General features: G+C 44.3%; 1 protein-coding gene and 1 pseudogene across 6 annotated transcripts; one reads left to right on the forward strand and one right to left on the reverse strand.

Moving 5' to 3' along the window:
- Positions 1-15665: 15665 nt before the first annotated feature.
- kcnv1 (potassium voltage-gated channel modifier subfamily V member 1) lies at positions 15666-52099 on the reverse strand. 6 transcript variants are annotated; one of them, XM_055634567.1, is made up of 5 exons: positions 51252-51895; positions 44832-44913; positions 36179-36347; positions 33102-34070; positions 15666-17312 (listed from the first exon to the last, which is right to left on the reverse strand). In XM_055634567.1, exons 4-5 carry the CDS (start codon positions 34045-34047, stop codon positions 16804-16806), a joined length of 1455 nt encoding a protein of 484 aa, XP_055490542.1. In that variant the 5' UTR covers positions 34048-34070; positions 36179-36347; positions 44832-44913; positions 51252-51895; the 3' UTR covers positions 15666-16803. The 6 variants fall into 6 exon arrangements, with proteins under 6 accessions (XP_055490542.1, XP_055490544.1, XP_055490543.1 ...); XM_055634569.1 differs by having other exon boundaries at positions 36255-36347; positions 51252-51894; XM_055634568.1 differs by lacking the exons at positions 44832-44913; positions 51252-51895 and adding an exon at positions 51944-52099.
- On the forward strand, positions 27334-27437 carry LOC129696824 (U2 spliceosomal RNA; annotated as a pseudogene).
- Positions 52100-72089: the final 19990 nt, after the last annotated feature.

Raw genomic sequence — 72089 nt, forward strand, 5'->3', positions numbered from 1 at the left:
GGGGGGGGGGGGGGGGGGGGGGGGAGGGAGCGCCCGCCAGCTGGGTTAGGTGGACGGCTTCAGGCGGAGACTGTCGAGTGCCATTGGTTGGGTGAGCCACCTGCAGCCAGGGGAGTGGGAGCTCTTCAGGCGTTGGCAGGGGGTCGGCTCTCTGGAGGGCTAGGATGGGTGTTGTGGTCTGAAGGGACTGGTTTCCAGATGGCTAGTACAGATATTATGGGCCGACTGGACTTGTATTAGGCTAGTTAGGGTGTTGTGGGTAGAATGGACTGCAGCCAGGGAGGGGGACGGCATCAGGCGTGGGATGTTTGGGGCCGGTTGGGGGGAGCATCCTATAGCTGGAGGAGGGGGATGGCTTCAGCGGGGCTGGGGGTCGGGGGGGGGGGGGGGGGGGGGGGGGGGAAGGGAGCACTGCCGTGTCCCACCGCTGCCGTGGCCAGCTGCTACCGCTGCCCTGGCCTGCTGCTGCCTATCACTGGCATGGCCTACTGCTGCCGTGGCCTACCACTACTGCTACTGCTGCTGTGGCCTGCCACTGCCGCTCCCCACCGGTTTCATGAGGGGGCCTGTCGGGAGCATCCTGTAAGCAGAGGAAGTTGACGGCTAATACAGGTGTTGTGGGCCAAAGGACTGGTTTTCGGAGAGCTAGTACGGACATTGTGGGCAGAATAGACTTTTCTTGGGCTAGTCCTGCAGCTGGGGAAGGCGAGGGCATCTGCTTCAGGTGGGGGCCAGCGGGTGTGTTCTATAGCTGGGGATTGGGGATGGCTTCACGCAGGGGCCGTTGGGGGGGCAGCAGACGGCCTCAGGCAACGGGCCACGCCGCACTCTGGGCCACTCCACACTCTGCGCTGCCTCCGGGCTCACCTACTCCGCACTGCCTTGGGGCTCCGGGGCTGATGGGCTTGGGGTGGCTCCGGGGCTGATGGGCTTGGGGCGGCTCCTGGGCTGATGGGCTTGGGGTGGCTTCTGGACTGAGCCGGGCCTCCAGGGCTTTATTCTCCTCGCCCCGGTGATTGACAGCGGGTGCTGGAAGGGGCGTTGCCGTCCTGGCGACAGACAGGAGAGAAGACCTATCTGGTGATTTTAGGATTATTAAACCTTCATAAATTTTGTAATATTCCAACATTCGGAACAAAACTTGGTGCACTTGGAGCACAGGAGAATGGCGAGTAAGGTGGCAAAAAATATTTGCGCTATCCTGTACCATTCATGTGCAAATGTAAAAACAATGCAAACCGACAGAGGACAAGATGAGAGTTTTAGTTAAGGATGGATAGATGGATGGATAGATAGATAGATGAGAAATGTGCATGTGATATATTTCCAGTGATGAGAAAATAGATACTGAAATAAAATGTTTCCTACAATCATTCAGAACAGTCAAGTACTCATGCCATTATTTTGCAGCAAATTGGTTTAGCCTATCTGACTTTTGCTTCTCCGGGTAGCTTCGACAAATAAAAAAATGTAAACCCCATTGAATTAATTTCCCTTATGTGTTCATATTAATTCCTACCTGCACAATTTCAATACAGTTATTAACCTGTTTATTTTAAATGGGTTCAAACCTATATTCAAATAGGGCAGCCACAAATGTAATGTTAATGCTTTTAACCATTGTGCCAGACATTGTACACACTGTATATTATATAGCCAGAAGGATCCATTACTAATGCATCTTGATTTGTTGTAGTTTGGAGGCAGGAATTCTGATCTGAAATATCTGACTGGGGGATGTTAGAGAGTTTCAAACTTAATGCAAGTGAAGGGCTGCAGTTTACACCTGAATGACGGCAGCATTTCCTGCTGCACTCCTAAAATAGAATGGACCTCTGAAAGGGCAATACATTGGAGAATAATGATTTTGTTTTTAACTTCCTATGTTGACCGTGAATGACAAGGTCTAATTGTGTTATTCTGCAAGGTTCAAATGCACTTGAAAAAGTGGGTCAAGTGCATCTTGATACAATCTGTAATGGATAGATAAAGACAAGGAATGTTTCCACTGCAGAAATTTCCTGGCTTTAACTTTGCATCTTGATTGTTTACTGCTGATTTTTAGCTGAGTCAGCAAAGAATAATATTATCAACTGGGTCAAAGACATAACTTTTTAAAAACTTAAGCCATTAGTTAATGCAGCAAGACCAGGAAAAGCAAGTAACATTATTCACTCTGTCGTGACTGCCCAATCTCAAAATGTTAGAATCTAAGAGTCATACAGAAATGAAATGGGCCCTTTGGCCCAACTTGCCTACGCCGACCCACAGGCCTCATTTACACTAGTCCCACCTGTTTGCGCTTGGCCTATATCCCCCCAAAACAATCCAATCCATATTGACCCCCTATTTGCTCAACAGATTTCTGCTTCATTTTCCCATCATAACATCATATATTGTGGTTCGGATAGTTCAGTACCAGACCTCTCTTACATCTGCCAGGGAGGTTGTCCACTTAAGATGCAGAATCGGGATCTGGAAGTGGAAAGATAAAATTAGCTGATGCCAGCATGGCACCATGCACCGGGAACTGGGGTTGTTCTCTGTCGCAGAATGAGACGCTGAATATTTTATCAATGGTGAACCATGCTTTATTAACATTAGATTAGAGAGTTTTGCAGGCACCCCATAGCTTTCTTTCATCATTGTAACTTTTATGCATATCTTTCATTCATTTGTTCTATATCTCTCTGCAGCACCGTTTATATGTCTCGTTTTCCCCTGACTCAATTTGAAGAAGGCTCTCGACTAAAAATGTCAACTACTCATTTTCTCCAGAGACGCTGTCTGACCCACTATTACTCCAGCTTTCTGTGTCTATCTTCAGCTTCTAATGTTATTCTACTGCATCACTAAAACTGGGCATGAGATCCGTTTGATGTTTGACGTTTGTGAAAGATCCAGCGAAGTATTCAGAAGAGGGCATTAAGGAAAAAAGGGGCAATCGGGGTGGATGAAGGGAGGCAATCAGGTACAGCATGATTGACTTTGGTCCTGGAACTATCAGGAGTGACCAAAGATAGAGAAAAAAAGCTGGTGTAACTCAACGGGCAGGCAGCATCTCTGGGAAGAAGAAATGGGTTACGTTTCGGGTCTAGACATTCAGACTGAAAGTCATGGGAAAAGGAAATGAGAGATATAGATGAAGATGAGGATAGATCTAGAACAATGGATGAGAGATATGCAAAAAAAGTAATGATGATAAAAGAAACAGGCCATTGTTAGCCGTTTGTTAAGTGAAAACAAGACACTGGTGAGACTTGGGTGAGGGAGGGATGGAGAAAGAGGATATGCCGGGGTTACTTGAAGTTAGAGAAATCAAGATCATACCACTGGGTTGTAAGCTGCCCAAGCGAAATATGAGATGTTGTTCGGCCAATTTGCATTTAGTCTCACTCTGACAATGGAGGAGGCCTAGGACAGAAAGGTCTGTGTGGGAATGGGAAGGAGAATTAAAATGTTTAGCAACCGGGAGTTCAGGTAGGTTCCGGCGGACTGAGCAAAGGTGTTCAGTGAAATGATCGCCCAGTCTACGTTTGGTCTTACTCTCAAAGTATGAGATTCCACATCTTGAACAATGGATACAGTGCATGTGGTTGGAGGAGGTGAAGTGATCCTCTGCCTAACCTGAAAGGACTGTCAAGGTCCCTGGACAGAGTCAAGGGAGGAGCTATAGAGACAGGTGTTGTATCTTCTGCGGTTGCAGGGGAATGTACCTGGGGAGGGGGTGGCTTAGGTGGCCAGGGATAGGTTAACTTGGGAATTGTGGAGGGAACGGTCTCTGTGGAAGATGGAAAGGGGTGGAGATGGGAAAATGTGACGAGTGTTGGGATCCCATTGGAGGCGGTGAAATGTCAGAGAATTATGTGTTGTATGCGATGACTGATGGGGTGAAAGGTTAGGACTAGTGGGATTCTGTCTCTGTTGCAAATAGGGAGAGGGGTAGCAAGGGCGGTATTTTGGGGTATGGAGGAGACACGTGTGAGGGCCTCATCTGTGATGGGAAAGGGGAACCCCTGTTCCCTGAAGAAAGAAGACATCTCAGATAATCTAGTATGGAACACCTCATCTTGCAGATGCAGCATAGACGAAGGAATTGGGAGTAGGGGGATAGTGTCTTTGCAGGAAGCAGGGTAGGAAGAAGTGTAGTCGAGATAGTTGTGGGAGTCAGTGGGTTTGTAATAGACGTTAGTGGATAGTCTATCTCCTGTGATGGAGACTGTGTGATCAAGAAAGTGGAGGGAGGTGTTGGAGATGGTCTAAGTGAATTTGGTTGAACAAAGGCCCGAGATCAAAAGGCAGAAAATGTAGGTTAAGGTTAAAGGGCGAATTGTGAAGCCAAAGGAAGGAATATAGGGGGAAGGGGATGAGGGCAGGGGGAAGTGGAGCATGTCCAGGCCACTTCAGGGATAGTGATATCTCACAAAAATTGGTTTCTAATTTGCTACAGGCCCTTCAGTTACCCAGTCAGCTTGCTGTTATCAAAGTTAGAGCCCAAACTATAGGTCAAAGCTCCAGAGACATAGGAAATCGCCTTGCCGACGAGGCAGCTAAGAAAGCGTCTAGAAGTCACCAAATTGTTGTGCCCCACATGATGAGGCAGACTAAAAATTCTACTAGGAATAAGTCTCCCTCGGAAAAAGGAATGCCAACCATCCAAGAAGTTCTTCAAATACAGGTGGACGCTCCTGCACAGGTAAAACAGCTGTGGCAGGACCAGGTTACACAAAAAAGCTGGAGAAACTCAGCGGGTGCAGCAGCATCTATGGAGCGAAGGAAATAGGCAACGTTTCGGGCCGAAACCCTTCTTCAGACTGATTGGGGGCGGGGGTGGGCGGGGAGAAGAAAGGAAAAAGGAGGAGGAGCCCGAAGGCTGGGGGATAGGAGGAGACAGCAGGGGGACTGAGGAACGGGAGGAGACAGCAAGGACTAACAAAATTGAGAGAATTCGATGTTCATGCCCCCAGGATGCAGACTCCCCAAACGGAATATGAGGTGCTGTTCCTCTAATTTCCGGTGCTGCTCGTTGTGGCCATGGAGGAGACCCAGGACAGAGAGGTCGGAGACGGAGTGGGAGGGGGAGTTGAAGTGCTGAGCCACCGGGAGGTCAGCTTGGTTATTGCGGACCGAGCGGAGGTGTTCGGCGAAACGATCGCCCAACCTCCGCTTGGTCTCACCGATATAGATCTGCTGACATCTAAAGCAGCGGACGCAATAGATGAGGTTGGAAGAGATGCAGGTAAACCTCTGTCGCACCTGGAACGATTGCTTGGGTCCTTGAACGGAGTCGACGGGGGAGGTAAAGGGACAAGTGTTGCATCTCTTGCGGTTGCAAGGGAAAGTGCCCGGGGAGGGGGTGGTACGAGAGGGAAGGGAAGAATTGACAAGGGAGTTATGGAGGGAGCGGTCTTTGCGGAAGGCAGATATGGGGGGAGATGGGAAGATGTGGCGAGTGGTGGGGTCACGTTGGAGGTGGCGAAACTGACGGAGGATTACTTTTTGTATGTGACGGCTGGTGGGGTGAAAGGTGAGGACTAGGGGGACTCGGCCCTTGTTGCGAGTGGGGGGATGGGGAGAGAGAGCAGTGTTGCGGGGTATGGAAGAGACCCTGGTGCGAGCCTCATTTATGGTGGAGGAGGGGAACCCCCGTTCCCTGAATAATGAGGACAAGGCAGGACCAGGGTTCTGTGTACGATGCTGTCACTAGCTTATGGGTTACGTCTGCCACCCAGACTTGCATGTCTGACGAGCTTGCGTTGTGGGTTATTGAATGCGTACACTTTGCAACTCATTGTGGTGCCAAGGCCGTAAGTGTTATGCTTTTAGAGACCTAGTGGCATCTGTAACTTCTGGACTTGTCCCAGCGTATCAGTCAGCGATGTCTGATTTGCCAGCAGCATAATCCAGGTGAAGGCTTGCCCTGTGAACCAGGTAAGACCCCTTTACCAGCAGGTCCCTTTGAGAACTACATTGAGTTGGAAAGATGTCAGTGTTATAAGTATGTTCTTGTAATTGTAGATGTTTTCAGTAAATGGATTGAAGCATATCTGACCACTGACAATAAGGCCTCCACCGTTGTAAAAAATTTGTGACGCGAAATCATACCGCGATTCGGTGTTCCTGCGCATTTAAGTTCAGATAATGGTCCTCATTCCAGCGCATTATAGAGCATCAACATTACACCCCTTAGTTTTTTAATTCTAGTCATCTCAAAATAAATGCTAGCATTGCATTGCCTTCCTTACTACTTCCAGGCTTTTCACTATTCGGTAAGATACAATGAAGTACCCCCTCATCCTTCTAAACTCCAGAAAGTAGAGGCCCTTTAACTTCACTCATGGTCTAATGGACTTGACACAGCTGGATCTCCAGATGAGATGGAACATGCCAAATAATGGCCACATAGCCACACATGTGCCACATACAGCAAGACCGAGAGCTCCTTGCTCCCGATGACTAAGTACTTGGCTGCCATTAAAACAGGTCACACAGTTTCCACTTGGCAAACTGCTCCAGCCACATTTTGTCACATGCCCAGGTTCCTCTAAACAAGTTTCCCAGCACCTTCAGGTAGTCAGGTTTGATGGTGAAGGGAACAAGGTAGTTCAGGTTTGTTGCCAAAGAACATGGCCACATTCTTGCTGCGAATGACTCCGACCGCTGAGATCAGTTCAATCTGATCAGACATGCTGATCAATCTGCATACTGACCGTGACAGATTTCAAGTGTTCATGTGTTCATCCAGATATTTCTTATGTGTGATGAAATCCTTCACCTTCACCACCTTCTCAGGAAGTGCATTCCAAACTCCAATTACTATTTGATTTAAATAATTATTTGTGTAGGAAGGACTTGCAGGTGCTGGTTTAAACTGAAGATAGACACAAAATGTTGGAGTAACTCACTGGGTCAGGCAGCATCTCTGGAGAAAAAGAATAGGTGATGTTTCGCTTTGGAATCCTTCTTCTGACTGAAAGTAGAGGTGGGGTGGGGGTGACTAGGCGTGAAAAGGCCATAACAAATCAGGGCCATCAACGGATGACCTCAGGAAGGGTAGAGACCATAATGGTCCATCGTTCGCTGGGGAAGGGGTGGTAATGAGAGGAATATGCAGGAGATACTTGAAATTATAGAAGCCAACGTTCTTACCGCTGGGGTGTAAGCTGCCCAAGCAAAAATACATGGTGCTGTTCTTCCAATTTGTGTGGCCTCACTGACAGTGGAGGAGGTCCAGAACAAACTGTGGGAATGGCAAGAGAAGTTAAAATGTTTGACAACCGGAAGATCATGTAGGCCAAGGCAGACTGAGCGAAGGTGTTGAGCAAAACCATCACCAAATCTGGGTTTGGTCTCACTGATATAATGGAGCACATTGGGAACACTTGATATAGTAGATGAAGTTGGAGGAGATGCAAATAAACCTCTGCCTCACCTGAAAGGACTGTTAGCATCCCTGGATGGAGTCAAGGGAGGTGATTTAATGTCAGGTATTACATCTCCTGCAGATGCAGTGCAAAGATCCCGGGGAGGGGATGGTTTGGGTGGGAAGGGATGAGTGAACCAGGGAGTTGAACCAGGGTGAAGGGAATGATCTCTGTGAAAAGCAGAATGGGGTGAAAATGGGAAGATGTGGCCAGTACTTGGATCCCGTTGGTGGTGACGTAAACATCAGAGGATTATGGTCAGAAATAATTATTTCTCTTTTTCTCTCTAAATTCCCACTTCTTGCTTTAAACACTTGCTTTCTGGGGAATAACCTCATTATTTAACCAATCTATGTCCAACATAATTTTGTATAATTTAATCAAATGTCCTCCCTCAGACCATGCAATCTCTCCTCATAACTGAAATGCTCTGGCCCAGGGCAACATCCTAATAACCATATAACATATAACAATTACAGCACGGAAACAGGCCATCTCGGCCCTATAAGTCCATGCCGAACAAATTTTTTTCCCCTTAGTCCCACCTGCCTGCACTCGTACCATAACCCTCCATTCCCTTCTCATCCATATGCCTATCCAATTTATTTTTAAATGATACCAATGAACCTGCCTCCACCACTTCCACTGGGAGCTCATTCCACACCGCCACCACTCTCTGCGTAAAGAAGTTCCCCCTCATATTACCCCTAAACTTCTGTCCCTTAATTCTGAAGTCATGTCCTTTTGTTTGAATCTTCCCTATTCTCAAAGGGAAAAGCTTGTCCACATCAACTCTGTCTATCCCTCTCATCATTTTAAAGACCTCTATCAGGTCCCCCCTTAACCTTCTGCGCTCCAGAGAATAAAGACCTAACTTATTCAACCTATCTCTGTAACTTAGTTGTTGAAACCCAGGCAACATTCTAGTAAATCTCCTCTGTACTCTCTCTATTTTGTTGACATCCTTCCTATAATTTGGCGTCCAAAATTGTACACCATACTCCAGATTTGGCCTCACCAATGCCTTGTACAATTTTAACATTACATCCCAGCTTCTATACTCAATGCTCTGATTTATAAAGGCTAGCATACCAAAAGCTTTCTTTACCACCCTATCTATATGAGATTCCACCTTCAAGGAACTATGCACGGTTATACCCAGATCCCTCTGTTCAACTGTATTCTTCAATTCCCTACCATTTACCATGTACGTCCTATTTTGATTTGTCCTGCCAAGGTGTAGCACCTCACATTTATCAGCATTAAACTCCATCTGCCATTTTTCAGCCCATTTTTCCAAATGGCCTAAATCACTCTGTAGACTTTGGAAATCCTCTTCATTATCCACAACACCCCCTATCTTGGTATCATCTGCATACTTACTAATCCAATTTACCACACCTTCATCCAGATCATTGATGTACATGACAAACAACAAAGGACCCAACACAGATCCCTGAGGCACCCCACTAGTCACCTGCCTCCAACCCGATAAACAGCCATCCACCATTACCCTCTGGCTTCTCCCATTCAGCCACTGTTGAATCCATCTTGCTATTCCTGCATTTATACCTAATGCCCCTGTCCCACTTAGGAAACCTGAACGGAAACTTCTGGAGACTTTGTGCCCCGCCCAAGGTTTCCGTGCGGTTCCCGGAGGTTTTAGTCAGTCTCCCTACCTGCTTCCACTACCTGCAACCTCTGGCAACCACCTGCAACCTCCGGGAACCGCACAGAAACCTTGGGTGGGCGCAAAGTCTCCAGAGGTTTCCGTTCAGGTTTCCTAAGTGGAACAGGGGCATAATACATCTCTTCTGTGCTCCCACCAATGCAATCATACCTATCTGTAGAGAGGCCACACAATACTCCAGCTGTGGTTTACCAAGTGGTTTATAATGTTGTACCATAATCTCCCTACTCTTCCATTCTTTAGCCTTGCCAATGAGGGCAGATATCTCATTTGCCTTCCTCACCACCTTATCTTTATCTACTGCTTCCAAGGATCCTTGGACTTTAGCCCCAAGCTTCCTTAGTACTCTAACAGGCCCTGCCATTCATTGTGGATGTTCTACTTTATTAATCTGCCAAAAATACTTCACCTCTCAACCAAAATTGTAAACCTGCCTGAAATTACTGTGCAATTTCACAGGGAGCATTTTTTAAATTAATGGAACTTGATGAATAACTATAAAAGATAGTAAATGAGGAAGAACTGAAAGTTTATGCATGTTTGAATATTCTGTCCAAAAATATATCCTAGAATAGTGTAATCATTAGCAGATACTCATACAGGAGTCTTGCCAAGAAGACAAACAAATTAATTAATTATTTTGGGGTCACTTCTTTTACAAGGAGCTTTTGATCATAGCATCCAATGTGTGCTCGTGAATTTGCAAAATGTGCTCCCAGCAGGAAGCCCAAAGTTTAAAATTGATTGTATGCAAGGAACACAAACGTATGCTTTGATTTTCAAGGGGAGATTTATATGTAGAAATTCTGAATAAAAATTTAACATGTGTAACATTGTTCACAGCTGCATAATGATTATCGCAAAGCAGCACACTGTACCTGGGTGGTACGTACTAAACATTTTCTTGTCCGTATCCTGAATTGTAACAATGTCAACTCTGCCAACCAGCTTCATATTAGAATTGCATTTTCCTGCGAGCACCACATAAGTAAATGGATACTTTATAGACAAAGTGCTGGAGTAAGTCTGTGGGTCAGGCAGCATCTCTGGAGAAAAAAGGGTGGGTGACACTTCTTCAGTCTCGTTCCGACCTGAAATGTCGCCCATCCCTTTTCGCTAAGTTACCCAAGCACTTTGTGTCTATCTTCGGTATAAACCCAATTTCCTTTCTACACATGAATATTTTACAGTTCCCTAACTGCTAAATTCAAGTTACCTAATTTGAGAAGGATGTTATTTTTTGATGATTTGCCATTCATGTAAGATGCTGCAACACACCTGTCTACCTGTCAATTTGACTATTGTGCTCCAGGAACTCTATCTGTAACAATATCCTCTTCCAATTACACTAGTGGACGCTGACAGACATACTACCTAATTGAAAATAATGTTACGTCCTTATCATCCGATTGCATTTCTTTCAGAATGGTGGCCTCATAGGATTGGTTTTGTAAAATGGGTAATTAGACTTTTTGTGTTATAAGGTCAGCGACAATTCCAGAGCTTCAAAGATCTGCATAGTATTTTAATTCAACATTTAATAGCCTCTATCTTAAGCATGCATGTACATAAATTCTGTGTGGTGATTACATTTTCATTCCAAATCAAATTCACGATCAGGTGATTCTTCCTCCTCCGCACTGAAACATGGCATGAAAACAATGAATCCAAGAAAACTGGAGCAGGAATTAGTCACCTGCACCCACAAACCTGTTCACCATTCAGTATGATCATACTGACCTATTCTCGGTGCCAACTCTTCTTCTGTGCCAGTTCCACTTTCCTTCCATTCCCTGATCGTTCAAGAATGAATTGATCTTTACTTTAAGCACTCCCAGTGTTCTTCCCCAGTGTTCTAGCCTCCACTGGCAGCCTCAACATTCCCAGTGTTCTAGCCTCCACTGGCAACCTCAACATTCCCAGTGTTCTAGCCTCCACTGGCAGCCTCAACATTCCCAGTGTTCTAGCCTCCACTGGCAGCCTCAACATTCCCAGTGTTCTAGCCTCCACTGGCAGCCTCAACACTTCCATGTTCTAGCCTCTACTGGCAACCTCAACATTCCAGTGTTATAGCCTCCACTGGCAGCCTCAACACTCCCAGTATTCTAGCCTCCACTGGCAGTCTCAACATTCCCAGTGTTATAGCCTCCACTGGCAGCCTCAACATTCCCAGTGTTCTAACCTCCACTGGCAGCCTCAACATTCCCAGTGTTATAGCCTCCACTGGCAGCCTCAACACTCCCAGTAGTCTAGCCTCCACTGGCAGTCTCAACATTCCCAGTGTTCAAACCTCCACTGGCAGTCTCAACACTCCCAGTGTTTTAGCCTTCACTGGTGATTCCCTTGAACTCTCCCAGCGTTCTAGTCTTCACACCCTTCTGGAGTAGAGAATGCCAAAGTTTCACCACCCCTACGAGAAGGAATTCCTATGCACCTCAGTTTTAAATGATACAAGTTTGAGGTGGTGCACTGAGGGAGGTCAAATGCAAGGGGAGAGCAGACAGTGTTTCCTTAGGCAGAAATGTTAAATAGTAGTGGGTATAACTTTAAAGTCAGAGAGGGAAATTTAAAAGGAGATTAAACTTTGTATATTAATGATTTGGATAAGGAGATTGGAGGCTTTGTTACAAAGTTTGAGGATGATACAAAAATAGGTGGAAGGGCAGGTAGTGTAGAGAAAGCAGGGACTCAGCAAAATGATTTGGATAGGTTGGGAGAGTGGGCAGAAAAGTGGCAGATGTAATATAGTGGAGCAAAGTGTGGAGTCATCCATTTTGGTTGGAATAAATGCATAGATTATTTTCTAAATGGGGAGAGAATCCAGAAATTGGAGGTGCAAAGGGACTTGGGAGTGTTGGTGCAGGAATCCCAAAAAGTTAATCTGTAAGTCGAATCAGTAGTAAAGAAAGCACATGCAATGCTAGCATTTATTTCAAGAGGGCTTATACAAAAACAGGGATGTTATATTGAGGCTCTATAAGGCGATGGTCAGGTCGCATTTGGAATATTGTGAGCAATTTTGGGCACCATATCTGAGGAAGGATGTGCCGGCTCTGGATTCAGAGGGTTCAGAAACAGTTTACAAGAATGATCCCAGGAATGAGTAGGTTAATGTATGATGAGCATTTGGCCACACTCTACCTATATTCGCTGGTGTTTAGAAGAATGAGGGAAGACCTCCTTGAAAAGTACAGAATAGTTAAAGGCCTGGATAGAGTGGATGTGGAGATGATGTTTCCACTAGTGGGAGAGTCTAGGACTAAAGATCACAGCCTCAGAATTATAGGATGTTCTATTAGGAAGTTGAGGAGGAATTTCTTTAGTCAGAGGGTGGTGAATCTGTGGAATTCTTTGCCACAGAAGGATGTGGAGGCAAAGTCAGTGGATATATTTAAGGCAGAGATAGATAGATTCTTGATTAGTACATGTGTCAGATCTTATGGGAACAAGGCAGGAGAATGGTGTTAGGAGGGAGAAATAGATCAGCCATGATTGAATGGTGGATCAGACCTGATGGGCCAAATGGCCTAATTCTGCTCATATCACATAATCTTATGACTTTATGGTCTTATGAAGTGTGGAGCAATTAATTTTACACAGAAAGTGGTGGGTACCTCGAATGTGCTGCCAGCGGTGGAAGTGGTTATATATATATAAGATGTAAGCATTTAAGAGGCGTTTAAGAGGTGCAGGGAATAGAGGGAATGGAGGGATGTGCAGGCAGAAGTGATTAGTTTAATTTGGCATCATGTTTGACATAAACGTGGGCTGAAGGGTCTGTTCCTGTGTTGCTTTGTTCTATGACTTAATCTTGTAACTGTGTTCCCTCCTGTCCTTTGAAATTTTCCCTCCAGCTGAAATATGCCAATATTTTTTACCTTCTTACACGTTATATTTTGTATTAGTAGAATTATACATCATTCTTCTGATCCTAAAGGGAACATTTAGCCATTTATGTTCGGTCAACCTCACAACCTAAAAATGAACTCAGTGAATTTCCTTAGGACTGCCGCCAATGCTTCTATATCCTTTCTTAAATACGGCGATCAAAATTGTGTGCAGTATTCCAGATGTGACCCCACCAACATGCCGAACAATCATAACTTTTCTGTATTTTTAAACTCCCGATCCAATAAGTATAGGTTAACAGGACATTTGTCTTCTTGCTTATTTGCTCCACTTGCCTGCTGACACCTTGTATTTCAAGCACAGGAACATCCAAAACACTCCTTATAGTCTCTCTCCAATTTAATAAAGTCTGCTATTTGACTGCTGTTACGGAAGTGCATGATCTCACTCTTTTTGACATGAACACCATTCGCCAAATTGTTGGCCACTCATTCTTCACGACTGTATCCTATTGCAGTGTCCTAATGCACAAACCTTTTTTTGATCATCATCAAATTCTATCACCTAGTGTTCAAGGTACCTCCTACTCCAAGCCATTTTGATAGATCGTAAATAACAGGGCCAAGAATTGATGCTTTGGGGCACTTCAATAGGTACCTTTCCAGTCTGAAAATGACCTCCAAAGTGTTCAAGGTACATTATAAACTCCAAGCCATTTTGATAGATCGTAAATAACAGGGCCAAGAATTGATGCTTTGGGGCACTTCAATAGGTACCTTTCCAGTCTGAAAATGACCTATTTATTCCAAATATCTGTTTCAAAAGATCCCCTGTTTCACTGATTCACATTATAAACAGAATTTAACCTATGTTAATCCCCCCTCACACACACACGCACGCACGCACGCACGCACGCACACACACACACACACAATCGAGTACTCTTAAGAACTTTCTCTCAGTAGGCAGCTGGAAGCAGGAAAACCTAAGTGGTGGTGGGAAGAGATACTATCAGAATATTGCTCATGTCTCATAGCGTATTCCTTTCATCTTTGCATACCTGGTGGACACGTTTTAGTCCCAGCAAGGTGATCTGGAAAAGGGACGTACCAACTGCAGTTCCGGAGGTCACAATAATTTCATAATCTGCCTGTACTCACTTTTCATGCCAGGACCAGAACTTTTTTCACACAGAGAGTGGTGAATCTCTGGAACTCTCTGCCACAGAGGGTAGTTGAGGCCAGTTCATTGGCTATATTTAAGAGGGAGTTAGATGTGGCCCTTGTGGCTAAGGGGATCAGGGGGTATGGAGAGAAGGCAGGTACGGGATACTGAGTTGGATGATCAGCCATGATCATATTGAATAGCACAGGCTCGAAGGGCCGAATGGCCTACTCCTGCACCTAATTTCTATGTTTCTATGTTTTCTATGACCCCACCTTGCCCTCTAACTCATCCAGAATGTACATCTGTGTTGGTTCTAGGGTGGGAGGGACCATGTGAAGTGCTGGGAGATCTGTCCTCTCGCAAACATTTATCTGCAGGACTAGGTGCTGAGGAAATCTGGAGAAAAGGCATGCAAATCAGCATGCCTGGACAGATTGAACAGTAACATAAAAAACATAGAAAATAGGTGCAGGAGGAGGCCATTCGGCCCTTCGAGCCAGCACCGCCATTCATTGTGATCATGGCTAGGTAGGAATATGAAGTCAAGCTGGCTGAAGGTATTTTATTGGGGGGAATAAAAGGATAGGCAAACATATTGCGAACAGTGACAACTCACTGACAACGTCTGACTTAAGGCTCTGTTCTTGCATGGTCATGAATATCCAGAAATTCAAACTACATTTGGTAGGTCTGCATTCACCTCGAGTTGGAGTACGGTGACTAAGACTTTTCTGACATTGAATGTCAGTTCCTTGATTAATGCTTGACCATTGATCATGCAGCAACAATTGGCCATGCCTTCTGGATATTGGTCTTCCCAGTAATTGGTGAGTCTCTCCCTCCTTGACCTGATTCCTTCTACAAGAACATCCAGGGAGACCATAGAATCACTGGACAGCCCTACAACAGAGGTAGGAAAGTTCTGATCAGCACAAATGCTACAAACACTCAAAGGTGTGAAGAAACAGCCTATTGGGTTTTACCTGTTTCTTTTTGGTGAGGTAATGATGGGGGTGAGGGATGGAGGAGGAGAGTGGGTGTGGAGGATGGAGGTAACCATAGAACAATCCATAAAGTTAAATGGCTGTTGGTGCTTTGAAATGCGAGTGGGGAAATATTTCACTTAAACATCAGAATGGAGATTACATTCCTGTTGGGAATATCAATACAATGGATTTGTTTTTGTGCAAAAAGATTACAGGATAATGCACCTTGGAGCTCAAATTCACATTGACAATGGGATGGTATAAATAGTCATGACGACACCAGGAAGACATGGAGCAAGTCAATGTGAAGTATAGATGGGTGTGCCCAGTCCAATCTCCTGATCTTCTGTTTCACCTGGTAATAATTGCTCATGTCAATTGTACATTATTGACCATTAATTGATCCATTTCCTAGGCTGACCAATTTTCATGTTGTATGATTGAAATTTACTGATGTTGATTGTTTTACGTTTCAAACATCTATCAACTTTGCTTGGTCTTTTCCGCCTTTGCAGAGAAACCCCCAATTAATTTCAACTGACAGAATACAGCACTGATTCATTATTTTATTCTGATAAAGAAAAACATTTCTGGAAGTTACAGATATGTTGCAGCCAATCTAACAATACTTTATAACATCATTCAATGTTGCATATCTGAAAATTACTCTTGATTAATTATTTTTTTTATTTACGGTATTTGGTCTAGGTTTAAGACGTGTATTCAGCAATCACAGAAAAAGACAGATAGCATACGGTGCTACATTCACCTTTGATATCCTGCTGGCTTATAAAATCTAATACAAAACTCTCTTCTGCTAATAATCAGTTTCTAAAAATATTAGACTCAAAGTAACTTGCTGACAATGTTCGGTTTAAACAAATTCAAGAAATAATGGACACAATAAATAATTTAGAGATAGAGCGTGGAAACATGCCCTTTCGGCCCACTGGGTCCGCGCCGACCAGCGATTCCCGCACATTAATGCACACACTATCCTATACTCACTAGGGACAATGTTTACATTTTCCATGCCAATTAACCTACATACCTGTACGTCTTTGGAGTGTGGGAGGAAACCGAAGATCTCGGAGAAAACTCACGAAGGTCATGCGGATCGAACCCGGGTCTCCGCTGCTGCATTCACTGTAAGGCAGCAACTCTACCGCTGCACCACTGTGCACAGTAGTGCAGGGTTTGGATCCATTCACTTCAATGGACAATCATGGTCAGTCTCAGTTAAACACCCATAAGCTTCAAGCTTGAACATTGACAAAGATTACAATATGGATGGTGTAAATTTGAAGAGCACTGGCATTTCCCCAAATATTCATTATCAGATACATTAGCCTGCAAAATACTGATCTTGTGAACAGCAAAAAACTATTTCCACTCCTGTCAACAATACTAATCTTGGGAATGTAAACAGGCATTCAGCTAGCTGTTTTGTATCACTGCTATATCATTACATGTACTAGTATTGAGGGTTACACCTTCTTGGCATTTTTTTTCGTACTGAGACTTGGAACGAAAATAAGAATAACAAAAGTATGTATGCAATGTTTCTTTTTAAAGTCAGTGTATGAAGCAACTGCACGCAATTTTGAGACACTGTAGTTTTTATTAAAAAACCAGCTCCAGAGTTATGTACTAGATTAATTAAGACTAGAAAGCATACCCAAAGATGTCACCATATGTCATCCCCGGCACTGCTTCTGGTACTAGCTCTCTCCCTGTTCTTGATCCGCAACATCTCCATAATGCTGCGAGCATAAATATCTCGCAAATTAACATTGACAACCGGGTCAAATGCTGTATTCTTGGTGAGCCTCTTCAGAGCATCGTGGTGTCGAAGGGCTGCATCTTTCATCTTCAAGGTGAAGTAGCAAGTGGAGAACCTATCATTGATAATAGCAATGGGTAGCGACAATACCAGAATACCAGTCAAAATACATAAAAAGGCAATTATCTTCCCGATTGTGGTTTCCGGCCGGATATCCCCGTAGCCCACAGTAGTCATGGATGTTGTTGCCCACCACCATGCACAAGGGACGCTGGAGAACATTGTGCCTGGGACCGTGTGCTCCACGGCATACTCCACTGAAGAGAAGATGGAAATACCCACAGAGAGAAAAAGCAGAAGTAGGCCAACTTCTTCGTAACATAGAGCGATGGTCATTCCTAGGGATTTCAGACCTGTAAAATGAAAGGTAATATGCCAGTAATGATCAAGCATTCCACACATTATGTCAGATAATTATATTGGTCCAATCAGTGTTACACCACATGTCTAATTTTATAGGCCATGGCCAGCTAATCAAAGTTTCAATATTATGAATGGTAAGTTCTCTGTGAGTTTGATGAATTGTAGAAAGCTTATTTCTATCCAGTGCAAATTGGTGGGTGGTATTGGTTAAATTTCAGATTATATAAAAAACAATTTATTTAGGATGATACAAATTCCAATTGTAATAAAAACTGTAATACTTTAAGCGACAATCTATGAAAATATGTTTACATTCAAATAGTAATTCTAAAATAGAATTTAAGGATGTTGGTAAGCAAAAGGAATAATCCACTCTGTTGACTGTGAGATAGCTTCATTTTGGGAGACATTTTTATCAAAGATTTTGATACACTTTTTACCTGAAGGTGCTGAAATAATACCTCTTCATGAACTTTGATTTTATGACTTGATGGCAATAATTTCCTTGTGCGATTTTCCTCCTTCAGACTTCAATGGCCTACCCCCCCCCCACCCCCATGGAACCGGGAACCTGGTAGGAAAGGGAGCTTTGTCCGAACCTTCATCTCCTGCTCGCTCCAAAGACCGGAGAACCAGTCAGGATGGAGTCGGCCACGGCGGTGGCAATGGATGCTGGACAAAGGCCTGGTTTCAAGATGGCGGCGGACGGAGGAAATTATCAGCTGTGGGTTCACCTCCCGTGCTCTTGGAGGTGCCATGGGGGTTCGGAGGTCAGCTGCAGGAGGTGCCCGGAACATGGGGGCCGAGTGATGATGCCGGAGGCGAGGAGACAGCGGGTGGAGGTGTTGGTGAAGTGGGCCGCTGGAAGCCTTGCAGTAGCCAGGCCATCCAATGGATAGGTTTCCACTGGAGGCTCCACTGAGGCCCAGTGAGTGGATCGGCATAGAGACGCAGAGCAGTGGTCACTAACAACATCACCAGGCCAGTCCAACCCTTACAACGCTGACCCAGTGCAGCTGCCATGCCAATGTGCCTTTAAGGTCCAGATAAGATACTGTACTATTAACATAGAAGCATAGAAAATAGGTGGAGGGGGAGGCCATTTGGCCCTTCGAGCCAGCACCGCCATTCATTGTGATCATGGCTGATCATCCCCAATCAATAACTCGTGCCTGCCTGCCTTATCCCCATATTGAGAACTGTGAAACTTGCACAAGTTGGTACCAGAAATGTGGTGACACTTTGTGTACTGCCTCGGTGAAGTCTTTACACCACAACCACTGCACATTTGTACTTATCTATGATTAGGTATATCTATAATCTGATTTTACCGGATTGTATGTAAATTAGCAAGATTAAACGAGAACTTACCAGTTTGAAGTTTGATCTGTATTTTATGAGGAGTTACAATGAGGGATTACGTGAAGAACCCGTCCAGCACGCATGCGCGACATACTTCAAAGCAGCGGTGTGGAATCACAGACAGACATAGTAATTGAAATAAATATAGTAAAGAAAAGGAGAGCTTAGATACCAGTTTGATCTCTATTATTGACAGTGGGAGCAGAGGGCACGTAATCCCTCATCGTAACTCCTCATAAAATACACATCAAACTTCAAACTGGTAAATTCTCATTTAATCTTACTATTTTACTTCGGAGTCACGTGAGTGACTACGTGAAGATTTTAAAGCTCTGTGATTTCAAACCGTGTAACAGTTCATACTTCACTCGCTGCCGAAGTCATTCGAGGGAGGAAGTATGTTATCCTAATCAACCATGAATCTGTTTGTAAAACAAAAATGGTGTTATCAACAATAACAAGACAAATGCTCCCCCGGGCTTAAATTATATATTTGCAGATTCTAATGTTATTTCTGCAACCGATACAGGTTCTGCCAGCGGCTTGTTACAAAGTTTGGAACGTATACTCCCTAGACCACCCCGCTGTAGCCAGGATGTGGTCCATAGGCACGTCCATCCTCTTAGTCACTGACGTGGAAGCTGCCCTGGTGGAATAAGATTTATACACGTTAGTATTTACTCCAGCAACTCCCAGTACCTGCTTGAGCCACTAGAGGTAGTTTAGCTCGTCACCCGACCATGAGGTTTCTTGTGGCTGACCCATAAGGCTTTTTCCTCTCCCTCGGGTATTTCTTATTGTGTCAATGTAGTTCATTAAGTGGGTCATGACACATAACCGTAGTTCAGGTGGGTATGCCCGGAATTCCATGACTGGACCTGATGTTCCTGGTCTGCTCTGTTTGGCCAGCCCCTGAATGGAAAATGTGACACTATCTGGTGTTATCACCATGTTGTCCAATCGCAGTAGATGGAAGAACTGGGTCTTTGTGCTGAGGTAAGGCCGTCAGCATATCCATCTTCAGGGTAGGCTGTTCCAGGGTGAGGGACCCGGCTGGTGATCATCCCCTAAGGTACGTCAGGACCTCACTGACTTCCCAATTTGGGTATACCTAGTTCTGGGGAATGGGAATTAAATATACCTCTCCTGAATTTGATCACCAGTGGGTGGTACCCTTGCCCTGTTGTCGTGGTGCCTGAGTTGAGTAGGCTGACAGAGTACTTCTGGCTATATTGATGGCACAGTAGCTGAGTCCTTCATTGTGGTGAAGGCCTGCCAGGAACTCCAGTACAGGTTTTGTTGTAGTTGAATGTGTAGTTCCTGAGTTTGAGCAGTTTCTTCCCAGGTATGTTCCCTAGTGGATATGCGACGGAATGCTGTCATCATGTTGATAGTGCTGTCTGATCCAGGCCCAGCAGTGGTCTTCCCAATTCTGTAATCCAGGCCCTTTCTTCCTGCAACCTAGTAGTTTATCGTGGCATGGATGGTTTATGCCTGAACTGGGTGGGTTGATAAGCCTAGGCTATTGGGAATCATAGGGTTTTGATGACCATGTCGAGGACCATTGGGAACCATGACTGTGGGTTTAGTCCACGGTATTTTGCGTAGTACCCGACTGATGAGACCATTGTACCTATTGATGAGGTAAAAAGGGGAGAACATAGAGATTAGTTTCCCCCCCCCATCTCAATACACGGAAATGTATCCATAGCCGCTGCCTTGAGTTGGTTTCATGCGACATACATTGGTACGTGGCGATTCAATTGGAATATAAGGTAATCGATATCTGGTGTCTATATTGCTTTGTAATCTCAGCAAACACTTTTGGTTTAAATGTTCGTTTACAGTATTTAGCTCACCTGATAGGTAAGTTACTGATGGTCAAACATGTTTGACGACATACGGTTACCAATTGTTAAATAAATTGTCACGTAATATCGATTTTATTGCGCCCAAGTGGTTTGGTATATGCCACCACTGTGATGTTGTTAATTTATAAACGAACATGCAAAATGGTGCACTACTGAGCAATATGCTTGCCCAATAGTAAGTAAGTTTTATTTATATAGCACGTTTTAAGTCAACTCGCATTGACACCAAAGTGCTTTACAAAAATAGATAATACGTTTGCATACCATAGAAAAAGGTTAACAAATAAAGAAAATGGACTCAACACATATAGAGTTCTACACAAACGTCCCCCCCCCCCCCACAGCAGAATCAAATTTCCACTGTGGGGAAAGGCACCAGAATGTTAAGTCCTCTTCCTCTGAAAACCCCCGAGGTCGGCCCATTTGTGGCCTTGCAGCCAGTCCGATGAATATACTCAATAGAACATACTCAATATTTCTAACTAGGTTTAATGCCCAGTGTCTATAGTGATGACAACTCCAGATTAGTCCATTTGCCACCATATTCTAGGTATGGGATATAGTTTGAACACTAGTATCTCAGCTCATTGGAAAGGTACAATGTTCAGTAGCTGGTAATGCTGCTACTATCCCAATTACTTTTGCCACGTAGTTGATAGGTGGTTAAATGTTACCATAACTGATAGCATTAATGAATACCAGATAGACAATGTTGTGGATGGGGTCAACGTAGATATCTGGATAATATGACAGAGCCCAGGCTAAAATAAGTTAGTAGCTAATGCAGCTGATATAGCTATATCCAAGGATAGTCTGTCGTTAATATATAGACATGCCATGACAAAATGTTCCTTAAGTGTCAGGGCTGGTTTGAAATTCTGGAATAGCTTCGGCTCATATAAGCCAATTCAATAATAAGTCAACTCAAATCAAGTCAAGTCAAGTCTATTTGTCATATACACATGCGAGATGTGCAGTGAATGAAAAGTGGCAATGCTCGCCATGGTTGCCCCATCCAGGTAAATTGTGGTATATCCGAAATCTTATATAAAAGGGTACTGAATAGTATGCATCTTTAAAGTCAATGTCTACCATAAACTCCATAACTCTACCAACAAGTTCCATAAGTGGGTATACCTGGTGAAACACTCAAGTGGTTAATCAATGATGGTGCGACATTCACCATCTTGGGTTTTTTTGGTAAGATTTCATATGACCCCTGGTATATCTTTCCCAGTAGCTAGACCCTCATGTTTCTTAGTGGGAGGGGAGACCCTTTGGGGTGCAAGCTGAACTGGTGGCAAGGTATTAATTCTATTCCCCTTGAATATTTTTTGGTATATAACTACCAAGAGTGATAGCTTCCCAACAAGGTGTGATCCCCCCCCCCCTCTGTTAGTACAAACCCTTCACCTTTATGTGATGGTAGGAACCATACTTATCTGTCTTCACTGTTGTTTGGTGATGTGTTCATTTCTTCAGTTTCTGGTTCCTTGTCTGTAGGGATGGTGTTGTTGGGGGTGGCGCATTTTCCATGGGGCCCGCTCTGGACCCTGGCCTGAAAGGGCTTACTGGGGGTTGGCATGCGGGCCCCGAGCTTTCACCAGTACTCTTAAGTAGACGCCTACTGGTGGACGCGTAGAGGTACTGCTGTCTGGTTTTGTGTGGTGCTCATTCCAGGCTCTGCCCTCTTGATGCCGAATTTTTGGATACTTCGTCCAGTTTCTTAGGCTTGGTTTGATAACTTAGCCAGATAGCAGGATCTGTGGTTGTGAGGTCGGCGTTCTCACAGTCCTGTAAATGTTTTAAGTTGAGGGCAGGTTTTATAACTTCCTGAGAAGTTGAGGAGCATCTGTGAACAGTAGGGTCAGGTGTTTTGTCATATTACCCTGCCCCTCTGGAATGAGCATGCGAAAATGATAGCCGACGTCAGGGATATCAAATGCAATTTAAGATATTTGGGTTTTTAAAATGCTATGCTCAATGTACCCCCCAATAACGGTGGGCACTTTGAGTAAATGCAATTTAGGGGAGGCGTGATGAAACTAACGCCTCATGACTACCTGTCTTGGAGAGGTTTTGAAAAGAACAGGTAGTAAACTGGCCGTCAGTTGAGACTGAAAAGGCCATCTCGCTAGTGGTGGAGCCACATAGCGGCCACACCCAGCAGCTCTTCCTGATCCTGTACCTCAAGCATACTCCCGATATTCTTCAGCCAGTGACCCCTCTTCTTGACCAGCCCAGCCCTGGTCGCCTTCAATCCCTCGACAAGGGAGATGGCCAGTGTGGAAGCACTGGAGTGGGAGTGTTAGCTCCCTTGGCAGACTTGCCCCTGCTCCTGAGGCAAGTCTCGCTGGAGTTTTTGGCTCCATGACCTTACTCTGGCTTGGAGAACAGACACTTACTTTCTCGTTTGAAGTGCCGATTCCATCTTCTGTGTCTGTCTCCAGCCCGAGGTTTGGTTGCTGGCTTTGCTGATAGAGGCTGTCTGCCATTTTCGGGCGGCATTTCAGCAGTTCTCGGGCAGTGAGTCTCCTTGTCGTGAGATGCAGGGGTTACTGGCCGGGTTTGAATTTCCCTCCAGTCCGCTGCTGTTGGTCAGACAGCTGCTTAGCGGACTGGGCATCGGCGCAGTACCCGTGTCTGTGGACCGCAGCGTGTGTGGTCCCGTTGCCACCTCTCCCCCTTCCACTGACGGGACGTTCCTTCCCTGGAGTCGGACGGGGGCCGCTTCCCTCTGTGTTGCTTTGCTGTCTCCAGTTCCCCTGGAGCAACAAAGAGGGGCAAAGTTGCGGGTTTAACCTGTAGGTAAGTACTTACCTATCGGTCTGTTCATTCAGGCTTGTAACGGGAGTGCCTGTACTCCCGTTCGTCGCTGTTGCATCTGCGTGAATGCAATGGCGCGCATGTGTGCTGGACGGGTTCTTCACGTAGTCACTCACGTGACTCCGAACTAAAACAAAGAGTTTCACTGTGACTCGTACTGTACGTGATAAAAAGTATCATTGTCTATTTCTCGCAGTTACTGATTTGCACCTATGGTTTGGGGAGAACACAAATCTCTGACCTCAACAAGTATTTCACCTGTAAAACAGGATGGATTGTACCATTGCCAGTATATTAAAGATAACCGGAGTTCCTCGGTTTATGAGTATACATTTGAGAGCATAATACTATTTTCGAGGAAGTACAATGTTTATTTCTTAAAAGGAAAACTAACTTAAGTATGAGTGTGTAGGAAGGAAATGCAGATGCTGGTTTACACCGAAGACAGACATAGAATTCTGGAATAACTCAACGGGTCAGGCAGTATCTCTGAAAAAAAGGAATCAGGGGGCGCTGTCCTGTGCACGGCTGCCCAGCCAGCAGCTGTCTGTCTTTTCATCTTTTTATTTTTTATTTTAGTCAGTTAAGTGTTTTGTTTGGAGGTCTAGACTTTTTTATGTGGGGGGTGGGGAGGAGGGGGAAACTACCTTTCAGGGTCCCTACCTGGTCGGAGAGGCAGCTTTTCTCCAGGCTGCAGCTTCGACCCGTCCTCGCGGCCTACCAGTGGGCCTGGAATGGCGTTTCTTGTCGGGGACCGCCCAGAACCTCGGCTTCGGTGGCGGCACAGCGCTGGAGCGCTATCGCAGAGCGGGCGATGCCTTGCCTGGGTCGCCGCGCTGGAGCTCCGGTGAGCTGAAGATCGCTGAGGAAAACATCGCGGACCTGCGGGATTGTGGAGCGGCCAGCTGCGAGCGGCGGTGCTGAACTTTATACTGGGAGCCTGGGATCTCTAGATGAGATCGCCAGTTGTGGAGCTCCAACCAGCGCGGCCCTGTTGGCTTTGGAAGTCGCGACCTCCAGTACAGAAGCGGCCGTTCCAGGGTTCCCAAGCCGCTGAGAGGACTCTCCCGATGCCGGATCAACATCATCCGGCGAGAACGGCCTGGAACATCGGGCCTCCGTAGAGGCAACTGTGGAGGCCACAATAGGCCCGACTATGGGTGAACTGGGGTTGGGGACTGGACTTTGTGCCTTTCCTCATAATGGGAAGCATTGTGGGGGGATGTTCTTTATGTTTAAAACTCTTATTAATGTTATGTCTGTATTCCTTCTTTATGTGCTGCAAAATGGCAAGAAGCATTTCATTTCACTACACCTAGGTGTATGTGAATGTGACCAATAAAATACCTTTGACCTTTGATCAGTGACGTTTCAGGTAAACACCCTTCGACAGACCTGAAGAAGGTCTCGACCCAAAACATTGCATATTTCTTTTCCCTGGAGATGCTGCCTGACATGCTGAGTTACTCCAGCATTTTGTGTATATTTTAAATTAAGTATGATATTTACTACAACTTTTAATTTAGTTTAGTTTAGAGATACAGAATGGAAACAGGTCCGTCAGCCCACTGAGCCCACACCGACCAGCGAGCCCTGCACATTAACACTATCCTACACACACTAGAGACAATTTACACATACCAAGATTGTAGCTTGGACATGGTGGGAGTGGCAGCGCTGCCTTGCAGCTGCGGCTCGCCTGCAGTCCGTTTGTTTTTTCTGTTTTTTGTTTTCTCTTGTCCCGTTTTTGCGGTTTATTTCGGTTTATTTGATTGGGTATGTGTGGGGGGGTGGGTGTAACATAGTTTTTGACTTCCTTCGGGGGGGATGCGACCTTTACTGCCGTATCCCCCGTCTCCATGTCCGTCTGCGGTCAGGCCTATCGCGGAGCTGGCAGCCTCCAACTGCGACCGACCTTGAAGCTGCGGAGGCAGAGCCAGGACTTACCAGAGCGGGGCTGGCCGACTTCGGGGCTGTGGTTGCGGTGCGACCCAACATCCGACCCGACTTTGGAGCCTCGGAGGCTCGGCCGCGGGCCAGTGGACGACATCATCGGGAGCTCGAGTTCTGTTTTCCGGAGCTCCCGCTACTAAGAGTTTGGAATGCCTTACTTTGATGTGGGGTTTTAAGTGCATCCGCATTTTAAAGAGGCCTGCAATTGAAAAACTCTGGGGGAAATTGGATGAGAAAAGTTCACAGAAGAACCTGATGGCTTGGGGTATCGAAATCCTTGATAAAACTGTATATGTGCATCTATTTGAAGCTGCTTGCAAAGAACCATTTTTATTCTTCATTGTGAAGCTTTCAGAGAAGAACAGGACAATAGCCATGAAAGATGATTATGCAACTTGAAAGAAATGGAGAAGATTGTTGCATTAAAATCATATTTTACCCTCTAAACGTGCTCTGAAAATGTAACATCACTCGGAACTCCTGGAAGTATTTGTGAGGCTGGCCAAACATACATGAGAAACAGTGCTAAATGTGGTTTACACCGTGGCTCACAGTCTAAAGAGAGACCTGGGAATAAGTGACGGTTCGGGTCGGAACCCTTCTCCAGACCTGTTACCCTTTCCTTTTCTCCAGAGATGTTTCTTGACTCACTAAGTTACTCCAGCATTTTGTGTCACTCGTCGGTATAAACCAGCATTTGCAGTTCCTTCCTGCACAAAGAGACTTATGGTGCACAAAGAGACTCATTCATCACGTCCTTTTGCCTTCCACCTTGAGATTCTTTAGCCTGAGTTGGAGAGAGGGTTGGTACCACCCACTGGTGAATGACAAAATTCAGGTTTTACTTCGGAGTCACGTGAGTGACTTCGTGAAGAAGAACCCGCTTACAACGCATGCGTGTCATTACGCTAACGCATTGCAACTCGTCATTGTCGGGAGGAAGGACGTTCCTCCCAAACGGCGGGGTTTTCGAACCTGCAACAGTAAGGTAAGTGAACATCGTTCTTTACTTACCTTTTTTCTACAGAAGGCTGTTGGAAGCTGGCGGGGGAGAAGTCTGCAAGCGCCGACAAGGACAGCAGGCTGCCAGCAACGGCCGGTGGCACGACAGTCCCCCTTAGCGGGAGTTCGTGCGACTTCAGCTCCGGGAAGAAAATACCGACTAGGGAGCACTCCGGAGCCGACACAGCCCCAAAGACCGACGCTACATGGGCCTGGGGCTGTGGAACAGGTAAGAAAATTCCTTACCTTTTCGTATTCTTTCCAGGAAGGCTGACGAGCTGCCGTTTCGACAGCAGCAGTCAGCCAGCAACGGAAGTCGGCACCACTGTCTCCCATAACGGGAGCGAGTGCCAATTTCACCCCATACGGGGTGGAGGGAAAAACAGAGCCAACAACCCACAAAACAGTGGGTTGTATTAGTGCTCTGGCATTTTTTTAAATTAGCGGGTCCCTAGGAACAGAAGGACCAGCCCCGTGAACACCGGGGTCGGTCCGAGCGGCCCGAACCCGACACGGAGGGAACGACGTTCACCAGGGGAAAAAATTAAAAGTCGGGAACAGCAGGTAAGAGACTCTGCGGTTCCTTCCACTTACCCTTTAGGTGCAGACATGGACCGGGTCCATGTAAGCTGCAGAAAGACCGCGGAGTGCAGGCAGCCGGCAGGAGAACAGCAACGGCAGCCAGCAGCGGCAGGAGCAGCGGCAGCGGCAGGTGCAGGTGCAGCAGCGGCAGCCGACAACGGCAGGAGCAGCAAAGGCACTTCGACTCCCGGAGGGGAAAACACCTGTGCCCGACTTCGCTCCCGCAACAGGGGGCAAATTCATTGCTGGGGCAGTATGCCAGTCTCGCTTTGGAAGCGAGTCTGGCTTGAAGCAGCGCTAACGGCCAGCGCCGAGGCCAAGGACATTGCAGTGCAGTTGACTGGCTGCAATCCACCGTGAGGGACCAGTAATGTGAGTACCGGGGTCGGTCCCAGCGGGTTTTTTAGTTAGAGTGATCGCTTCATGGCCTTTTGGCTAAGATCAACTATAGTAGCTGTTTATTATCAGTTTTAAATCTGATACGTCCCTTATCTAAGGACCATATAAGCAGGAGTCCCCAGAACTAAGGGCATTAGAGTGGGGTTGACCGGCTGAAACGACCGCGAGAGACCAGTACCGTGAGTACCGGGGTCGGTCCCAGCGGTCTGAGATAAACGAGCAGCCAGGAGCGCTGAGAGCGTTGGAGCCGGGTTAAAGAAATGGACTAGGTGGAATCAGCTGTGCCAGATGTCCTCCACACCGGCCATATCCACTCCACAGAAGGAAGGACAAAGCTGGAGAAGGAGGACCGTGGAGCAGCGGGCAGCCAACAGCAGCCAGCGGCACTTGAATCAACCGTAGTGGGATCAGCTGTGCCCAATGTCGGGCCTGCACCGGCCAGAGCCATGCGGCCGAACGGTAAGGCTAGACACAAATCAAACAAGGTAGTGGACTCAGAAGGGTCCGACTTTGCATAACCGCCGGCGACCAGCGCCCGAGAGCGCTGGAGGAGGAAGAAGTGGTGTATGGAGCCTTGCTCCAACGTGATAAACCCGCAGCAGTACCTTTTTTGAGGGCTGCACAATGCTTCTACCCCATCAGAGGGGAGCACTGCGGGTCAGTTCTGGGCTGACCTGCAAGAGGGGTCCGCAGAACAAAAGACAAGTGGGCAGGAGGTAAGCCCCACATGGGTACCCCGTGCGGGACCCTAGAGATCTCTAACTCTATAAAAAAGAGTAGGCAGGACCCTGATGGGCCAGAGCCTGGTAAAACAACGTCCCATGATCCTAACACAGCAGAGACTCTGCTGGACATGGTGGCTGATTACTTTAACCAAGTCAAACATGGGTAGACTTGGATCCAGGATGGCAATAGTATTACTATATGTCTGGCCACAAACGCCAACAAGAAATGTTTACAGAGACTGGCCAGACATCTGCCACCTGGCAACGGTGAGGCATTACAGGTGCCCAGTGTAAACCAATGCATTTGGCAGCATATGGGGACGAACATCAGGAACCAGGACCTCGAGATCCAGACAACCTTAAAGGGATTGACGGAAGGCATCATAGCATACACCCGCACCCTGGACTAAACGTAGGTAACCAAAGACCATCAAGACGCACTAGCTCTGTTTAGTAATATGCAATATGACCTGAACTACATATGGAAGGCTGCCATTCAGCCAGCACTGGGACCCCAAAAATGCTACCATTTGCAAACAAAGAACCGTGTGTGGACGAAGCCAAGACACTGGGGCTCATCTAGGCCAGCGCAAGGGCCTATTTTGGAGCACGATACCAGCCACAGGCAAGGCCATAAAAAATGTGGCTCATACCAGTGGTAGTGCCAGAAATCAATATAACCCGCAGGATCCTTTTTGAGGGTATGGCCAGGGCGGCCACCCTGGAAGATGCGGAAGCCTCAACCTCCCACACAACCCCCAACAAGAGATATCAAACCAGAACCTCCTTTTCAAAAAACCAAGGAAATAACACAACCACCGGTAACCATGGAGGTAGGTGGGTGTGGTTTCTTCTGTTAAAAAAGGGACCTACGATGGTGGGGGAGGGGAGGTTGCAACACTACAGTTATGTATGGTATATAATTACTACAGATTCATATAATCTCAGCAGTATTCAGGGTAATCTGATAGGATTTACTCATCCCAATAACCCCAGTACAACATACACCAGAATGGCATTTTGTACTTACATAAACCAAACAATCTAAAAACCCACATGGTGCTACAAAAAATTGTACACAAAAGGTGTGATTGAGCGTACTTTTCATGGAACATTAGAATTTGTATCAAACATATTTATTAAAAATAAAATAGAGTGGGGTTGCAGGATTATCATTGATTTTAACCCTAAACACATTCGTTCAAGATATTCATTTTAAGATGGATACTCTTATTACTGATAAAGACTTGGTGTCAGCTGGGTTTTTCTATATGGCAGGCATTGACTTAAAAGAGGGGCAAACATCAGCCCCAATATTATTTACTAAAATTCTAAAACCAGCTTGGCATTGTTATGTAAACAAAGCCATAGGGTGATGTATTTCCCCCGTTCTGCCCCATCAATGGGGTTCTAGGGAAAATTCAACTAGACTTGGCATCTGCAATTCTCAGAGTACCCGACTGGCCTACTAAATCATGGTATTCGGTCATACAGGGGATGGTGTTAGAACCATGTTCCCTCATGAACATAGCCAAATTTATTAATTCATCCAGTGACTGGGGCAGTCATCCATGCCATAAGACTATGGATTTATTGATTTGTAGAGTCTAAAAGACCCACTACACGGCATGGGGCTGTCAGACAGGACGATGAATCTCATCTCATCTGCACTAAGACCGTCAACACGGAAGCAGTACCTTGGACACATCAAGAAATGGGGCATATACTGCTTGGACAACAACCTCGACCAAAAGGCCAAGAACATTCTGGCCGTATTGGAATTTTAACAAGCCTCCATTATGATAATCGATGGAGCTACAGTGCCATCAATAGTGCCAGAAGTGCACTCTCCAATTACCTATCGCAAGGAACGGAGCGGCACACGGTGGGAACGCACCCCCTGGTAAGAAAACCAGGTACTCCGAAATCTGGGAAGTGGGTGTTGTTCTACACATGCTGACGAGCATAACAGCATTGTCACTTCAGTAAAGGACCATGAAGATGGTTATGCTCATGGCGTTAGTTAACGCACAACGAGTCCAGCCATTAAGCAAACTGAGCCTGGACTGCCTGATCATCTCACCCGAGAAACTGGTGTTTGTCATACAGGATTTAATAAAAGAAAACAGACCAGGTTCATCGGGTCAAGTGTTTGAATTTATGGTATACCCATATGACAAACGACTGTGTATAGCAAGACACATCCAATTATACATAGAATATACTAAGAGCATTCGAGGTCAGAGAATGGCGTTCTTTATCTCTTACAAGAAACCGCATGAAAGGGTCACGACCCAAACTATATCAAGGTGGCTCAAATATGTCCTAAAGTTGGCAGGGATAGACACTAATGTTTTTTAACTCTCATTCCACCAGGGCTGCAGCAACATCCGCAGCAAAAATTCTAGAGGTACCCACAGACCAAATCCTCAGAATGGCAGGATGGTCATCCAAAAGGTTTTTCCAAAGGTTTTATAATAAACCAGTTATTTTTTTGGAACCATCATTGTATTCAGAAACCATTTTACGTTCAACAATATAATTTGCCCGAAAGGTTACAGGGCTATGATTCTCCATGTAAAATATTTATATAATTTTTCGTTATACCACACAATTTTTTGTATAAGTGTGTTTTAAACTTACTAATGATGCTCTCTCCCAATACCCAAGGCAGTTGTGAAGCATGGACTCGTTCCACGGCATGAGGTCACAGAGCTTTGAAATCTTCACGAAGTCACTCACGTGACTCCGAAGTAAAATAGTAAGATTAAACGAGAACTTACCAGTTTGAAGTTTGATCTGTATTTTATGAGGAGTTACGATGAGGGATTACGTGCCCTCCGCTCCCACCCTCTTATGATCATATCACAAACTGGTATATCTTTGATAATCTTACTATGTTAGATCATTATAGGTTCCTGTGACCTCACACCGCTGCTTTGAAGAATGACACGCATGCGTTGTAAGCGGGTTCTTCTTCACGTAATCCCTCATCGTAACTCCTCATAAAATACAGATCAAACTTCAAACTGGTAAGTTCTCGTTTAATCTTACTATTATCATGCGCTTTATTCTATTAAACATCACGTTACCTATAAACAAAATCTATCCCAATGTTTTAAGTGGATTATTTTCTAAAGGCGATTGATCATCTGGTCAATAATTTTCAGGTATACTCTTTTAGATTTAACTGACCATTGGATACAAAGGGCAAGATTGTTGACATACGGACCATCAATTACCCTTTTGTTTCAGGCCCTGGTCAGAGACTTTGTTGAATGAATGAGCTGTGGCGAGTAAACAGAACAGGCCTTAAGAGGTGGCTTGAAGTGACTGGGGAGAAATATGAAATTGTCAGATAAAAGAATCATAAGGTTTAAGCTGTCGTTTTGGTTTATTCTTTTATGTGTACTGAGGCACAGTGAAAACGTTTGTTTGCATGTTATCCAGTCAAATGAGATAATACTGTACATGAATGCAATCAACCATACACATACAAAAGGTAGAGTGAAGAGGATACCAGAGTGCAGAATATAGTTCTCACCTTTGTAGAGAAAAAAACTCCATTGTCTGCAATGACATAGGTTGGAAAATCTGGACTGTACCCTAGATTACGAAAGGACCGTTCAGAAGTCTGATTACACTTGCACTGCATCTAAATTAGCAGCAAGAGTGAGGTCATTAGTCACCTCAATCCTGCTCTTTCATAAAGTCGTGGCTGATCTGATTACAACCTCAAAACTGTATCTCCACATGTCCGTGGTAATTTCTTGCCTGCTCCTGAACTCTCCTTGAAATTCAAGAACCTATCTTCTTCTGCCTTTAAAATAGAGTGCAGTTCCACTTCTCTTCGATAAATAATTCAAAGGCTTAATATCTCTTATGTGAGACCCTTTATTTTTAAACAGCAACACATATTTCTAGAAGAAAAGAAAAATAAAACATCCCCGCCTCATTTCCCACATCAGGAACCTTCAGAATCTTATGTGTATTCAGTTTCTATTGCAATCTCCAGTTGATTCAAGCCTAACCTTTTCATAAAACAACCCATCCACTCCAACTAACAGTTTAGTAAGCCTCTGACCTGCTTCCCTCAGATCTGCATCCTTCCTTAAATAACAGTTGAATGCTGTACATGATACGTCAGATATGATCCCACCAATATCCAATGTAAAAGAAGCACAGGCTTCTCTACTTCTGTATTTACTCCCAGTAAGAAGCAAATAAAATGTTGGAGATGCAGCAGTGTGCACAATGGCGGTGGCATCCAGGAGCACAGCAAAGTAAATAAATCAGATCATTTACAACATCAATGCCTGGCCGACTCAAATTCTTGTGCACAGCTCAAGAGATGCAGAGAGTTTAATTAAGGTCAGAATCTGGAGGCCAGTAAACTGAATAGCCACTTACCAAAGATGTACAACGTGTGTGGAGATGCAGAGAAAGCTGATAGCAGAGCATGATGACATTAAGAGGGGTAAATGTGAATGGAGATTTGAACTGTATGAATTTTACATTGAAGGCACTTGTGATCAGGAACCAATGATGCTGAGTGATGGGCAAGCAAGTAATAGAGTGCGAAGGGAGTAGAGGTTTGTATGAACCCAGCTTGTGGAAGATGGAAAACTGAAGCCAGCCAGAAGTGTTGAAGGTTGATGGCTGTAAAAATTATTACATGAAGTAATTTCATGGATTTTTATTTTGTAGTTTAGAGATACAATATGGAAACTGGCCCTTTGACCCACCGAGTCCATTCTAACCATGAACCATCCATTCATACTTGTTCTATGTTCTCCCACTTTTCCATCCATTCCCTACGCATTAGGGGCAATTTCACAGATGGCAATTAACTTACAATCCTACATGTCTTTGGGATGAAACCAGAGAACCAGGAGGAAATCATAAAGAGAGTGTGCAAACACCACACAGACAGCATCCGAGGTCAGTATTGAAACTGCATTTCTAGTGCTGTGTGGCACAGCTCTACCAGTTACACCACTGTTATTTGGCATTTTAACTGATATTTAATCGCAACAATCTTGTTGAATGTGCAGCTTACCTGTTGAGTGTCTGCCAAGTTTCAACATGCGTAGTGATCTCAGTAATCTCAGGATCTGCACAATTTTCCCAACATTTTCCAGTTCTGTCGAACCTCCATAAAGTTGCTCCACCGACAATGTGATGTAAAATGGGATCACAGCAATGAGGTCAATAATATTCACCAAACTCTTAACAAACTTGCACTTGTTTTTTATGCATAGAAATCTTAGTAGATATTCCGCAGTGAACCAGGTGATGCAAAAATATTCAACTGCATTCAACAAAGGGGGATCCAGTACAGTATATTCAAGAGAATAGAGAGCCATATTTGCAATGGAAATTAGAACAAAGGCTACAGAAAGGATTCCAAATGTTTTGGCTAGCTTTGAAGAATCGGGTTTTTCCATTATGACCCACAGCTTTTGCCTTAGTTTTTCACAAATCACTCCAGAGAAATCTTCCTCTTCATTCTGAATCACTTCTGTGTCGCACTTTATATCTAAAGTTTCATTAATTTCTTTCCGTCTGTAATATCTTTCTCGGCAGCAAATGTCAATGTTAAGTTCATCTATTCCCCAGTATTCAATTTCTTGCAAAAATGACATTGCACAAAGTTCTTCGTTTACATGCAGCTTTCCAGTTTTATAATAATGTATAATGTACTTGAATGTCTGAGAACTACGATCAAAGAAATATTCATTGTCTGCAAAGTTGGCATCATCGCATAGATCCAGAACAGAATCATGTTCACATGTAACCAGTTTTCCCAAGCGTGTTTCAGGATAGGACAACAGTATTTCATGTGGTAGAATGAACCTGCTGCCACCGACATTTATTCTAAAGGTGTTTAAAGGGTTTGTATTCAAATGCACTTCACTGCAAAATACACTGGATTCCAGAGAGAAGACAGAAATGTGATCTTCATTGTCCTCAAGAAACCAAGAAGAACAATTGGGGGACTTCATGGTACATGTTCATTGATAAAGACCTGAAAATTAAATTTAATTATTTTAGTTAGTTTATGTACGTTTGTAACTTTTGAAGGCAGTCACTGAAATTTACCTTCCTAAATTTTCAGTGGAACATCCAAGGTTGCAATATATATATACTCATTACATGTAATTTTTTCTTACAAAATAGAAGGCAATTTGAGCTGTCAAGTCTGGGCCAACTGTCATAGAAATCCAATTTTCCACTCATCTCCCTTAACCTATCAATTATCTCATCCTTACACCCAGGATAATTTATATTCGCCAATTAACCTACCTATGCATTTTTTGTGTATGGGAGGAAACTGGAGCAGCTTGGGGAACCAACATGCTCACAGGGAGAATGTGTAAACGTGTAAATGTGTAAAAGAGTGGGGCAGAGGCCAGAATCGTAACCAAGTTGTTGGATCAGACCTAACCGCTGTGCCCCTCATTAAAATACAAAAATGAATTCTATAAAACACTTAATGAAAATTCCCCCTAGCGATGTTCCAACTAATTATTTTGAGGGCTTTAAAACAGGCACAGAATTGTGAAAGTCTCCAGTGCTTCTGGCGGTTACCATAAAAATTGTGATTTCAAATGAAGCCAGTGTTGTTTCTTTGCAACAAAGCACAATTTTTTTTAATGGCATGTGTTTCACGCAGCAGATATGATAGATCAAATTCTATGTCAAGTAATCATGTGGCTGTTCAATTAGATTTGTAAGCCCATCCCTCTCTCTGAATTTAAAACATTTTTTCTGTGAGATAGATCTTTACATGTATCATATATTTAGCAGCAGAGATGAAACAAAAGGTTTGAAATTCTCTCATAACTCTGAAGATAGCCTTTACTGAAATTTAGTTTAATCCAGAGTATAACTACACTTATGGGCCTTTTAATGTCCAAGAGAAATTGAACCCCTTACATTTGAAGAGGAATTACTTTGAAGAAGATTTATATTTCTTGCATTTTTTACATATAGTTTTACACAACTGTGCAAAAACATCCCAAAGGAATACAGAAAGTAGAAAAATAACCCATGGTGCTCAGTTTCAGAATTGAACTAAACTAGAATTGTACTTTTCACTAGAATGCACAAAATTAATGTGCAGCCAGGAATGTGGAAACAGCTCCAACACGCTCACTTACTAAGCCGATTTGTTTAGTTTTATTATCCTTCCTGTAAATCTCTGCAAAATATTCTGCACCAACTGACATGATTGTCATACTTATAAACTGCTCTTTGTCCATCAGTTGTTGGAAATTACAACTACTCAGTTTTTGGTGAATAACAACTGATTTGTTACTTATTATTTGAACTTAGAAATATTTGATAAAGATAACTTTATGGATGTGTCACATTCGGAATGCAAATGATACATTATTATCAACGACAATAACAACAACTTCCACTGACATTGATTATAGTTTCATGCTGAGTGTGTATTGTAAACAATATTTACTTTTTTCCAAAAGCTGTTTAAAGCTTATAGCATTATTAACTGAAAAGGCAATTCAGATATGACTGATAAATAAATACAAGAGCAGAATTAATACATAAGCTGTAAAAGCTGAGCAGCTGAACTGAGAAGAGGAAAGTCAGAGCATCTTGTTGATCACGTGACCCTCTATCCCAAGTCTGATCCTGAGTACGGGGGAAGAAAATAATAGAGATAATTAACAAATTCCAGAAAAAATCATTTGCTGAAATTTGACAGAAGTTGAAAAGTTGTTGTGATCATGTCAAAAGTTATTACAAGAATGCAAGGCTGTGAAAATAGATAAGTGGGGCAGTGAAACAAAGTACAAAATCAGTTAGGATGTAATGAGCTAATTGTGGTTGCTGCAGAGCCTTAACAATGTTTCCACCTTCTAGGTAGGCCAGGTAAATCATTTGCGATGTTACATTTCCTTTTATAGTCCAAATGTGGCAAATTCTCAAAGATTGTTAGGAGATTTAATAATATCACTGAGTTTTGCAATGCTGCATGTCTAATCAATTTATTTTAGGAAGTTGTCATCACGCAGGCCATTACTTATCAAGACCTACTCCTCCAAAGTGCCATTTCTTCCTGAGAACACACAATGACATAATTATCTAAGGCGTGAACAGTGATTTTACCATAAACTACAATATTTATGCTGTAAAGGTGAATGGGTGCTGTCTGTAGGTACTTTCAGACTTCGGGTTTATCCACCTTGCATTTTAATATTTGTGTCATCCTGTTCTTGCCACTTTCCAAAACTCCATAGCCTTCTGCGTGAAATGAATTTGCATTTCATGGCTTCATCTGTATAGATAGAAACATATCTATTAGATCCAAATTGTGGATGCATTTTTAATTTAAAGGCAACATAACGACAGCAATTACAAAGCAACAGTATAGGAAGCAAAACAGAAATAAAGGATGAAAAATATAATTGACAGCTCTGCAGGATACAACTCAATTGCAGACCTGTAAAAATATCAAACAAACTGTAAGTCATTATATTTGATTGATTGAATTCATTGAAAAAAATAGCATGGAAACACATTTTTTAACATATTGATTCTGGTGAGTCGAAGGGAAATAGCAGGAATTTTAAGGAGATGTGCTAATTTCTAAATTGAATAACAACATATTTTTTCCTGATAGGTTGCTAGGATATTCTAGCCAATCTAGTTAAGTACATAGTTAAGAGTCTTTGATTACTCAGGCTGCCTGAAAGCAATGAGAAAAGTGGACAATGTGCATGTTTTTGACCAATGCTAACATTTAAGTCACAATACCCACTAATGACAAACATTGTTTTGTAAAATCATTGCAAAGGACAGTCGTTTTAAATCTGACTTGCCAGATGGCTCTGCTGCCTGTGACATGGAGGTGATGTTGATGCCACATTTAAAGCTGTGGAGATGAGTTTTGATACCTTCACACTGTGACAAAAGCATAAGAAGGAACACCAAATTTTAACAGTTAAATGTCTTGAATCTTTTTTGCACATTCTCCTTTTGATCTGCTTCTTATCTTTTGAATTCAAGTTTGAAAACCCATTGGCGTGCCATACACCTTTAATTGACTGGTTTTGTCCAAAAATAATATTGAAAATTATGTAAATGGATAATTTTTCTGCATTTAAATTTTTTACTTGCATTTCCTTATTAGAATGCAATAACTGTTTGAAGGATTGGCAAGATTTAGTAATAGGAAATATATTTGAATGCTAAAACAATTATCTTTTATACATATTGCAATTTTGCTTTTACAATTTAATGGCAAAAGGGCATTGTGTAAGTAATTATGCAATGCTATAATTAGATTCCCCATTCCATCTATCTCTCTCTGTATGAAGAACATTTTCTCGTTAGATAGATTTTTACATGTTTCAAATACTTAGCAGCAGAGATGAAATAGAAGGTTAGAAATTCTTCCTTGTAACTCTGAAGAAAACATTGTTAGTGAAATTTAGTTCATACCTGTGTACAACAACATTTCTGGGTCCTTTAGTGTCCACTGGGAAGCATCTGACATAAGCACAATGCAAAACACAACACTTGCTGTCAGCAAGATTTGCAACCTCAAAGGTTTGAGAAATGACAGTTTATATTTATTCACCAAATAACCATCTTTTACAAACTTAATTTTCTCAAATCAAAGCTTCTTGAACGGCCAAATCTCAAATTATGTTCTTTGCCCGCACTGTGATCTCCTGCAATTACACATTCCTGGACAATATCCCTGTTGTTGTCTGGGGTAAATCATCGTCAGCTTCCTGGCATCAGGATCAATCCACTGTTGTCACTCTTTCCTGCCATAATTTGCTGCTCTCTACTTTAAGTGTGAAGTGTGATCCAAGCTGCATTTTCAGGCTCAAAAAATGTTTCCTTTAGCCCTCTAGAACAGGCAGAGTAGTACTGCAGGCATCTTTAAAGTGTATGTTTTACAGATTGCACTGATGGGTCTTTATCGTTACAGAAGCCTTTCGCCTTCACGAAGCCTTTGGTTCTTTCACAAGAGCCCGAGAGGTTTTCCATGGCCTCTATCAGGGCTGCCAACATTTGGTGAGAGTTGAGAGTGAGAAATTGCGAGGGAGCTCAGCGACCAAGCCCAAGGGAGCGTAGCAACCTAGTGGGGGGCGGGTTTTGGAGAGGGGTGTCCCTCTCCTACGGTAGGGTGCTTCTGCATTTTGTGCAATCGGGTGCATACTGTAGCGACTGTTTTAACATACTTCAATGCAATATTTATGCTTTAAATTGGATTAGTTATGAATGTTAAGCTACATTACAATCCCAGTTCCACTCCACTGTAGAGCCAGGCTCTTATCAACAGGTGCAGCACATGAATGTCCTTATAATCATGTATGGAAATCAGATTATAATTCATGCTGTTATGTATATATAGAAAGAAAAAAAACCCCATAGAAACAAGGCAAGAGGAGTCGGACTTCCATCACTGTTCTGCAGAAATAAATTAATCAACCTTACCCTTTGACCATAGAAACAAGACGAAAATTATGCCACATATTTGACTAAGCATATGTTTCAATGAAATTAAGATATATATGTAAAATTGTCTTACCACAGAACCCCATTGACACTAAATGTTCAAAAGTTCCATCATTAATATGTGACCAGCTTAGTACAAGGTTCACTAATTTGGTCTGAATGGACTCTGGGTTCTTAATTTTACGTCCATGAATCTCTTAACCTGAGCATGTTCATTGTTGCAACTGTAATTTGCCCTGCGAGGTGCATTAATTCCTTCAGAGTGTAAGAGTTTAAAGCCATTCCTACTCACCACTAAGTTGTAGTGGTAGTTGGGAGAGTGATCCTTACTGTTGACAAGCTAGAATAGATTAGGAGTCCTAGCGATAGTGGTGATAACGGTATGCGATAGATATATACAGTTGCCGCTCTACGGCTATGGGGTTGCAGCGGAAATGTTCATAACATGTCCCCATTATAATACAATATAATCAGCCCTGAAATGACACCAAACAGAAAAAAAACTCCTGCCGCATCACTACATGCGATGCTTGGTGAAATATTGCTGACTTAAGGACGGAAGTCCTTACTGGGGCCAATTAGCAAAGCTAACCGGTCATCCAGTCTTGATGGCTCGTCGATACATGAGCGTTGTATTTGAAAGAAGGGTCAGGAAGAAACAGCTTGACAAGTCAACAAAGTTCCTTATTGTACCTTACTGTGTTGAACTAAGTCAATGCCGACCATCTATCATAGTAAGGCCCTGAGCAGCATTGATATGCAGGGGGATCTTGGCGTCCAACTTCATATCATACTGAAGGTAGCAGCACAAGTAGATAAGGTGGTAACGAAGGTCGATGGTATACTTGCATTAATTGCTAGGGGCTTTGAGTATAATGGTCAGGAAGTCATGATGCAGCTCTACATGACTTTGGTCAGACTGCATTTGGAGAATTCCATGCAGTTCTGGTCACCCCATTACACAAAAAGTAGTGATGGATTTGGAATGGGTGCAGCAGGAACTATGCCAGAATGCTGCCTGGATTAGAGGGTTTGAACTACAGGGAGGGATTGGATAGACTTGGATTGTTTTCTCTGGAATGTCAGAGGTTGATGGGAAATATGATGGAAGTACATAAAATTATGAGAGGCATAATATAGGGAAAGGATAAGCAGTCAGAACCTTTTTCCTCAAGGTGGAAATGTTCAACATAGCTGTAATATTCCGGAAGTGGCGGCGCTGCCCTGCAGCTGCGGCTCGCCTGCAGTCCATTTGTCTTTTCTTTTTTTTGTTTTCTTTACCCTGTTGTTTTAGTTTATTTCAATATATTTTAGTTGTGTACGTATGGGGTTGGGGGGTGGGAGGAACTTGTTTTTAGTCTCTTCCTTCGGGGGGATGCAACCTTTTCTTGTCGTATCCCCATCTCCGTCTCCGTCTGCGCTGAGGCCTAATCGTGGAGCTGACGGCCTCCGACTGGAACCGACCTCGAGGCTCCGGAGGCAGAGCCAGGACTTACCAACGCGAGGCTGGCCGACTTCGGGGCTGTGGTGGCGTTGGAGCAGCGGTGACCCGACTTTGGAGTCTCGGAGGCTCGGCCGCGGGCCCAGTGGACTCGACCGCGGGCCCAGTGAACGACAACGTCGGGAGCTCACAGGTCCCAGGTTGGTGACCTGTTCTCCGGAGCTCTCTCAACAACAGCTTAGTCCGCTGCACTGGTGGGTGGCAGCTTCAGCAGCTTCAACCGCCCCGGGCCGCGGAGTTTGAACCGGCACGTTCGCGGAGCTCGGATTTGGCCGCAGGACTTACTCAATATCACCCGGCGGGGTCACAACATCGGAAGCCTGGATCACCTCAACGCAGAGGGAGAACAAGGAGGGAAGAGACAAGGACTTTAAGACTTTTGCCTTCCATCACAGTGAGGAGGGCCTGGTAGACTCACTGTGGTGGATGTTAAATCTGTGTTTAATGTGTGTTTTGTTATTTTATTCTATGTTATCACTGCAAGGCACAACATTTCGCTCATACTGTAACGTCTGAATGACAATAAAGGATACTTTACTTTACTAGGTGAGAGGGAGGGAGAAAGTTTAATGGAGATGTAGGGAGCAAGTTTTATTTACACAGAGGGGGGTAGGGGTCTGGAATGCGCTGTCAGGGCCGTGGACTTTCAGAAAGCATTTGATAAAGTCCCACATAGGAGATTAGTGGGCTAAATTAGGGCATATGGTATTGAGGGTAGAGTGCTGACATGGATAGAGAAGTGGTTGGCAGACAGGAAACAAAGAGTAGGGATTAACTGGTCCCTTTCAGAATGTCAGGCAGTGATTAGTGGGGTACCGCAAGGCTTGGTGCTGGGACCTCAGCTATTTACAATATACATCAATGACTTGGATGAAGGGATTCAAAGTAACATTAGCATTAGCTTTATGTCATTTGCAGATGAAACAAAGCTGGGTGGCAGTGTGAACTGTGAGGAGGATGCTATGAAAATGCAGGATAACTTGGACAGGTTGGGGGAGTCGGCAGATGCATGGCAGATGAAGTTTAATGTGGATAAATGTGAGGTTATTCACTTTGGTAGCAAAAACAGGAAGGCAGATTACTATCTAAGTGGCGTCAAGTTGGGAAAAGGGGAAGAACAACGGGATCTGGGGGTCCTTGTACATCAGTCTATGAAAGTAAGCATGCAGGTAGAGAAGACAGTGAAGAAAGCAAATGGCATGTTGGCCTTTATAACAAGAGGAATCGAATATAGGTGCACAGAGGTCCCTCTGCAGTTTTACAGAGCCTGAGTGAGACCACACCTGGAGTATTGTGTGCAGTTTTGGCCCCCTAATTTGAGGAAGGACATTCTTGCTATTGAGGGAGTGCAGCGTAGGTTTACAAGGTTAATTCCCGGGACTGGATGGACTTTCCAATCTACAGGAATCACTTCTAAGTGTACTGATTCTTGAAATATCATAATGAATACCTCCACAATCTCTGATGCCATCTCCTTCAGAACCCTGGGGTGAAGTCCATCCAGTCCAGGTGACTTATCCACCCTCGGACCTTCTCTTTGGTAATCGCTACTCCCACTAACTGCCACACCCTGACTTTCTAGGATTGCAGGCACACTGTGAAGACTGATGAAAAACGTTATTTAATTCCTCCCCCATTTCCTGATTTCCCGATATCATATCTCCTGCATCATTTTCCAGCAGCCCAATATCCACTCTTGCCTCTTTTTTATTCTTTATATATCTGTAGAAATTCTTGCTATCTTCTTTTATATTGTTGGCTAGCTTCATCTTCATCTTTTCTCTTCGTATTTTCCTTTTAGTTACCATTTGCTGTTCTTTAAAAACATTCGAATCCTCTGGCTTCCCACTAATTTTTGCAATGTTATATGCCTTCTCTTTTGCTTTTATGTTGTCCTTGACCTCGATTGTCAGCCATGGTTGTCTTATTCCCCTCTGGAATCTTCCTTCCGCTTTTGAATCAAATGATCCTGCACCTTCCCAATTATCTGCAGAAGTACCTGTTCAACTCTTCTGCCATTTCCTTGTTCCCCATAATAATTTCACCCGTGTCTGCCTTCAAGGGACCCACATTTGACTTTGCTACTCTTTTTCCCTTAACATATCTAAAGAAGCTTTTACTGTCCTTCTTTATATTCATGGCCAGCTTCCCTTCGTACTTCATCTTTTCAGCCTGTATTGCCATGGATTGTGATCCTTATGGGACTTTTACAAAAGCATTAGTGTGATATACAATACTGCAAGCATGAAAGAGTAGAAAAAAATCTCCAACAGTATTGCTCTTTTAATATTAATTAGCCAAAGCACATAATAGTGGCAAGTACTGAAATAAATGGTTATTATGTCCACAGTCACCTTCTTATTTCCAACACTGCATACAGCACAATAGCTGGCAGATTCGAGTACTAGAACAGTGTAAGAACATTCCCTTTGTCGCATAATGTGTGTGCTTTACATCATGCCAAGATAAACTAATCTGCACTGCTTGCACGAGTTCCATCTCCCTCCATTCCAAGTTTGTGTCTATCCAAAAGCCTCGTAAATGCCACTATCATATCGACTTCCACCAGCACCCCTGGCAGAGCCTTCTTGGAAGACTGCAAGGCTAGGGAACTTTTCAGAGAAAAGGATGGGCAGAGCATTTAAGAATTTAATTTGATGGTGGGAAGTTAATGGACCAGGGGTATGTGGACCAGGAGGCGAAATTGTTTAATGGGCTCAGATACTTTCTTTTTGGTTGAACAACTAAACAAATAACTATCATTTCCATGTCCGAACCTTTCTCCCAGGGTGGAAATGTCAAAGTTAGAAGGCATAGGTTTAAGATGAGAGGGGCAAAGTTTAAAGTCAATGTGCAGAGCAAGCTTTTCCACACAGAGGATGGTGGGTGCTGAGAGATAGGAAAGAATGAATGAGCAAATATCTCTGCTTGTGTAGAAAGTCTGAAACAGGATTCATAACTACAAGGCATTCATCAATAGTACCAGTGGGATATGTAGGAAAATCTTCAGCATCCTAAAGTGATTGAGTTATTAAACTAGTTTGAATAGTTGCTGCAAATAGCGACAATGCTTTAAATGTGAATGTAATTTAAGGTATTCAACAGAATAGAAATGGAATAGGCCATGCTGAAAGGAACTCATGTATACTTCTGGCAAATTGGGCTGAATCGTTTGTATTTGCAATTCGATGTGAATTATTTTTAATTTATGAAAAACTCTGCAAGCTTTATTTTCTCAGCTACCATATCATACACCATTTACTAAGTGATCTCACACTCAGGATTTCGCTGAAACTGTTACCTACATTCTTACCTGCCTGATGTTGCAGCAATCACACACTTTTATTTTTATATAAGAGAGTGCAATGGGTTTAATATGCTGGGAATCTGGATAAAGCAAACAGTTGCAACATAATCTAACAACTCCCAGCAAAATTCTCAGCGTGCTGTAATTTTTAGGACACCAATGGAAGGAAAAGTTGAAGCAGTTTAATTTGCATTTTATCTTGAGCTGCCCTAAAAATGACATGGAAGAGGCCACCTGCCCCACTGGGTCTTGTCTTCTCACAACAAAAGAATCACATACAGTAATTGACACCCCTTTGTCTCCTTCTCACCACTAGTCTTTATCACTGAAGAACGGTCTCGACCCAAAACGTTTCCCATTTCTTCTTCCCGGGGATGCTGCCTGTCTCGTTGAGTTACTCCAGCATTTTGTGTCTCTCATCAGGTTTTATCACTTGCTCCTCCCATCTGTCAATCAAACCTCCCTCACCTGTATCCTCCTTGCTCTTTGGCTTTCTCCACCCGCCTACACTCAAGTCTGAAGAAACGTCCCGAACCAAAACAACACCTACCTATTCCCTCCACAGATGCTGCCTGACTCGCGGAGGTGCTCCAGCACTTTTAATGTTTTGCAGAAGAATCACAATGCAAGGACATCTTCCCAGCTGTTATCAGGCAACTGAACCACCCCACCACAACCAGAGAGCAGTGCTGAATTGCTACCTACTGCTTTGGTAACCCTCACATTATCCTTGATCAGACTTTTACTGGCTTTAGCATGCATTAAATGTTATTCCCTTTGTATCTATCTATACACTGTAAATGGATCGATTGTAATCATGTATTCTCTTTCTGCTGACTGGATAGCACGCAATAAAAGCTTTTCTATATATTTTTTCCCCTCGTTATTTCACTGCACCCCATTCAACATTCTCTCCCATGACCATCAACAATCTTGGATTTTGTTTTTGCCACTAACCTAAGATAAAGGGTCATCTAATATAGCCAATTAGCCTACCAGCATGTCGTTGATATGTAGGGGGGCATCGCAGAAACTGGAGGTAAACCACGCCGGTATGGGGGAGGGTATGCAAACTCCACATAGACAGCACAAAGTCATGATTGGTACAGGAACTGCGAGGCATAGCAATTCCAGTGTTTGCCATTAAGGAGGTGTCATAACAAAATAGGATTGCTTAATTTTCAGTGCAATAACAGGATCTAATTAAAAGCAGACATTTGGTGTAGCTCAGTTGCAGACATGAGCTGAAGGATGACACATCTGCAAAAATATCACTCTTTTCAGATGAGAAAAGATCTTATTAAAGTTAATACATAGAGAAAATGAACAGAAATAATTTCTCAATTAATATAATAAACACATGCCTGAGAAAGATTACAAACCAGGGTCTAGAATGGATTTGAAGTATGACAGGAAAATCATTTGTTTTTCACATGACAATTGCAGATTGGACAGTTATAAATTGTTGCATTTTAACATACGGGGATCATGACACAAGCCTCCTCATGGCGATTCCAGGAAACGATGACACGATGCACTCTGTAAAACGTTGGGTGATGAATTCTGTCAAAAAGTTAGACGACAACAAAAGGCAACAACATTTTAATATAATGACGAGGAAAAAAATAGAAATAGCATTGGGTAGGCTAATGGGTCTGAAGGATGATAAATCCCCTGGGCCTGATGGTCTGCATCCCAGGGTCCTCAGGGAAGTGGCTTTAGAAATAGTGGATGCATTGGTGATTATTTTCGAATGTTCGATCGATTCAGAATCAGTTGCTGTGGATTGGAGGATAGCTAACATTATCCCACTTTTCAAGAAAGGAGCGAGAAAAAAAACGGGGAATTATAGACTAGTTAGCCTGACTTCGGTGATGGGAAAGATGCTGGAGTTAATTGTTAAAGAGGTAATAATGGGGCATTGGGATAGCAGTAAAAGGATTAGTCCAAGTCAACATGGATTTATGAAAGGGAAATCATGCTTGACTAATCTTCTGGAATTTTTTGAGGATGTGATAAGTAAAATGGATGAAGGGGTGCCAGTGGATGTAGTGTATCTAGACTATCAGAAAGACTTTGATAAGGTCCCGCACGGGAGACTGGTGACTAAAATTAGAGCACATGGTATTGGGGGTAGGGTGTTGACATGGATAGAAAATTATTTGGCAGACTGGAAGCAAAGAGTAGGAGTGAATGCTTTTCAGAATGGCAGGCAGTGGCGAGTGGACTGCCGCAAGGCTCGGTGTTGGGGCTGCAACTGTTTAACATATATATTAATGATTTGGAAGAGGGAATTAGGAGCAACACTAGCAAGTTTGCAGATGACACTGGGTGGCAGTGTGAACTGTGAAGAGGATGCTAGGAGGTTGCAGGGTGACCTGGCCAGGTTGAGTGAGTGGGCAGATGCGTGGCAGATGCAGTATAATATAGATAAATTTGAGGTTATCCACTTTGGCGGCAAAAACAAGGGGGCAGATTATTATCTCAATTGGGTTAGGTCAGGTAAGGGGAAGTTGCAGCGAGACCTGGGCGTCCTTGTACACCGGTCACTGAAAGTTGGCTTACAGGTACAGCAGGCAGTGAAGAAAGCTAATGGAATGTTGGCCTTCATAACAAGAGGATTTCAGTATCGGAGTAAAAAGGTTCTTCTGCAGTTGTATAGGGCTCTAGTGAGACCACGTCTAGAGTATTGTGTACAGTTTTGGACTACTAATTTGAGGAACGACATCCTTGTGATTGAGGCAGTGCAGCTTAGATTCACAAGATTGATCCCTGGGATGGCGGGACTGTCATATGAGGAAATATTGAAAAGACTAGGCTTGTATTCACTGGAGTTTTGAAGGATGAGGGGGGATCTTATAGAATAAAATTATAAAATTATAAAAGGACTGGACAAACTAGATGCAGGAAAAATGTTCCCAATGTTGGGCGAGTCCACAACCAGGGGCCACAGTCTTATTTTGGTCAGCATGGTTCTTTTTGACTCGTAGTGCAGTGGAGTGGGGTCGCTATTTAGTTACAGGTAGTCGAGGGCAGCCGTAGGCAATCTCCTTCGCTGAACGGGCATTTTGATTGTCTCATTGGAGTTATCAGGACTAAGGAAAACCGACCGGTGGGTAAAATTCCCGCTAAACTTTATTAAACGTTGTCTGACTTCTTAAAAGTGTCTCCACTCCTTCTCCCCCTCTTCTACCCCATTCTCTCCTCTTCTACCTTCCTCTTCATTGTGCAGACAGGGCTCCCCCGCTTTCCCTGGCCCCTGCCATTGCGATGTGTGTGTGTGTGTGTGTGTGTGTGTGTGTGTGTGTGTGTGTGCGGTCGGTCAATCCAGCTCGCGGTCTCAACGCTGACGGTCGATCCAACTCGAGGCTTTCCAGGCGATTGCCCTCGAGCTTGAAGGTCGAAGACACTCTTCTTAACTCGCGGATTAGGTCGCCCAAGTGGGACAGCCCCTTCAGTTAGAGATAGATAGATTCTTGATTAGTACGGGTGTCAGGGGTTATGGAGAGAAGGCAGGAGAATGGGTTTAGGAGGGAGAGATAGATCAGCCATGATTGAATGGCTGACTAGACTTGATGGACCGAATGGCCTAATTCTGCTCCTATCACATGACCATATGACCTCATGACCAATTCAGGCCACTGAACCCCCAGGCTGCTTCATACAGGGCCGGCCTTAAGCCATTTGGACCAATTTCTCCCAATTGGGCCCCGCACGTAAGGGGGGGCCCCACGTTAATTTTCCGTATTTCATAAGGAAATACAAATTCGCTTTGTTAAATAAAGATTTAAAAAACATTCGCCATACAGATTTTTTTACAAAACGAACATAGATAACAACCGCTGCATGGCCATCAGACACAAACGATGTGTTAACTACCACTGTAGCACTTGTTAACAGCCAGTAGTTAACAAGTAGTTATACAATGCGTCATCAATGCATCGATCCACATTCCTCAGTAAATGTAATTGCGTTTTGAACAAGTATTAATGACGCTGCGTTCCTTTGAATACAATTCACGCGGCGTCATTAATATTTGTTCAAAACACAATTGTATTTACTGAGGAATGTATATCGATGCATTGATGACATATTGAGAATTTCTTAAAACACCATCATGATTGAGGACTTCTTCTTGGTGAACTTCTTGGTGTTCAGCAGGTTAGTCATTCAATTTACCTACCGACCAACGTTGTGCCTCTCTGTCTTTCGCTCTCTCCCTCCCTCTCTCTTGTGCTCTCTCTTTCTCACGCTCCCCATCTCGTCTCTCTCTAGCTCTCTCACTCCCTCTCTCTCACCCTGTTGCCACGGCATTCCCGGAACCATTTTCATTTTGCGGTAGATTAATTGCTAGAGAAACTCAGCGGGTGAGGCAGCTTCTACGGAGCGAAGGAAATAGGCAACGCTTCGCTCCATAGATGCTGCATCACCCGCTGAGTTTCTCCAGTATATTTGTTTACCTTCGATTTTCCAGCACCTGCAGTTCCTTCTTAGACTTTTTGCGGCAACGGCTGCATCCGCGGTTCCTTTCTGTTGGGGGTGGGGGGGCTCCTGACCCGTGGCGGCTTCTGATAAGTGATATATTCCCTCCGCGGGTGCTGCCTTGCCCGCTGAGTTCCTCCAGCACTCTGAAGTTGAAGATGGTTCCCCCTGTGTCTACCTTCAACTCCCCGTCTGTGCAGGCTCAGTGGGACGCTCTGGGGGAGAGGGTTGCGTTTCTGGTCGAGACCCTTCTTCAGCCAATCACAAGTACTCTCACCGACTAGAGGCAGTCCAGTCTGAAGAAGGGTCTTCTCTCCAGAGTCACTGCGCTGTCTGTCCTGTTGTGTTACTCCAGCTTTTGTCTTTCTTCAATTTCAGAGTTAGATAAAATTTCTCATTGGGGGCTTATCGCGTCGACCACCCCCCTCCCCTTCCCAACCTCAGCCTCACAGACCTTAGCGTACACCTAGTTCCTAAAACCCGTTTTCATCACTGGTGTGACGGAGGAGAGAAGGGAGAGAAGGCAGGAAGGAGAGAAGGGAGTGAGGGAAGTAGAGAAAGAAGGGAGTGAGAGAAGTAGAGAAAGGAGGGAGGGAAGGAAGGAGAGAAAGGAAGAAGAAGGGAAAAGAGAGAGAGGACGGAGAGAAAGAAGGGAGGGAGGAAAGGAGAAGGGAAAAGGGAGTGAGGAAGGAGGGAGGTAAGGGCAGAAGGGAGACAGGGAGGGAGGTAAGGGCAGAAGGGAGACAGGGAGGGAGGTAAGGACAGAAGGGAGGGATTGAAGTGGAGAAGGGAAGGCGAGGGCCGGCGACAGGGACCGGGCGGACGGGTGTGAGCTGAGGCCGAGGTTTGTAAATGTTGCTTCAGCCCCGGCCCGGCCCTCCCTGTATTTTTCACCGCGTCTCCCCGGGGAGATAGAGGAGGTGGGAGCCGGGGTTGTGTGCGTGAAGCACGGCGACTGGATGGACGGGAGCGCTGCCCTTGGACCGTGAGAGAAGGACCCACCTCACCCGCTCTCCCTTCTCCATTTCCGCTCACAACCCCTCCCCGTCTACCAATTTCTTCCCCCTCCACCCCTCTACTCTCTCTCTCCACCCCTCTCTCCCCCCTCCACCCGGGGTAGATCTACCTGAGTCGAGAGTAGATTACTCTGGCGCGGGGTCCCCTTACTATAAAGGCCGACCCTGCCCCCCCCCCCCCCCCCCTTCCCTCCGACACAGACACGGAACGATCGCCGGCCCCCTTTTTTGTTAAACATCTATTTCCTTCGGGTGTGTTTTTTTTTAATTTCCCCCTTACTATTCCCGTAATTTTTCGATTGCTGCCATGACCCGTTTGATGTCATCCTTCTCCCGGTCTTGGCCCGCACCGATCTGCCGGACATGCTGTGTGTGTGTGTGTGTGTTTGGAAGAGTCTGAGGGGAGAAGCGCCGGCACCAAGGGAGAGCGAACGCGCGGACAGACGGACGAAAGCACCGTTCATGGAGCGGAATAAGTGACATTTCGGGTCGAGACCCTTCTTCAGACTGACTGTCAAGGGAAAGGGAAACGGGGGATATAGGCATATCTTCCATTCATTTGTCCTTAGCACCGTCTATATCTCTTGTTCCTCTTTCCCCTGACTCAGTCTGAAGAAGGGTCTCTATCAACGTTGCTTTCGTCCGTCTGTCCTCTTGTTCGCTCGCCCTTGGATTAAGTAGCGCAGGATAAAGCTGCGAATTCATGCACAGTATGGAAACTGAAAACTAGCGGAACGCCGTCCCCCTGCGTCCTTCCCCCCCCCCCCCCCATTTCCATCACTGCTCTCTCTCTCTCTCTCACACACACACACACACACACACACACACACACACACACACACACACACTCTCACCCACACAACTAAGTTAGGATGGGGTAGAAGCCCAAAGGGTAGGGTGGGGCTGAAGCCCAAAATTTAATGCCTGGACTGGTTTTTCGTCAATAGTTCTTGGTTTCCAGGATCTAGTTAATTATATATTTTTTCATTCCATAGACACTACAGTGGTATTGTAACTATGTACTTTTCAAAGGTGATCTACACATTTTGTTTGTTACTTGTAGGTACATGTGTGCAATTTTATATTAAAGTGTAGATTAGATCTGTTTGGTCCATGAACTCGCAGGCACTTTATAAGCGCACATTTTGGTTACTTTCCATTCTACCATAGAGATATAAAGTCTATAATATACTTTATTTGTATTTCTATGATTCTGCAGATCTTAGCTGGGAACCTGAGGCTCACCAAAATTGTTCCCAATTGGGCCCCACACCTCCTACGCCCGGCCCTGGCTTCAAAGGAGAGTGAACAATCAAAATGTCATGAACACTATAAATATTAAGACCAGGGATTGGCAGCTTGGTCAAATAGTTTAAGGAATATATTAAATATTTAATGCCAGGGATTTAATTTCAGACAGTAGTTAAATAAACACATATTCTTAACCTGGGAGCGCAGAGATTGTGAGCCGATTTCCTTTGGGTTTACGAGTGCTCTCTGGTACGGAATATGGATAAACACCAAATATGGTTGGAATACTCAATCAATTATATTTTATTGCCACGTGTACCTAGGTACAGTGAAATTCTTTGTTATAAATTGTTGGCATTTGTTTAGATTTGTTAGTTTATTTTCTTTCAGAAATACACTTTATTTATGATAATCTATATGAAACAAACTCCGTGCAAAAACTCTGAACACATTATTAGTGTCTCCACATTCAATATTGCTGGTGTTGTACTCTGCAGAATTAGCATATCCCCTTTTCTTTACACATCGTACATTTTTCTGCTAACAACCGTAAACGCACAACAGCTCTGCGCGGACAGGGAAGGGATGCATTTCACACTGAGAGAATAATAGAAAATACGTCGCTTCAATGTAAAGAAACGGTAAAAAAAAATACTTCCCTATTCGATATTCTATCCGCTTAATTATAGGGGTTCACAAATTATAGGGGGGTTTCGTTTTGTTTTAGATCTCGTTCAAATGAATAATTTAAAACGTATATCTACAAATAATTTGAAAAGGTCAGAAACACGTCTAACAAATCTCAAACCAAAGATGCTGCCTGAGCCTTTTACTCCAGCACTTTGTGCTCTGGGCAAATCTAAAAACCTTTATGGTCACCTCATCCCTTCAAGGTGATTCACAGAGATCGGTCACGGCAACGCACAGAATAAAACGAAAACAAAGGAAAGCTAAAATAATAGAACATACAGAGGCACAAAACAAATGCTAAGTTCCTCCCTGTCTGCACAAGTGGGAAAGCTGCAGACGTCGTTTAAAGCAGAGTGTGGCAAGCGATGTAAACTGGATTGGAAGATATAATTCAGAGCAATCAGCAGCAGGGAGGTAGAAACGCATCCAAAATGGAATGGAAGGCGGTGCTAGGGGTCTTACCTTGGTGGATTGTAGGGGACAGAAGCTAGCGCTGGTGTGGGCTGCGGTTCCGTGCCTGGCGTGCAGCAGTGCTCGGCCCGGGAGCAGCGGCCGGGACACTCCCGGCTCAGCCAGTTTCTCCGACTTGCTTCATTGCAATCCACATGGTCCTCGGGGAAGCAACACTTGCATTTGTCGCCCTCGTGCATTCCCCCTCATTCCGCGAGTCTCCGCATCAAATACTCGCTCGGCCACTGTCCCGCGGCGTTTCCACCCTCGCTATGTGCTTCCTGAAAGTCAGCTCGACACGCCGCGCCCGCAACTTGTGCGGCGCACGAAACCAGCTCTCTGCCGGACACAAGGACAGCGATCGCCCGGGTGCTGGGCAAAGTTTCCCCGCAGTATTCACACCCCCACCCCCACCGTCAGGTGTCCGCTCATCAAAACCACACCAGGCAATCATTTCAAACCCCCGCACCTCATATTTCGATTGGGCAACTTACACCCCAGCGGTATGAATATTGCTAAATTTAAGTAACCCTTGCTTTCTCTCTCCGGCCCTCCCCCACCCTAGTTCTCCGGCTAGTTTCACTGTCCTCTTGATCAACTTTACTGATTGTATGCCTCGTTGCCACCTTCCCCTCAGCTAAAAATGAACCATTCTACATTTCCTTGATCAACGTCTGCTTTGACCTGACGTTTTCACATCTTACCCTTCCATATCCAGACTCTGCCCTGACCCTCAGTCTGAAGAAAGGTCTCGACCTGAAACGTCACCCATTCCTACTCTCTGGAGATGCTGCCTGTTCCGCTGAGGTACTCCAGCATTTTGTGTCAATCTCCAGTTTAAATGAAGTGAGTTTTTAAACCCGCTCTGGTGTGGCACTCAATGAGTTGCAGAAACCGGAATCTTGAGTAAAACACAAAGTGCTGGCGGGCCAGGCAGCATCTTTGTTGGCAAAACAAGAGGGCAGATTATTATCTCAATAGAGTTAGGTTAGGTAAGGGGGAGGTACAGCGAGACCTGGGTGTACTTGTACACCGGTCACTGAAGGTTGGCGTGCAAGTACAGCAGGCAGTGAAGAATGCTAATGGAATATTGGCCTTCATAAAAAGAGGACTTCAGTATTGGAGTAGAGAGGTTCTTCTGCAGTTGTATAGGGTTATGGTAAGACCACATCTGGAGTATTGCGTACAGTTTTGGTCTCATTTGAGGAAGGACATCCTTGTGATTGAGGTAGTGCAGCGTAGGTTCGAGATTGATCCCTGGGATGGCGGGACTGTCATATGAGGAAAGATTGAAAAGATTGGGCTTGTATTCACTGGAGTTTAGAAGGATGAGGGGGATCTTATAGAAACATATAAAATTATAAAAGGTTTGGACAAGCTAGATGCAGGAAAAATGTTCCCAATGTTGAACGAGTCCAGAACCAGGGGCCACAGTCTTAGAATAAAGGGGCGGCCATTTAAGACTGAGGTGAGAAAAAACTTTTTTATCCAGAGAGTTGTGAATTTGTGGAATTCCCTGCCACAGAAGGCAGTGGAGGCCAAGTGACTGGATGGATTTAAGAGACAGTTAGATAGAGCTCTAGGGGCTAGTGGAATCAAGGGATATGGGGAGAAGGCAGGCACGGGTTATTGATTAGGGACGATCAGCCATGATCGCAATGAATGGCGGTGCTGGCTCGAAGGGCCGAATGACCTCCTCCTGCACCTATTTTCTATGTTTCTATCTCAGAAGGACATGGATTGGCAACGTTTCAGGCTGGGATCCTTCTTCAGAGCGTTATAGGGCAGAGAAAGCTGGAAAAGAGAAACGGGGGCAGGATGGGGTGAGGCACAGGAAAAAGAGAGGCTAGAGGATGCTACTTCAAATTGGAGAATCTGAAGAAGGGTCCCAACCCTAAATGTCACATTCTGCTGAGTTACTCCAGCACTTTGTGCCTATCTTAGGTATAAACCAGCATCTACGGTTCTTTGTTTATACTAATGTTCATAGTTTGGTTATAAGCCACCCAAGTGGAAAAATAAGTACTGTTATAAAACCATGGGAGGAATAGATCAGGTAGATGCACAGAGTCATTTCCCCAGAGTAGGGGAATTGACTAGAGGACATACGTTTAAGGTGAAGTGGAAAAAAAATAATGAAAATCTGAGGGGTAACGTTTTCACACGTGCTGGATGTATGGAACAAACTGCCACAGGAGGTAGTTGAAGCAGGGACTATTGCAATATTAAAAAAACAATTAGACAGGTGCATGTATAGGATAGGTTTGGAGGGATATGGGCCAGATAACAGGAGGTGAGACTAGTGTAGCTGGGGTATGTTGGCCAGTGTGGGCAAGTTGGGCCGATGGGCCTGTTTCCACGCTGTATCACTCTATGACTCTATGACTCCATGTTCCTCCTGTTTGCATGTGGGCTCAATCTGGAAATGGAAGAGCCCAGGATAGGATGGGGTTATGAGGGAGCCCACCCACAGACAACAACAGGATACTTCACATTTTGAATTAAACTAAAATATTTGAAACCTCCACTCACCCTTTCTGTTCTCATCCCTTATCTTTGCATTATCACAGTAATTTAAAAATTAAAATTTGAACTATTTCATCAATGTCACTCTCACAATTTCAGAACCAAATTATTTGTACAATACAAAGGCTCTTACTCAGTCCTAGTTATAAATGCATGCCTTTCCTTCATATAATTCACACTCTTCCAATTCAACATCCCCTCTCTGTGCTCCACTGTCCTCTCGCTGTTTTGGAAAAAAAGGAAGTTTACTTTTGCAAAAAATAATTTGCTGACTTTCTTCAACATGATTATGTACTCAGGGGGAAACACAGAACTGCAGATGGTGGTTTATAAAAAAGATCACAAAGTGCTGGAGTAACTCAGTGAATTAGGCAGCCTTTCTGGAGACCATCGATAAGATGGCCCCAAGCGGGACCATTCGTCAGTGATTGGGGAAGGGGAGAAAGCTGGAGGAGAGGAGGAGTATCATAAAGCCTAGGAAGTGAGAGGGAGATACTAGTGAGGGGGTGGGGGTTGATGGTTTGGAAAAGCCTAGACATCATGGTGCTGGCGGCCTTGCTCAGGATTGACTTTCAGCCCCACCGCAGGGATGTGGACTTACCTTTGGAGCAATCGGATCGACGCTCCAACTGTGGCATGCGGATTTCACCATTGAAGAGATCGCAGTCTCAGGTAGCGACTAATGTAGGGAGCTTGAAATGATGCAGAAGGTTTTGACCAACCCGATCTGGGGGCAGATCGCCTGGCGCGGGAGAGATGAGATTCCCCCCCATTGCAGGAGCTTGATTGGGCCGACTCGAGGGCCCAAACGTTGCCGGCTACGGGAGCCAAGATTGTCCTGGAAGGCTCGAGGCCCCCGACCGTGAGAGAACAAACAAGGGAAGAGTTTGAACTTTTTTTCGCCTTCCATCACAGTTCGGAATGTGGATGAGTCACTGTGTTGGATGTTTATGTTAAAATGTATTTTGTGTGTTTTGTTGCTCTTTATTGGCATGGCTGTATGGCAAATCAAATTCCTCATATGTTGCAAAACATACTTGGCTAATAAAGTATGATTGTGATTATGATGAAGACAAAAATGTTTGAGATAAGGATAGAGGAATTGCTAATTGTGAAGCCAAAGGAAGGAAAGTAGGTGGAAGGGGAGGAGAAGGGGAGAAAAGCATGCCAGTCTAGATGGGGCATAGTGCAGAGAGGGGGGTGGCCGGGGGTGATTTGATGAGGTTCGAGAAGGTGCATGTGGATCTGTGTCTCACCCGGAAGGACTGCTGAGGTTACTGGATGAATGTGAGTGAGGAAGATTAGGGACAGGTGTTATATTGGCCGTGTTAACAACCATATAACAATTACAGCACGGAAACAGGCCATCTCGGCCCTACAAGTCCGTGCCGAACAACATTTTTTCCCTTAGTCCCACCTGCCTGCACTCATACCATAACCCTCCATTCCCTTCTCATCCATATGCCTATCCAATTTATTTTTAAATGATACCAATGAACTTACCTCCACCACTTCCACTGGAAGCTCATTCCACACCGCTACCACTCTCTGTGTAAAGAAGTTCCCCCTCATATTACCCCTAAACTTCTGTCCCTTAATTCTGAAGTCATGTCCTCTTGTTTGAATCTTCCCTATTCTCAACTCTGTCTATCCCTCTCATCATTTTAAAGACCTCTATCAAGTCCCCCCTTAACCTTCTGCACTCCAGAGAATAAAGACCTAACTTATTCAACCTATCTATGTAACTTAGTTGTTGAAACCCAGGCAACATTCTAGTAAATCTCCTCTGTACTCTCTCTATTTTGTTGACATCCTTTCTATAATTGGGCGACCAAAATTGTACACCATACTCCAAATTTGGTCTCACCAATGCCTTGTACAATTTTAACATTACATCCCAGCTTCTATACTCGATGCTCTGATTTATAAAGGCTAGCATACCAAAAGCTTTCTTTACCACCCTATCTATATGAGATTCCACCTTCAAGGAACTATGCACGGTTATACCCAGATCCCTCTGTTCAACTGTATTCTTCAATTCCCTACCATTTACCATGTACGTCCTATTTTGATTTGTCCTGCCAAGGTGTAGCACCTCACATTTATCTGCATTAAACTCCATCTGCCATCTTTCAGCCCATTCTTCCAAATGGCCTAAATCACTCTGTAGACTTTGGAAATCCTCTTCATTATCCACAACACCCCCCTATCTTGGTATCATCTGCATACTTACTAATCCAATTTACCACACATTCATCCAGATCATTGATGTACATGACAAACAACAAAGGACCCAACACAGATCCCTGAGGCACCCCACTAGTCACCTGCCTCCAACTCGATAAACTCTTGTCCCCACTTGCCTTAAAACCACCTCCATCGTGCCAGTGCCAAAACACTCCACTGCGGCAAGCCTCAACGACTTCCGCCCAGTTGCACTTACCCCCATCATCACCAAGTGCTTCGAGATGCTGGTCCTGGCACACCTCAAAAGCTGCCTACCCCCCACACTGGATCCCTATCAGTTTGCCTACCGCAAGAACAGGAGTACGGAGGATGCCATCTCAACGGCACTTCACTCCGCCCTCTCCCACCTCGACAACAGAGACATTTACGTAAGAATGCTGTTCATCGATTACAGCTCAGCATTCAACACCATTATACCATCAAAACGGATCACCAAACTCGGTAACCTGGGCATCGACCCCTCCCTCTGCAACTGGATACTGGACTTTCTAACCAACAGACCCCAGTCTGTGAGGTTAGACAAGCACACCTCTTCAACCCTCACCCTGAACACCGGCATTCCACAGGGCTGTGTGCTGAGCCCCCTCCTCTACTCCCTCTTCACCTATGACTGCACACCTGTACATGGTACTAACACCATCATCAAGTATGCAGATGATACAACGGTGATTGGCCTCATCAGCAACAATGATGAGCTGGCCTATAGGGAGGAGGTCCAGCACTTAGCAGCATGTTGTGCTGACAACAACCTGGCCCTTAACTCCAAGAAGACCAAGGAGCTCATTGTAGACTTCAGGAAGTTCAGAGGCGGCACGCACACCCCCATCCACATTAACAGGGCGGAGGTGGAACGTGTTTCTAGCTTCAGGTTCCTGGGAGTCAATATCTCCGATGACCTCTCTTGGACCCACAATACCTCTACTCTGATCAAGAAGGCTCATCAGCATCTCTTCTTCCTGAGGAGACTGAAGAAGGTCCATCTGTCTTCTCAGATCCTGGTGAACTTCTACCACTGCACCATCGAGAGCATCCTTACCATCTGCATCACAGTATGGTATGGCAACTGCTCTGTCTCCGACCGGAAGGCATTGCAGAGGGTGGTGAAAATTGCCCAACGCATCACCGGTTCCTCGCTCCCCTCCATTGAGTCTGTCCAAAGCAAGCGCTGTCTGCAGAGTGCGCTCAGCATCGCCAAGGACTGCTCTCACCCCAACCATGGACTGTTTTTCCCTCCTACCATCCGGGAGTCGCTACAGGGCTCTCCGTTGCCGAACCAGCAGGTCGAGGAACAGCTTCTTTCCGGCGGCTGTCACTCTACTCAACAACGTACCTCAGTGACTGCCAATCACCCCCCCCCCCCGGTCACTTATTATTATTTATTCAAATCGTTTGCTATGTCGCTCTTCAAGGGAGATGCTAAATGCATTTCGTTGTCTCTGTACTATACACTGACAATGACAATTAAAATTGAATCTGAATCTGAATCTGAATCTGAATCTGAATCTGAATCTGAACAGCCATCCACCATTACCCTCTGGCTTCTCCCATTCAGCCACTGTTGAATCCATCTTGCTACTCCACCATTTATACCCAACAGTTGAACCTTCTTAACCAACCTTCCATGAGGAACCTTGTCAAAGGCCTTACTAAAGTCCATATAGACAACATCCACTGCTTTACCCTCGTCAATTTCCCTAGTAACCTCTTCAAAAAATTCAAGAAGATTAGTCAAACATGACCATCCTGGCACAAATCCATGTTGACTGTTCCTAATCAGACCCTGTTTATCTAGATGCTTATATATATTATCTCTAGGTATCTTTTCCATTAATTTGCCCACCACTGAAGTCAAACTAACAGGTCTATAATTGCTAGGTTTACTCTTGGAACCCTTTTTAAACAATGGAACAACATGCGCAATACGCCAATCCTCGGGGACTATTCCCGTTTCTAATGAATGAGTGTTAGCAGGGGAATGTATCTGGGAAGGGGAGGGAACCAAGGATTTGTAGAATGAGCAATGTTTGCAGAAGGTTGAAAAAAGTGAAGATGGGTGGTTGGATCATTTTAGATGTGGTAGAAAGGTTAGAGAAGCAGGTGTTGTGTGAGGACTGGACTAGGAGAACTCTATCCATGTTCTGTTGGGGGCAGGGGCAGGGGGGGGGGGGGGGGGGGGGGGGGGGTGAGCGACAGCATAATTATGAGACACAGATGAGATGCAGATGAGGGACCCATGCACTGTATGGCAGCAGGAGAAAAAACGCATTTACTAAAAAAAGATGACATCTCAGATATCCTAGAATGGAAAGCATTCATCTTGGTGGCAGAAACGGAGAGACGGACGAATTGAGAGTATTGGATGGCGTATTTGCATGAGACAGGGTGGATGGATGTATAGTTCAGAAAACTGTGGAAGTTGGTGGGTTTGTAGTAGACATTAGTCAAGGGCCTGTGATAGAGCCAAAGTGATCAAAAAAGGAGAGAATGAGAGAGGGAGAGGTGTCAGAGATAGTTCTAGTGGAAGTTGGTGAGAAAGTTAATGAACTTCTACATGGGTAGAGGAGGCAGCACTAATGCAGTTGCCGCTGTTGTGTGGAAAGAGTTGGGGATGGTACCAGTGTACTGTGAAACCAACAAAAAAGCAAGCATAGCTGGGGCCCATGCGATTACCCATAGCTACGCCTTTAACAAAGAAAGTGGGGGTGTAAAAGAGATGTTGTTGAGGGTGAAGACAAGTTCTGCCAGGCAGAGGAGAGTAAAACTAAATGGGTCTCTGCTGAAGGAATAAATAGAGGGCCTCGAGTCCTTCCTGTTGGGGAATGGAGGTACAAAGGTACAGGATGTCTATGGTAATGGGAGCCTGGAAATTGAAAGTTATTGAAAGGCTGGTGAGGTGTCTTGGATCATAGGCAGGAGGGGACTGCTCAACGGGAATACAATGGAATCAAAGTATTTGGATATTTATGTGGGGCAGGAGCAGGCAGAAACAATGTCCGGTTTGCAGATTTGGGAAGGTTGGAGCCTGTGGAGGGGAGATTACCAGAGGTAATGAGATCGGAAACAGTGTGGGAAATGATGGCCTGGTGCTTGTCTGTGGGGTCATACACTCCCAATAAAATGGTGGACCAAGAGTTGTTTCTAGAAAACAGAAAGCGACAGACGGTGACTTAGATTCTATTATTACCTATGTGATTACTCGTAATACCAGATGGTGTTCAAAAAGCTCACTGTTGCCCTCTACAGTGCAAACCTTTGTGCACGTCTCCATTTATCCTTCACTTTCAAACATTTGTGCATGTTGGGCAGAAACATATTAATTGTCACTGTTGCTCCAATATTCTGTTGATATCCTCACGATGTTGCAGGGAAAGACTGGAGACAATCTTGATATCCATTGAAATATTAATTGTTTTATTCAGCCATTACTGGATTTTTAACCTGGAATTTTAAGACATCCAAACTCCAGCATCTGCCATGATCACAGGTATGTGATGAAAAAAAGTTAAAAAACTCAGATTAACTTTTTAAAAAGTTTTTTAACTGTTTTGTTTTAATTTAAAAAAAAAAATCAATCTGTATAATGGCTCAATTGATTAAACTTCTTCATGAAAACATTTGAAAATGTGACATCTATGATCATTTGCCACCCTCTGGGTGAAGGAATTTCTCCTAATCTCAGTCCCAAACCTTTTCCTGTACCTCAAAACTAAAACCTCAGATTGGACACCCCAGCCAGGCTGAATAGTATTATCAGAAGTTTGTAAGTTTCAATCTGATCACTCTCATTCAAAACTTCTAAAGTCTGGAAATACAAACCTTAATCTCTCCTCATATGACATTTCTACCAACTCAGAAATTAATTGCCTCTGACAATTATATTCATTCTTAAGTAGGGAGAACATCGATAACGAGATTACACATAATACTTCAGGTGTCTTTCACCTCTAGTTTAAATTCCATTTGGAATATTTTGGAGGACCAAGAAACCAAGTGTAGTGCATTTCACGCACCTCTGACTTAAAAAATCTTGCCTCATAAATCTCCTTTAAACTTCCCCAATCACCCTTTAAATCTATGCCCTCTAATGTTTGACATTTCCATCCTGAGAAAATGTTTATATACTTGTCAGATCACCCCTTTGCCACCTTTGCCACCTTTGCCATCTATGCAAAATCCACCCTCCAACACCGGGACATAGTGGGCCATGTCCAACAAGGCCGAGGGGGCTTTGGCCTGGGAGCAATGAAACCTGCCTGGCAAAAGGCTACTCCAGCTGAACGTCGGCACCTGGTGGTGGAGGAGGTGTGCCACCAGGAAGAAGCAGCCAGGTGTGCCAAAGCCATATCCCAAGCCAAACAAGGCCGCTGAATGATGTGGGATGGCATTGAGAGGAGGAAGATCACATGGAGAGAGCTGTGGACCATGGAGTCAAATAAGTTGAACTTCATTATCAGAACCACATATGACGTCCTTCCCTCTCCCACAAACCTAAATCTTGCATCACTGCCACTTCCGATTTACCCTTCACCTTCTCAAATTGCAGATTAAAACTAATCATATTATGATCACTACCTCCAAGCGGTTCCTTTACCTCGAGTTCTCTTTATCAAATTTGGTTCATTTGACAACACTAAATCCAGAATTGCCTTTTCTCTGGTCGGCTCCATTACAAGCTGCTCTAAGAATCCTTCCCGGAGACACTCTCCAAACTCTCTTTCCTCGGGTTCTGAACCAACCTGATTTTCCCAGTCTACCTGCATATTGAAATCCCCCATCACCACAGTGGCATTACCTTTGTTACATGCCAGTTTTAACTCCTGCTGCAACTTACACTGTACATCTGGGCTACTATTTGGGTTTTTTTTTTCCCCAATTCTGCCAAAAGATATTGATTCCCTGGTTTTCAAGAGGAATTAATCACTTGCTGCACTTTAGATGTCTTTTAAAAGATGGCCTCATCTTGCACCTATTTACTTAAAAGTCTGATCTTGTATATTTATTTGTCAGTGTGTGTGTTTGTGTATAATCACATCTTCTCGAAAAAATGACACACTAACGATAAAAGTTTAACATATTAGGACATGACTTCAGAATGAAGGGACAGAAGTTTAGGGGTAATATGAGGGGGAACTTCTTTACGCAGAGAGTGGTGGCGGTGTGGAATGAGCTCCCAGTGGAAGTGGTGGAGGCAGGTTCATTGGTATCATTTAAAAATAAATTGGATAGGCATATGGATGAGAAGGGAATGGAGGGTTATGGTACGAGTGCAGGCAGGTGGGACTAAGGGGAACAAAATTTGTTCGGCATGGACTTGTAGGGCCGAGATGGCCTGTTTCCGTGCTGTGATTGTTATATGGTTATATGGTTATATTCCGGTAGAGATTTTTCCTGTGGAGCCTAAAATTGCCTTATCTGAAAATTTCATGTTTCATTTCTCGTTATTACTGAAAATGTTCAAAAACAGCACAGAAGCACAACAATAGCCACCCTTCAATCTTTCAGTACCTCACCGTGTCTAATGATGATATCAAAATAGTGCTGTAATGCTGAGGAACTTATAAGGAACTTATAAGGAACGGGTCAGTCTGCATTTGAAGTATTATGACCAGTTTTGGGCCCTATAATTGAGGGTGGATGTGCTGGCATTGGAGAGCACAGAGGACATTTACGTGAATTAACCCGAGGATGACTGGGCTAACGTATGATGAGCATTTGATGGCAATGGGCCTCTTTGCAACTATTTTAATTTCAGCTAGCTTGCTTTCAGAATTGTCCATTTCATCTCTAATCTTAACCTAGATTTTCCCCTTCACCATAGATGTGACCTGATCTTTCCCACATTCTTCATTTTATTTCAGATGTTAGCCGCGTCTTTGATCTGCAGTTCACAGTTCCTACATGTTTCATTGCTTCCCTTCTCTCTAAATTTGTTTGTTAACCTATGGTAATAACTACACTGCGCCATGCACAGCCGAATGAGTATAGCAATCCTGGCTTCAGCCGGTCAGAGATATCTCCTTTCTTCAAACCATTCCTTCCCCAACCTTTCAGCAATTTAAAAATAACCTGTTTTCAGAGTTTAGATCAAGGGCCTCAGAACTGAAATGTTAATCATTTCTCTTTCCAAAGATGCTGCCTGACCTGCTGAATGTTTCCAGTGAAGGTCTGGAACATTCAATGGAAATATGAAGTTAAGGAGAATATTATACTTCCAACATGTGGTGGGGATCTGAAACTTAACATCTGAATGTCCACTAGAAGCAGAAATGCATTCTTGAAAGATATTTGTATTTGTATTTGGAAATTTTTGTATTTTGCTTCTACAAAATGATGGAGCAAGAGCTATGAAATGGCTGGATTGTCATTTTAACCAACACATACACTCTGTGACACATGGCCTCCTCTTCAGTAGTAAAATTCAGTAATTTGTACACTGGCCATATCTTTCCCTTATGGAATATTACTGAAAGGGAAGCACTGTTGGAAGGTGGGTTAACTCAAAACAAATCATAAGGGCAGAGGAGAGAATTAATGAGATGCAATAAAGTTCAGCAGTTTCTAAATTCGAGTAATTCCGAAAGATGTGCCTGGTATAATATCTTTGATCGCATATTTGAATTTTTGATCTTGAGCTTCCACTTAATTTATATTATATGAGAAAGAAAATGCTATGCAACTTAGCCCTTGCATTTTCCTCATGTCCTGTATTGTCATTAGTTTGAAAGATGGCAGTCAGTATACAATTAAATTAAGGTATACATTCAAAGTGCACAGAAACTACAATTTTATTAAAGCAGAATTGTCGTTATTGTTAATTTAGAACCAGTTCTGTATGATTTTTACATATAATTAAAAGTCCTACATTTAGCAGCTCGCACACTGAACAAAATATTAATTCAACCAACCACCATACATAATCAAGCGCAGTGCTTTTCTGATCACCTTGCAAAAGAGCAGATTCATGCTGACCTGCCAGTAATTTGACATTCAAATTCAAGTGAGCTTGAACGAACCCACTGGGAAACAAGGAAATCCAAGACTAAGTTACAGATTTAGGGATGGGGCTGAGCCTATCATTCTGCCCTATTGTGGGTTGATTGGAGTCTAACTAATAAGCCCATCCTTGTGGGGATTTGTGGGGGTAACAGCACTATGCAGGGGGGAATGCTCTGCACTGCATTACTAGGATTCAAGGTCAGAGTAATTTCAATGATCAATGTTTATTTTCCCTTTGTTTTGCCTCTGAGAATCCATTCAGGTTGTAATTTTACTCCTCCGGCCTTATTTACCACGCCATACTATTGATTGACACAGGCCCTAATAGTCAATGTAACATTTTGACAGGAACACATGGCAATCTAAAAGCAAAATAAACAGGTGACATTATTAGCTGATCCAAATGTTGTGGAGAAAATTATTGTTTTTCGTGTAGCCATTTGTGTTTTTCAGATCTTTTTCATGTTTTATTGGTTAAAACTAAAAAAAAATCATTTAATTTCCAAACAGTAATTGAAGTAACCACCACTAGCTAAAAGCCTCAGACCTCAATTATCCATCTCAACGTCATTCAACCCCATCTTATGAATTAAAGGTACACTACCTGAGCAATAATTTAATTAGGAGTTTTATAATGTGATAATATTACGCATCGAAAGTAGTTTTTAAAGGTTCATTAAATTTTTTTTTTTAGAGTTGTGGAATTTAAAATGGTAACAGTTTGCAATTTAAGGACATGGAAAGGCTAGTCAATAGGGAAACTAGATATTCGAGTTGAAGCTACCTATTATAACGTACTTTTAAGAATACATTTTATAAATAAATAAACTCTTATGCGATTGAACAGTTACCTCACGGTAATTTCAAGTAACAAAATGCAACTATCGTAGGATGAGTATTTACCTTGACAAATTAGCTGGTTGGAAAATGTCACCTAACATCCGGCTTTTATTCTGGCTTTTGTTCCAGTGAAATATTTATGAGTTTTAAAGACACTTGATAAACAAGTGATAAAATAGAGGTGGTGTGTGTTGGATTCATGGATCAGGAAAAATCTAAGTTGGCCAATTAAACTTTCAGAGCGTCTGGAATCTATCAGCTCTTGAGGCGCTATCTTTTTGATATCTTTCTCCAAAGAAGAGTGATTAACTTGAAGCTTAGCCACTTATCTTCAGTGTTGCTCTATCTAGCTTGATACAAGTCTTACATAAGAACTGCAGTGCTATTGGTTTTGGACTTAGTGATCGTCCCTTGCAATCAGTAAGATCACAAGAACAGTACAAACAAATGAATGCAAACAAAATAAGACAACAGATTGGATTGATTTTGATGAGAAAGTATTATCAAGACACTGCAGATGCTTGAATATTGCGTAAAATACCAAGTGCCGGAGTTACTCAGTGGGTCAGGTAGCATCTATGGATAGGTGACGTTTCGGGTTGGGATCATTCTTCAAACTGATTGTAAAGAGAAAGCAGGAAAAGAGGTGGGGGTGGGACAAAACCTGGCAAATGATAGATGGATACAGGTGAGGGAAGGAGTTGATAGGATTGATTGGCAAGCTGGTGGACAAAGGTTAGTGATGAAAAAGATACAAAATTGTCTCAGATAAGGAGAGAAAAAAAAGCAAAATGTAAAGCCAGAGTGAGGGATGTTGGAGGAAACAGGGACACAATTGTCATTTATACTTTCCGATTACATTTCCGACATTAAAAAAAGTAAAGTCAAACTGGGGACTGGGCTGATGTGGCTGAATGAACCTGATGTGTTTCATAATGTGGAAACAAAGAATTGCAGATGACAGCCTGAAGAAGGGTCTTGACCCAAAACTTCACCTAACCATGTTCTCCAGAGATGCTGTCTGACCTTCTGAGTTACTCCAGCACTTTGTGCCTGGTGAGTTTCATATATTGGCAGAGAACTGCTCACGTCTTACAAGTAAATACAAGGTTCTTCAATATTTATGAAAATAGAAGAGAATTGTATAGTACGCTGCCTTGGTCATTTCAAATCTACCAAGGTCAACTTTAATACAAAATGGGATTAGTTTATTTAGCAGCCCATTCAGAAATAGGGTATAAAACATTTCAGCTAATGGTTATTGAAACAGCAGGACCCTGGGGCATGGAGAGCTAAACTATTAGTGGCATCAGCCACCTGCTGAAAGGAAATGGTGGGTGGGATTATGCCAGTGAAAATTATGCCAGTGATGTTTAAGGACTTTGTACAGGATCTCCCCAGAGAGTACAAATGTTAATAGTTCATAATTTACCTAGTTCCATTCACTCTGCTGCTTCAAAGACTTGTTCTTCAAGCTGTCACAGTGCAGACCAGCAGATACTAGTAAAGACAGTGATGTGACTCTGATTACATGGTTGCCTTGAGAGTAATACAGTCAATGATTAGGCAAAGATAAACAACCCCCCCCAGGATTCAGTGATAGCAACAGTTTTCCACATCAATGGAAGTCCCCGAGACTCCCAGATGCAAGCTCCCAGATGCAGAGTGTTGTTGCAGGATTTCCAAAAACTTTAATTTGCAAGTCGAATCGGTAGTAAGGAAGGTGAATGCCATTTCAAGAACAGCATTTATTTCAAGAAAGCTAGAATATATTCCAAAAACAGAGATGTAATGCTGAGGCTCTATAAGGTATACTGTCAGGCCAAATTTAGAGTAATGTGATCAGTTTTGGGCACCATATCTGAGGAAGGATGTGCTGGCTCTGGATAGGATCCAGAGGAGGTTTAAGAATGATCACAGGAATGAGTGGGTGAACATATGATGAGTGACGGCACTGGGCCTTCACTCGCTGGAGTTTAGAAGGATGAGTGGGTACCTCATTGAAACGTACCAAATAGTGAAAGGCCTGGATAGAGTGGATGTGGAGAGGATGTTTCCACTCGTGGGAGAGTCTAGGACCAGAGGCTATTGCCGAGGCTATCGGAAATAAAAGGATGAACCTTTAGAAAGGAGATGAGGATGAATTTCTTTCATCAGCGGGTGGTGAATCTGTGGAATTATGTGCCACAGATGACTGTGGAAATCAAATCAATTGATATTTCTAAGGTGGAAATTGACAGGTTCTTGATTAGTAAGGGTGCCATGGGTTATGGGGAGAAGACCGGAGAATGGGGTGGAGTGAGATAAGATGTGATAGATCCGCCATGGTTGTATGGTAGAGTAGACGATGGGCTGAATGGCCTAATTCTGCTCCTATAAGTTATGAACTTATCTCTGGATACAAGGAAGCAAATGCTGAAATCTAGAGTAAGTCAAGTGCTGGAGTACGTCACTAGGACTGTCTTTCTTTTCTACATCTCAATTTTGGCATCATGAGAAATGTTTTGCATCTGTATCTGGTTCATCTCAGGCTTCTCACATCAAAGGTTTGTACCATTCTGAAAATTGTTAGTGACGCTTAAATTGCTGGGGAAAAATCATGACCTTTCTATGAACTCAGGAAATAGAAGTGTTTGCATACTGGGCAAGAGAGGAGACCAGCCTCTGTGAGAATTACTGGGTGGAAAGTTTGTCTGATTGTATTCCAGGCATATATAACCTCTGAAAGCAATATTCTTATTCACTTTCTGAAGATTACCTGGCACCTTGGTGGAAATTAATCTTATTAATGTTGCTTACTCCACAACAACCAGCACTTGCATCATTAATGAACCGTTAGAATACTCGAAGAAAACATTTTTACCAGTTAAGTTTGATCTATAATTACAGTGTTTAAGACAGGCACAGAAAAACATTGATTTTGAAAAAGACACAGTAATGAAAATAATTTCTGACGTCTGCTGAACTAGATGATAGGAAATTATTATTTCCCAGTTACTGAGAAATAGGAGCAATAGTAGATCATATAGACACCCCCTAGACACCCTTGAGTCTGACATAGACAATAAACAATAGATAATAGGTGCACGAGTAGGCCATTTGGCCCTTCGAGCCAGCACCGCCATTCAATGTGATCATGGCTGTTCATCCCCAATCACTACCCCGTTCCAGCCTTCTCCCCATATACCCTGACTCCGCTATCTTTAAGAGTCCTATCTACAACTTTCTATGTGAAAAAGTGTTTCCTCATCTCCGTTCTAAATGGCTTACCACTTATTCTTAAACTGTGGCCCTGGTCCTGGACTCCCCCAACATCGGGAACATGTTTCCTGCCTCTAGCGTGTCCAAACCCTTAATAATTTTATATGTTTCAATAAGATCCCCTTTCATCTTTCTAAGTTCCAGAGTATACAAGCCCAGCCACTCCTTTCTCTCAGCATATGACAGTCCCCCAATCCCGGGAATTAACCTTGAAAACCTAAGCTGCACTCCCTCAATAGCAATAATGTCCTTCCTCAAATTAGGGGACCAAAACTGCACACAATACTCCAGGTGTGACTAGGGTCTCACTAGGGCCCTCTATAACTGCAGAAGGACCTCTTGCTCCTATACTTGCTCCTATACTTGCTCCTATACTTAACTTCTCTTGTTATGAAGGCCAACATGCCATTCTTCACCGCCTGCTGTACCTGCATGCTTACTTTCATTGACTGATGAACAAGGACCTCCAAGATCCCGTTGTACTTCCCCTTTTCCCAACTTGACACCATTTAGATAATAATCTGCCTTCCTGTTTTTTCTACCTAAGTGGATAACCTCACATTTATCCACATTAAACTGCATCTGCCATGCCTGCCCACTCACCCAACCTGTCCAAGTCACCCTGCATTCTTATAGCATCCTCCTCACAGTTCACACTGCCACCCAGCTTTGTGTCATTTGCAAATTTGCTAATGTTACTTTGAATCACTTCATCCAAATCATTGATGTATATTGTAAATAGCTGCGGTCCCAGCACCGAGCCTTGTGGTACCCCACTAGTCACTGCCTGCCATTCTGAAAGGGACCCGTTAATCCCTACTCTTTGTTTCCTGTCAGCCAACCAATTTTCTATCCATGTCAGCACCCAATACCGTGGGCTCTAATTTTGCCCACTAATCTCCTATGTGGGACATAGATGTGCCATTCAATAAGATTATTTCCGTTTGAAGGATATGCTTCAAATCCCCTCTGATCTCTGTAGCTCTTGATTGTCTATAATGCTAAATTAAGTCACTCAGCCTTGAATATGATCAGTGACTCAGCACCCACAGCCTCCCTGGGAATGGGGATTCCAAAGATGTGATTATCTCTGAAATTAGGATTTTCTCCTTCTGGTCCTGTCGCTTACTTCTTATTTCGAGACAATGTCCCTGGTACTAGGCTCTGCCACCAGGATTTCTAGTCCAGTCAAGTCAAGTTACTTTTATTTCTATAGCACATTTAAAAACAACTCTCGTTGACCAAAGTGCTTTACATTGGTGGAGGTACTAACGTTATTGTAATTGTAAATCTTTATTGTCATTTCCTGAGTATTCGCATACTCAGAGGAAACAAAAAAAACGTTTCTCAACCAGTGTCCATTCAGTTTTCGTTACAAAATAAATAGCAATTAAAATTAAAATACATGTCATGAACAATTTAACCCTCTAATAACATTCAATAACATTCAACAGCCGTTCCGACCGGCAGCGGCACAACAGTGGCTCTGCTGTAGTGTGGGGTGTTTGTGCGCGATACTTGGCAGGGGGGAATGTTCATTTAACAGTCTTATAGCCTGTGGGAAGAAGCTGAGGAGCATCCTGCTGGTTTTGCAGCTGATGCTCCTGTACCTCTTCCCAGATGGGAGGATGGTGAAAAAGTCATGCGATGGGTGGTAAGGGTCTTTGATGATGGAGATGGCTCTGTTGATGCATCTCTTCTTGTATATGTCCAGCAGGAAGGGGAGTGGAGCACCAATAATCCTGCTTGCGGTCTTCACTATCCTGTCCAGTTGGTGCCGTTCGTACGCCTTGCAGCTCCCGAACCAGGAAGTGATGCCGTATGTCAGTGTGCTCTCTCGACAGTCCCCCTGTAAAAAGTCCGTAGATGTGTGGTGGGGAGGCCTGCTTTCCGTAGTCTTTGGAGGGGGTGAAGTCGCTGCTGGGCTCTCTTGACCAGAGCTGTGGTGTTGGCCGTGGACGTCAGGTCATCAGACAGGTGTAGTCCTAAGAACTTCATGCTGCTGACCCTTTCCACATCAGCTCCGTCGATGTGCCGAGGTGCATGGTGATGTTTCCCCGCCCTCCTGAAGTCAACCACCATCTCCTTAGTTTTTCCCACGTTAAGAATGAGGTTGTGGGATTTGCACCAACCTGTGAGCAGCTCCACCTCCATCCTGTACGCCGATTCATCGTTGTCACTGATGAGACCCACTACTGTTGTGTCATCAGCGAACTTGCTGATGAAGTTGTTATTGAGTCTGGCAGTACAGTCGTGTGTCAGCAGACTAAACAGAAGGGGGCTTAGGACACAGCCTTGGGGTGAGCCAGTGCTCACGGCTATGGTTTTTTTTTGATGTCCTACTGCCCACCCTGACTGTCTGCTGCCGCTGCGACAGGAAGTTCAGGACCCAGCTACATGTGCCAGCATCAACTCCCAACAGCTCCAACTTCTCCACCAGCTGCTGCGGTATGATTGTGTTGAAAGCGGAGCTGAAGTCTATGAAGAGGATCCTGGCATAGGTGTTTTTCCGATCGAGATGTGACAACACGAGGTTCAGTGTTGTTGAGACTGCGTCCTCTGTGGATCGGTTGGCTCTGTAGGCGAACTGCAGTGGGTCTAGGTCGGCAGGTAGACTGTTTTTGATGTGCTGCATAACTAGTCGCTCAAAACACTTCATTACAATGGGTGTTAGGGCCACTGGTCGAAAGTCGTTATGGCAGGCTGGGTTTGGTTTCTTCGGTACAGGGACGATGGTGGCACTCTTAAGACAATTCGGCACTACTGCCTGGCTGAGTGAGATGTTAAAAATGTCTGTGAAGACATCCTTCAGTTGCTCGGCACAGTCTCTTAGAACGCATCCAGGAATGTTGTCCGGCCCTGCAGCTTTGCGTGGATTGACGCTGGCGAAGGCCTTTTTAACTCTGGCTGCGGACAGCCTGAGCGACTGGTCACTGGGAGATGGCAGTGGTGCACGTGTCTGGGTGCTGTTTTTAACCTCAAACCGTGCGTAGAACTCGTTCAGTTCATCTGGTAGGGAGGGGTTGCTTTGGCATATCCGCATCGGGGGGGGCTTGTAGTCAGTGATGGTCTGAAATCCCTGCCACAAGCGACGTGTGTCTTTGTCATTTTCGAAGTGGCTATTGAGTTTTTGTCCGTACTGCCTCTTCGCTTCCCTGATCCCCCGGGATAGGTTGCCCCTTGCCAGTTTGTATGCTTCGTTGTCCCCAGATTTGAATGCCGCATTCCGGATTCTCAGTAGGGAACACACTTCCCCAGTTAGCCAAGGTTTCTGATTGGCACGCCTCCTGATGGTTTTTACCACCGTTACATCCTCAATACATTTGTTGATGTATGCGATGACGGATTCTGTGTATTCTTGGAGGTTGATGCCACTGTCGTCTGTTGCTGCCTCTCTGAAGATGGCCCACTGTGTGGTTTCAAAACAGTCCTGTAGTGCTGCCGTTGCTCCCTGTGGCCATGTTCTGACATCTTTGACCGTTGGCCTGTCCTGTTTCACCCTGGGTCTATATGCAGGTGTGAGCATGACCGCTAAGTGGTCAGAGTTGCCGATGTGGGGGAGGGGGGCTGCTTTATATGCATCTTTAATGTTGGTGTACACCAGGTCTAGTTTGTTCTTCCCCCTGGTTGCAATGTTCACGTGCTGGTAGAAATTAGGCAGAACAGATTTAAGACTTGCCTGGTTGAAGTCCCCCGCTGCCATGAAGAAAGCATCTGGATGTTCCCTCTGCTGCTCACTGATGTTGTTATAGAGCACTGTCATAGCCTCCTTCACGTCCGCGCTCGGTGGTACATAGACAGCGGTTATGAAGACAGCTGTTAGTTCTCTGGGTAAGTAGAAGGGTCGGCATTTCACAGTCATTAGCTCCACGTCGGGTGAGCAGTAGGTGGAAATCACCACAGCATCCCGGCACCATGATCTGTTCACATACACAGCCAGCCCCCCCCCCCCCCCCTTGCCTTACCAGCTAGCGAGGCTACTCTATCAGCTCTGTGTAGCATAAGTCCCTCCAACTGGATCGCAGCGTCTGTGATGTTCTGATTCAGCCAGGTCTCCGTTAGGATGTAGACACAGCAGTTCTTCACACTTCGTTGGGAGGCTCTCCACGCTCTGAGGTAGTCCATCTTGTTGTCGAGGGAGCGGACATTTGCCAGCATGACTGTAGGCACTGCCGGTTTGTAAGGGTTCGCGTTTAGCCTAGCGTAGGCTCCTGCGCGTTTCCCCCGCTTCTGCCCCCTGCTACACCGCTTGCGTTGTTTCCCTACCAGCGTTGTTCCAGGTGCGGGTGCGGGTGCAGCGGCTCTCCATGGGCCTGCGCGCCTCCGTGGGCCTGCGCGCCTCCGTGCGCATGCGCACCTCCGTGGGCCTACGCGACGCAGAAGCCTCAGCTCCACCAGGACGCTCCGTAAGGTAGGGTTGCAGCAAGAAGACTTGCTGCCGATTTTTAAAAGAGCCTGCCGGTCGAACTTACGCCCGTACACGCACTCCTCCGACACGCACTCTTCACACGCTCCACTCGCTCCAGAAATCCACGAGAAAACCGAACTTCCACTGGGAGAGGCCGCTGCGAGCTCCGGTCGCGCCGCCATCTTGCCCAGAATATACAACATTGGTTCATAGATTAAGTACATACATAAATACATACATATAGCCCTCCCTCAGAGGACATCTAGAAAGGCTTGAGAGTAAAGACGAGTTTTTAGTCTCAACTTAAAAGAATCGATGGAGGGGGCAGTTCTGATGGGAAGAGGGATGCTGTTCCACAGTCTAGGAGCTGCAACCGCAAAGGCGCGGTCGCCCCTGAGCTTATGCTTAGACCGCGGGATGTTCAGTAACCCCAAGTCGGCCGATCTGAGGGACCTGGAGGTGGTGTGGTGGGTAAGCAGACTTTTGATGTAGGTGGGGGCAAGCCCGAATTTATTCGGAAACGCACAGGGAGCAAGTGGAGAGAGGCCAGAATCGGGGTGATGTGGTCACTT

Source organism: Leucoraja erinacea, chromosome 4 (assembly GCF_028641065.1).
Source record: "Leucoraja erinacea ecotype New England chromosome 4, Leri_hhj_1, whole genome shotgun sequence".
In the NCBI taxonomy this organism is placed as follows: Eukaryota; Metazoa; Chordata; class Chondrichthyes; order Rajiformes; family Rajidae; genus Leucoraja; species Leucoraja erinaceus.

What these genes read in the sequence shown, in the direction of transcription:
- kcnv1 (XM_055634568.1), bottom strand. Translation starts at nt 34,047, where the DNA reads ATGAAGTCCCCCAATTGTTCTTCTTGGTTTCTTGAGGACAATGAAGAT. An exon ending in ACTTGGCAGACACTCAACAG is followed by an intron (nt 17,313 to 33,101) that starts GTAAGCTGCACA and finishes TTCATTTTACAG; the next exon opens with GTCTGAAATCCCTAGGAATG.